At 37.1% G+C, this 60,948-nt stretch overlaps 2 protein-coding genes and 1 long non-coding RNA gene across 3 annotated transcripts; all 3 read left to right on the top strand.

Annotated features, from left to right (window-relative positions):
* The first annotated feature begins 875 nt into the window (after positions 1 to 875).
* On the top strand, positions 876 to 19,113 carry RRH (retinal pigment epithelium-derived rhodopsin homolog). The gene is made up of 7 exons (XM_057706258.1): positions 876 to 2,112; positions 6,982 to 7,172; positions 9,397 to 9,496; positions 10,036 to 10,189; positions 10,992 to 11,160; positions 14,809 to 14,987; positions 16,248 to 19,113. Exons 1-7 carry the CDS (start codon positions 2,007 to 2,009, stop codon positions 16,360 to 16,362), a joined length of 1,014 nt encoding a protein of 337 aa, XP_057562241.1. The 5' UTR covers positions 876 to 2,006; the 3' UTR covers positions 16,363 to 19,113.
* An 85-nt stretch (positions 19,114 to 19,198) lies between these two features.
* LRIT3 (leucine rich repeat, Ig-like and transmembrane domains 3) lies at positions 19,199 to 38,689 on the top strand. Its single transcript, XM_057706240.1, has 4 exons — positions 19,199 to 21,331; positions 24,066 to 24,538; positions 35,617 to 35,922; positions 37,302 to 38,689. Exons 1-4 carry the CDS (start codon positions 21,216 to 21,218, stop codon positions 38,420 to 38,422), a joined length of 2,016 nt encoding a protein of 671 aa, XP_057562223.1. The 5' UTR covers positions 19,199 to 21,215; the 3' UTR covers positions 38,423 to 38,689.
* A 1,509-nt stretch (positions 38,690 to 40,198) lies between these two features.
* LOC130835035 (uncharacterized) lies at positions 40,199 to 43,432 on the top strand. Its single transcript, XR_009048816.1, has 3 exons — positions 40,199 to 40,521; positions 41,509 to 41,726; positions 42,394 to 43,432. It is a non-coding gene; the product is annotated as an uncharacterized LOC130835035 (long non-coding RNA).
* The last annotated feature ends 17,516 nt before the right edge of the window (positions 43,433 to 60,948 follow it).

The raw sequence follows: 60,948 nt of genomic DNA, 5'->3' as shown, positions 1-60,948 counted from the left end.
TATTCACATATTAAATCTTTTGAGTTTTTAGCTGAATAACATTTTGACTGCTTGCATCATGCTAAAATATACTTGTTGCCCTAGCAATGAAAAGGTTTAGTGGAATGCAAGCAATATTTCCTGGTATTACTGAAAATTTGGGAAGAGTTATGAAAGGAGGACTGACTTTAGGCCAGTTAAAGTTTATGAAATTGAAGAATCATGAGCTGTGTAAACTTGATATGCTTATAGTTATCTTTCTTAGATTCTAAGCCTCATCCCAATATAGCTTTTCCATAGCACGCGTGAAGGAAGCATAAAAAGGTACTTTAAATGCACCTACCACACTCATAATCTGTTAAAACTTGTATCTACAGCAAATAGCTTGCCATCTTTGGAATTATTTTTCTTCCATTCTTGTAAATAGAAATAATTATTTCTGGAAAATTTGAATGGGTGTTACAACTAACTAGGCATAATCCATTACAGAATAGAAAGGGACTGTGTATGAACCAAAGCAAACTCAAAAAATTTTGAGTGAATAGTGAATGCAGAAAAAAACATTTAAAATCTAACACCCCATAGATTTTTAAAAGGAAGAGGTAATTTAGGTATTAAATGTTCATTGCTTTAGGGTCATTTGAAAATATTTTGATATTAGAATACTAATGAGATTCACTTTCCTAGTATAGGTACTCTTCAGAATATTGCTTTACATTTATTAAAATTTGAGTATTAGTAGCTATAGGATCTGGGACGGAACAACCAACCTGGTTTCAACTACTTCAGTTTCTACAAGTATATAATAGAATCGAGGCAAAAGGATTATCTTGTGCCCTTTTCTGCTGTTCCAGTCTAAGATTTATAAAATTAAATTAAGTGGGTAAATATAGCCCTCTAGTGGTTCTGTTATATGCGTACACTGTTAATTTTGGTGCATCTAGCATTTCTCTAAAAGTTACTGATTTTTAGGAAATTCACTATTGAGAAGAATCGGGTTTTTATGATATTACATGGCATAAAGAATATGAGGAAGAAAGGTGGTAGGGATATCTTTTTCTAACAATAAATGTTCATATTAGATTGTCACCCACTTATGTAACCCACTTTGGAATTAGAACAAGATAATCCAGGATATTAGAATTGCCCTGTACTTCACAAGATGAATCATTGACTCTAGGTACTCTGCTGGTGTATGTTATGGTTATTACCAGATAACTACTTGTGCATATCAAAGTGTAGGGTGAATGAACTGAGGTGGCTTGTGAAGTACATGCTTTGAAATATATAGTTATTAATAATTTAGATTTAGGTTTATTGACCTGGAATTTATGGTATGGCTTTAGGGGGAAACAATTATAGAATGATTTTATGGATACATATCTCCCCATTTTTTGAAAAGAATGAAAACAAAAGTGGAAGAAACCTCAAACAGTTGTATAAATGTATGTTTCTATAAGCAAAGAAAAGCAGAATAGACACCATTAGGGGAGTGAAATTTGGAAGGTTGGGGGGAGATTACGTCTTTGTTTATCTCTAATGATTTAAATTGTGATGGAAAAAACAAAGGGAACTGAAATGGAAAACTTGAAAGGTCCAACAGGAAACAGTGACCTTAATCTGAATAGTTTTAGAGGACCAAGGCTGGCTCTTAATTTCGAAACTGGTTTCTAGCAGAAATCGGTTAAGTCAGGTCCTGATCTGATTTTCTGAGTGTGTTTATTGTTTGAGTGGGATGTGCACACTTGATAATCTCCTTGGTTATAAAGCTGATGCCCAAATTGGTTAAAATGTGTTGCTTGGTATTTCTCTTTCTTTTGCTAATAAGCTTTTCCCTTGTTCTGGGAATTAAAATCCTTTCCTCTTTAGCCCAATTAAATTTGTTAAGGGAGGGCTGCTATGAAAGGCCCTTCTTTGAGGTAAGTGGAAATGATTGGTTCTGAAAATTCTTCCCTCAGTGGCTTTTGGAACATTTCATAGATATTGAGGGCTTGCTATGAAGGCTGTCTCAATATCTTCCCTCCAAAATGCTAAGGAATAATTTAGGCAACAGTTCAGACTCTAAAAATGAAGATGGCTCGGTCTTTTCACAGACCGAACACAATATTGTTGCAGCTTACCTGATTACGGCAGGTATGGATGTTTACTCCATTAACAGTTATTTTGCTTTTGAGTGAGTGAAGAAAAGCAGAGGTTTTAGCGTAAGGTAGTAGAAAAAACATGGCTTCAGAGATAATGTTTCAAGTTCTATACTGTTGGCCGACTTTGACAAGTCATTTATCCTTTCTCAGTTGGGGTGCTCATGTGATAAATAAGAATGATAATATTTGCTCTACTTCCTGGCTGTAAAGATCAAATAAGAGAATGTAGGTGGAAGGATAAATGGAAATATTGTTAATGGTAGTTAATATAACAAGATATTTTGAATTTTGATAGTGCAGCAAAATGGGGCTGAGAAAAGCTTTCTATAAAATGAATAATCATATGTTTGGTTATTACATTGTCAAATTAAGTTTTTATTGGGGAAGAGTACAATTTTGTGCGAAAATCCAAAAATGTATTTTAATGGCATTTGCTATTCTCAGACATACTTTCTGTAGTTTTGTCCTTGGTGGTGGAATCTAGTTAAGATTGAAAGATCCTGGAAAGAGGATTAAAGTTGTAAAGAGAGAGAGCAGAGTGTATTGTCATTGAGGACAGAGTTTTAAAATTGAGCTCATTTTCAAATGCTGTATTAGAAAACTGAGCTTTGGTTTTCATTTATTAGCATCTTTGCAACAGTGACAAAGTTCCTTTATCTTTTTGTTCTTCCATTTTCATATCTGTAAAATAGGGATGAGAATAAACTACCTGTCACGATTGCTGTGAAGAGTAAAATTAACGCACAAATATACCTAGATGATATATACAGTGTATGTTGGACAAATATTTGTTTCTTTCTCCCCACCTACACACGCTCGCTGATGTGTATATTGGATTAAGATAAAGGCTTGTTTGCTGGAAAAAAGGGATGAGGAAATTGACAGTAGAAGTTCTCTGATTATCTTTTTTATATAGAGGTTGAATTGTGGTATTGATTTTATGCTGAAAAGTCACTTCAACTTTATGCTTAGTAATGAGTTTTAGTAGTAACTTACTTTTTGGATTGACTTATGAAAATTTTCGAATATATTCAAAAGTAGAGTAAAAGCATAATAAATCCTACTGTACCCAGTTTATTCTTTATACTTGCTTAGTGTCCCCATAATTCACAATTAGAGTATTACTTCTGTGCTAAAAATCATGGTTCCTCAGTTAATTTTTCTAAATTTTAGTGATATGCAAACTTTTTCATTTGAATACTCCTGTATGATAAACACTGGATAATTTGTTTTCTTTTTGATTTTATTTTTTTGATGTTGCAACAAAAAGGAGAAAACAATGGTGCTACTTAAGGAGATAAACTCCCCCCAAAAAATAAAAAAATAAAAAATAAAGGAAAAAAAGAGAGAAATTCCTTTTCACAATTACATAGAAATACTTTGTATACAAACTTTTGGTTTAGTTACTTTTTGGTAGATGACCAAGAAAAGCTATCTTCTTTGATCTGGTTACAAAAGAAGCAAGCAAAGAAAATTCCCTGTTAAGAAAATGTTCCCTCTGGTTCTTATCCCTGTAACAGTAATAGTGATAGTAATCTTACTATGACGGCAATGATGGCTTCTACTAGAATTACTATTACTACTATGGCTACTACTACTACAACCACCACCACCACTACTACTGCTACCACTACTAATGTTATTTGAGTACTTGGTGTATACCAAGCACTGTTCTAAATATTTACATGTAGAGAATAATTCATCCTTATGCTAATTCAGTAAGTGAATTTTATTTTCCCTGTTTATAGATAAAGAGTTTAAATAACTTCCCCAACACACACATCTAATAAGTAGCTACACCAGGATTTAGACTCAGGTCGTTTGGCTCTAGAACCCTCACATATAACCACAAGGATCAGTTTTACCAACACCATGAGTATGTGTTGTTTGTGTTTTTAGTAGATGAACTGAAGGGAGCGTATCTAACCTCTTTATGCTTTTGTTCCAACGTTTATTGTTCTTTGGGCCCCTCAATCTCTCCCCTTAACAAGACTCACTTAAATGTCCAAATCAAAACCAAAACTGTGAGGAAAAGAATTTAGCCAAAGCATTTATTTCATTTGTTACTTTTTCCAAGCGCCTACTTAGATTTTTCATTTTTAATTTAATTTATTGTTATAAATTTATTTATTTTGTATTGGCTGTGTTGGGTCTTTGTTGCTATACATGGGCTTTCTCTATTTGCGGGGAGCTGGGGCTACTCTTCATTGTGATACGTGGTCTCCTCATTGTCCTGGCTTCTCTTGTTGCTGAGCACAGGCTCTAGGAGTGTGGGCTTCAGTAGTTGCAGCACATGGGCTCAATAGTTGTGGCACACGGGCTTAGTTGCTCTGTGGCATGTGGTATCTTCCTTGGGCAGGGATTGAACCCATGTCCCCAGCATTGGCAGGCGTATTCTTAACCACTGTGCCACCTAGAAAGTCCCTTTAATTTAATTTTTAATTTAATATTTCTCTTAGATTGTAGCTCTTATAAACTTTTACCAGCTTAAGTGCTCTCCCTTTCTCTAGTTAATTCTGGGGGGCAAGAGGGCATGGTGAGTTAAAGAGCTGAAATAGATTCATTACGGGAGAATTGTAGGATGAAGGGTGAGAGATACTAGGCTGAGAGGATGGCTGCGTACCAGCTAATGAACCCCCTAAGCCCTGAAGGCAATGGGGGGGGGGGTCACTGAATGACATGATCCAATTTGCATTTTAGAAATGTGCTGTAGTGGTAGCTGAGAAACCAGGTAGGAGACCCCTGTGTGATTAAGGCTTCTGAGGAGGAAGCAGTGGCAATGGAGATAGAAGTAGACACATGCAAAAGCTAGAAGTTAAAATTGATGGTTGGATGTGGAGACTGGGGGAGAAGGTGAGGGAGCATCAAAGGTGACAGCTATTTGGTTTCTATTTTGGGCCACTGCATAGATGGTAAAGCTGTTCCTCAAGGTGGGAACACATCTGGGGAAGAACATGTTTGGGGCAGGAGAGAAAATTCTCTGGGTTCAATTTGAAAGAAGTCCCATAAAAAGCTGGACACATGGGTTTGAATTTTATGAGATTTGTCTGGAAAGTATTAGCATATAGCCTTGAGTCTGTATGAGATCACTGAGTGTATGTTGAATGCGAAAAGAAAGGAGTTCTAGGACAGAAACTTGGACAATGCATGTATTTAATAAGGTAGAAATGAAGAAAGGCCAGGAAGTAGATTAAGAAGGATCTGCCAAAGAGATTGGAGGAGAGCCACAGAAGCCAAGGGAAAATAACTGAACTTAGACCTAACTACTAAATGACCTATTGTCTACTCATTAGACACCTACAGCTAGGAAATAAAGCAGAGTGCTCGAGACAGCTGCAGAGAGAATAGAGAAAAGGGCTAAATTGTTTACCTCATTCCCCCTATTATATCTAAAACTGCCCCCCAAGTACAATGACTTTATTCTGGTTGCATACTTGGTAAGCAACAATTTACTGTGCTGTGTTTTTATCTGACTTTTAAAAATCATCAAATCTGTAGCCCAGAAAGATTCTTCGATTCACTAAACTTTTTGGAGCTACAATACTAGATGCAAAAATATTGAGCCAAAGAATCATCAAATTTGATATCATTGTGCCTTAATTATGCTTGCAGGAATAATAGATATTAAGCAATATGAGTTTTGTCTGTTTATTAAATAAATATGCTATATGTCATATACGCAGCATAGAAATCATTAGAAGCCTGAAATCTACACAGGAAGACTAGGCAAATATGAATTAAATAGTATAGTATCACATAAGATAAAGTATAATATAAACAAGTACTTTGAGAATTTAGAGAGGAGAGGATACTATGGAGAGGACAAGCCTTTGGGGCAGAATTGTGCTTGAATAGAATTTTGAAGGATGGGCAGCATTTGGAAAGGTAGAGGAAACGAGTAGTGTGTTCCAAGTGGGAGAAATGAAAGTCAAAATTTATCACAAGCCTGGTGTATTTGATAAATAACTAGATGGAGGGCTTGTTTGACAAGTGTGAAAATTTGCGTAGAGAGGGTAAAAACAGATTGAGGCAGAGCCTGCAATACCATGCTGGGACATGTGGACTTTATCCCACAGATGTTGGGGTATATTGGAGGTTTTGAGAAGAGCCTTGGTTAGTTCTATGTTGTAGCAAGTTTATTCTGCTAGCAGAATGCAGGAGGAAAGAACAGGAACCTGGAAGATTAGTATAACAGGATGTTGAATGGAAGTTTTGACCAAGGTGCCAAGATATAATAGAAGTTCTTCCTTAGCTGAAAGTGTGTAATGAAGAATTCAGATTTGAGCATGTTGAGTTTCAAGTAATATTGGAACAGTCATATGGTCTTACATACAGAAGAAGCTTAATAAATGTTTAATGGCAATGAATTGTATGAAAAGGGATGCAGGACTGGAGCATATTTCACGGACAGAAAGTGACAGAAGCACTGTTAAGATAGAATGATAACTGAGGCTTGAGAAACTGTAGAGAAAGAAGTGCCTCAGGATTCAGGAAGGAGGAGGAGGAAATTAAGCTGCCAAAGGAGATTATATGATCATATGTATATCCTAAAAGTCAGCGGTGGTGGTATCCTGACATGCAAGGGAGTAACGGAGTGATCAATAGTAAGGACATTAACACCAGCTTTTGGTGCTGGTTTATGAAATTGGTAGATTCTTTGTGTTTTAATTTTTATATTTCTATCTCACAAAAGGGCTGTGAAGATATTACAGCTAGCCTGAAGAATAGCTGGAGCTCTTCAAATAAGTGAACCAGAACAAATTTGCTGTAGTTTTGAAGGAGCTAAAATATTTAATTTTGATTCTACTTTTACACATTCAAAGTGAACAAAGTGTGTGATTTTTTTGTTTTATGTTCTCAGGTATGATAAGTATTCTCAGCAACATAATAGTTCTGGGCATCTTCATTAAGTACAAGGAGCTTCGGACACCCACAAATGCCATTATCATTAACTTGGCTGTTACTGATATAGGGGTCAGTAGCATTGGCTACCCCATGTCTGCTGCTTCAGATCTGCATGGAAGTTGGAAGTTTGGAGGTGCAGGATGTCAGGTATTGGAGATCTTCAGAATCAAAGCAAAATAAAGTAGATTAAGAAAATGTAAATTTAAATGTCTTTAAAAAATCCAAAGGGTTTCAATCAAATAAGATTATGTAGGATAATAGATATGGTACTCTTAATGAGAACAGCTTCAGGAGTGACTGGGAAATATATTCTTTAATAAGAGAAATGAAATCAGTCATCATCATTATATTTTCAAAATTTCCCCAACCCGAAGGAGGAAAACTAAACTATCAAAAAAATTAGCATTCAACTAGAGAAGAAAAGTGATCATTTGCATATTCAAATAAAAACGTGCATATTGTGAATTCAAAAAGAAATACTCTGCTTTCATTTGAAACAATAAAATATGTAGTGACTATATCATAATATCGAAGTAATGTAGTTAAACTACATGTTGCTGACTTTTTTTCCTATGGAAAGTTCTCCATGAGAATTGCTGGTGAATGTATCTGCTGTAATTTTTACTGACAAGAATGTAAATGAATAATAATTTGCATTAATGACTTTTGGCCTAATTTTTAAAAACACGTTGCTATTTTAAACTATAAAACATTTTATAGAGAATAAAATGTTTATACTGGATACCCATGTACGCACTAACCAGTTTTGTCAAATCTTAATGTTTTGCAATATGTGCTTCAGCTCCTTCCTTCCTTCTTTCCTCCCTCCCTCCCTGTCTGTCTGTTTCTTTTTCTTTTCTTTTTTCTTTTCTTTTCTTTTTTCTTTTCTTTTTTCTTTTTTCTTTTCTTTTCTTTCTTTTTCTCTTTCTTTCTTTTTCCCTTTCTTTCCTTCTTTCTTCCTTCCTTCCTTCCTTCCTTCCTTCCTTCCTTCCTTCCTTCCTTTCTTTCTTTCTTTCTTTCTTTCTTTCTTTCTTTCTTTCTTTCTTTCTTTCTTTCTTTCTTTTTCTCTCATTCTCTCTTTCCTTCTTTCTTTTTTTTTATAAATTTATTTATTTATTTAATTGGCTGTGTTGGGTCTTTTTTGCTGTGTGTGGGCTTTCTTTTAGTTGTGGTGAGTAGGGGCTACTCTTCGTTGTGGTGCACAGGCTCCTCAGTGCCGTGGCTGCTCTTGCTGTGGAGCATGGGCTCTGCTGTGGCTTCTCTCGCTGTGGAGCATGGGCTCTAGGCACGTGGGCTTCAGTAGTTGCGGCACATGGGCTCAATAGTTGTGGCTCACAGGCTCTAAAGCGCAGGCTCAATAGTTGTGGTGCACGGGCTTAGTTGCTCCTCGGCATGTGGGATCTTCCTGGAGCAGGGATCGAACCCGTGGACCCCTGCATTGGCAGGCAGATTCTTAACCACTGCGCCACCTAGGAAGCCCTCTTTCCTTCTTTCTTTCTCTCTTTCTTTCTCTTTCTTTCTCTCTTTCTCTCTTTCTCCCCACCCCGCCCCTGCACCATGCAGCTTTCAGGATCTTAGTTCCCTGACCAGGGATGGAACCCAGGCCCTGGCAGTAAAAGCACCAAATCCTAACCACTGGACCGCCAGGGAATTCCCTGTTCCCATTTTTTTAAACCCCAAACAAGGCTTCAATAAGTGTTCTCATACATGTCTCTTTCTGCAATATGTGAGAGTTTCTTTAGATATATTACTAGGAGAGGAATCGTTTGCTTGTAGACAATGTTCATCTTCAGTTTTATCATATGTGGCCAAATTGCTCTCCAAAGTGGTTGTGCTGATTACTAGAACTTCTATGACTCCACATTTTCTCCAATGCTTGGGACTGTCAGACTTTTGAATTTGTAGCATTTTAATAGATATAAAATAGTATCATAATTTACATTTCTTTCAATATTTAATATGATTGTACATCTTATGTCATAAACATTCAGGTTTCCTCTTGTGTGAAAAGCCCATTTTTCTGTTTGTTTTTTCCCCCTATTGAATTGTCTATCTTCTAAATACCAGTCTTTTGTTGGTTATGTGTACAGCACTTAATTTACAGTTTGTTTTTGCACTCTATAGAGTATGTATAGAAGTTTTACTTTGTCTTAACATTTTTAAAAAAGTTTAATTAATGAAGTCCCAAAACATTTTCTGTAAATGCTTTTATTAAACCCCTTACAATTTGACAATAGATGATGTATTTTAAAATTAGTACAATAAAAAGCATGTAATGTATCTAAGATATATTTTAGCAATGGGATAAAAGTGTAAATGTCTCTTGGGAGGGTATGTAGAATGGTGGAACCTTTCCAGTTTTGATTTTCAGGTTTATGCTGGATTGAATATCTTTTTTGGAATGGCAAGTATTGGTTTGCTCACAGTCGTGGCTGTGGATCGGTACCTGACCATCTGCTGTCCTGATGCAGGTACAGCACTTTTCTCAGCTTTCTCAATGAACCCATTTTTGCCTAAGTACTGCTCAATGCACATTCACTTCAAAATGTGAATGATGAATGGCTTGCAACTTGGTCAGCCTTATTTCTCTGATACTCCTCGATTGAAAGTTTCAATGATTTTCTACTATACGTAGAATAAAATCCAAATTTCGTAACACAGCCTCCAAGGTCACGTGTTCTGGCCCCAGGCTACCTTTCCAGCGAGGCCCGGGATCCTCTCACTTTGGGGTACCGGCCAAGCCCTTTCCCACTTTGGGGGTCTTTGTGAATGCTGTTTAGCTAGTGTTTCTCCCTGCCTATCCTCTGACTGATCATTTTATCATTCAGGTTGCAGCTTAAATGTCATCTTTTTTTCAGAATGTGAATTCATGTAGATATGCTTTGTGTGAACTAAAGTGCTCTACAAAGGATCTACTTGATGACAACTTTGAATAATCAGTTAAAACAAAATGAAGATATGAATCACATCATCGGGAGATGACTTTGATATTCCATATGTTTGTTAATAGGAAGAAGAATGACCACTAACACTTACCTCAGCATGATTCTGGGGGCCTGGATCAATGGCCTCTTTTGGGCTTTGATGCCTGTCATTGGGTGGGCTAGTTATGCCCCAGATCCGACTGGGGCCACCTGTACCATAAACTGGCGGAAAAATGATGTGTAAGAGACATGTTTACACTTTATGATCAAATGCTTCTAGTGTAGACATTTTCTCATCATTTCAAATTTAAGCTCAGATCAAATGTTTCTCGTTCAGAGGTGACAAAGAGCTTCCTGGGATAGATGATGTGATTACGGCTAGAGGTGAATTAAGAAAAGTGAATTATGCTTATTTGCAAGGAAAGGGCATCCAGCTCTCCTTGTCCCCTTCTCTGTTCCTTCCTCTCTCTTCTGGCAGCAAAGGGGAAACAGAGCATCCTTCTGATATCTGCACCTTAGAGGTGGGACCTGGCGGGGAAAAGGAGTGTTAGTGGAGCTAGACAGTGTGAGGATCTGGTGAAAGTCCAGGCTTTCTTTTCTAGATGATCTGGTGATAAAGCATCTTCTGAGAATTATGCAGCAAAAGTGAAGTCACTGCAAGGAGTTGCTTGCTCCTCAGTGATGCTTTTCTGTATTTGCCAGGGAAAAGGGGGTAATTTAGTTTATTAAAGGAAATGAAAGATTATGCAGAAAAACAAATAGAAAATTTCTAACTCTCAAACTAAATCTAAATCTAAAACTTTTTTAGTATAAGGTCAAAAAATAAATATTTTAGGCTTTACAGGCAAGACTGTCTCTGCTGCCCCTATCCAGCTCTGCCTGTGAAAGCAGCCCTAGACAGTATGTACATGAATGTGGTTCCAACAAAGTTTTATTTAGAAAGACAGAGCCAGTGTTAGTTCTGATAATTATCCTGTTTCCCTTCCTCTATTTACTACATTAAATGAGTAGTGATTTAATTATTTCCTTTTCTTATTTTCAGATCTTTTGTTTCTTACACCATGATGGTTGTTGCAGTAAATTTTATTGTGCCCTTAATAGTGATGTTTTACTGCTATTACCATGTCACTCGATCCATTAAACGTCATGCTACTAGTAACTGCACTGAGTATCTCAACAGAGATTGGTCAGAGCAGGTAGATGTAACAAAGGTAAGACATTAAAATCCTTAAAAAAGTTTTGTAATCAAGCTTTCACACAGACATGGTTCCTTGGCCCCTGCAGTCACCTCTCCCCAACTCCTGATTCTTACTCTCTGGCTCTTTTTTCTGGTGTTGGCCTCCATATTTCTAAGTGATGTGCTTGTCTGCTGTTTGGGGTATTTTTCTTTGCTGTTACTTCTTGATTTCCTACTACGGACACTGAGAATTTCTCTTATATCACCAACCTTTCTCTCTCATCTTGTCAGTAAAATGTTAATATTTGTTTAGATGAAGAGACAATTTTACATTATTGCAATTATCTACATTTTGTTTATTGCAGATCACTGTGGGACTCTATGATTTATATTTCTTTTTTTATACAACTTCCCCCCTTTGGAATTAACAATTCATTCCTTTTCTCTTTCTTTCTCTTCCTCCAGCCATCCCTCTCCCCTTCTCTTCTTCTCTCCCCCTCTCCCCCCCACCCCCTCGTAGCTTTGTTTGCTGACTGTTCTGTGTACCTGTCACTAATTCACCTCTAAACTCTCCACCAGAAGCTTCTCTCAGTGTTTTCAGATGCATCAGAGACTAGACTGACGTTACCCTTTTCTTGGAGCTATCCTCCTGACACCCCCCAGATCTCTTGCTCTACTCTACATTGGCTGTTCTTTAAGATGACTGCCTAGAAAGCAAGCATCCCCAAATCTGCTTTATCCCCAGCTGGGAATGTCCTTGGCCTGTCTCCTGGGTCAGATCGCCTGTTTTCTGGATTGCATGTCTCCCCTTATTTTTGGTTTACTCCCTCACATTTGGTGTAACACATTCTCTAGTAGAATTTTGAGAAGGTTACAGGGAAGTAACATTTTTAAATTTTTGCATGCCTGAAAATGTCTTAATTCTACTATGATATTTGACAGATTGTTTGCTTGGTATGGAATTCTAAGTAGAAAAATGATTTTCAAAGAATTTCGAAGGCATTACCCTGTAGTCTCTCAGCTCAGGTGTCTTTGTTGAGAAGGCTGTCAGCATTCCTGTGATCTGCATTCTCTCCGGAAGCTTGTAATTTTCTCTGTCTCGTTTCCTAAAATGTCACGCTGATGTGTCTTGGTGTGGCTCTTTATTCACCCATGTGCTGGGTACCTGGGTGAGTGCTCTCAGTGTCGAGACTCAGGTCTTCTCTTCTGGGAGCTTCTTTGTATTATTTCTCTGGTGAGTTTCACCTCCCATTTTGTTTTCTCTGTTCTCTTTTCCTGGAACTGTTTTTATTTGGATATTTAATCTCCTGGATTTATCTTTTAATTTTCATGAATAGTCTCTCAAAAACATTGTTTCTGTTTTGGGTTTTGTTTGTATTTCTACTTTCTTTTTTTTTTTAAGATTTTTTTTTTTGATGTGGATCATTTTTAAATTTTTTATTGAATTTGTTACACTATTGCTTCTGTTTCATGTTTTGATTTTTTGGCCAGGCATGTGGGATCTTAGCTCCCCGACCATGGATCAAACCCACACCCCCTGCATTGGAAGGCATTCTTTTTTTTTTTTTTTTTTTTTTTTGTGTTCAGTTCACATCCCTATTTATTTTTTTTTTATTTTTTAATTTTTTTTATTATTTTATTTTATTTTTTTGGGGGTACACCAGGTTCAATCAACTGTTTTTATACACATATCCCCATATTCCCTCCCTTCCTTGACGCCCCCCCGCCTCGAGTCCCCCCCACCCTCCCTGCCCCAGTCCTCTAAGGCATCTTCCATCCTCGAGTTGGACTCCCTTTGTTATACAACAACTTGGAAGGCATTCTTAACCACTGGACTGCCAGGGAAGTCCCCATTTCTACTTTCTGAGAGATGTCCTCAACCACGCCCAGGACTGGGATTGGGTGAGAAGAGTGAGGCTCAAGCCTGGGGTGCAAAATTTAAGCAGGCAGCAAAAAAGCTCAGTAATCAAAAAAACAAGTAGTTAGTACAGTATTTTAAAAAATCATCACTTATGTAAAAAATCCACAGTGAACAAAATATAAAATATTAAATAAAGACAGGTCTGACCCTGCGCTTGCACAGCTCACCTTATTTACCTCACCCTTAGCCTGACTGAGCATACATTTCAAGCTTCCTATGGCATTTTTAAAATTCTGCTTTCACTTTTATAGATGAGATAGAAGTATTATTTTATATTCTGTATTTCTTTTCAATAGCCTCCTCTTCTTGTTTAATGCATGTGTATCTTCTCTCATTTCTGTGATAATACTGTGTATATATTTACATTTTCCTTCTGTTCATCACATATTTTTCCCGCCAAGTTCCTGCACTGTTTTGGTCTCTGCCTGTCAGTTTGTGCGTTTCCTCAATGTCTGGTGATCAATGACTGTCCCTGCATATTTAAGAGTGACACACTAAAAAGCTGATTGTGAGCTCTGGATATGCTCTTTCACTGGGATATGTTTTTGGGGACGGGGGTTTCTGATGATCTGTAACTCTGGGTATTTTCTTTCGGGCTGGTCCGTCTCCAAGGAGAAGATTCTTTCACCTTTCTGGGTAGGAGGCACAAGTCTGTGTACCCACGTTCTCATAGCTCAGTGCAGGGAAGGGACAGCGTGCAGCGCCCCTGTTTTCAGCACAATTCTCCAGCTCTCAGCTGAGCCCAGTGTCCCCCAGTCCTGAGTTTCCCTGCTTTACCCTCTCTTACATTGACCCTTGGGATTCTTCTTGGGAGAAGGGGACCTCTCCTGGCTGAATAGAGAGGGGATTCAGAAGTCTGACTGCTTCTTTTTGCAGATTTTAATGAGTTTTTGTGTTTTAGTTTCCATGTGTAGCCTCACATTCAGAACGGTCTCCTCCAATTCCCGAGACTTTCTGTAGTGCTGTGGAGTGGATTCATCTATACCTGATTTTCCCTCATTCCTGGCTCTTTAAATTGTTTTAAAGATTTGTTTTTTAATCATTCTCACGTCTGACAAGTAATATGCCACTTGTCCAGTGGTTATTCGGCTTTAACTTTTACAAAGCTATTGTCTAATCTGTGGTTCTCAGACCTTATGGGTTTATGTCTTTTTAAACCTTTTCTATCATTTTAGTGGTCACTCAGGAGGGAGCAGTGTAAAATTGTAATTTTTCATTTAAACAAAATGTAAGGGTAGCTCCGTTACAAAACTATCTGCACTGTACGTATTATATATAATTTATTATATACCAAGCTCAAATAGCCCGTATTAGAACTCCCTGAGCTCAATAGAGAACTTTTTTTTTCCCCCACATTGAGTTTAGAAAGTTAGAAAGTTGTTCTTTAGATTAGCAGATGACAGTGAGGAAAAGAAAGCGCACTACCAGCCGTCCATATCACAGTTACTCACAGTGGGCCAGAAGTGGGCCTGCCTCTCATTCCAAGCCAGCTTTTCTATTCCCCGTAGCTCACCAAAAGAACGAGGGCATTCTTTATATCCGTGTACCAGTCTATCCATTTTGCAAGCTCTTATCATCACAGATGCCTTCGGGCATGTTAGCAAAGTACCTTGAGGGGAAAAACTCAGTTTTCCCTCTATGTCTTCAACAACATAAACTTATTCAAGTTCCAATCCAGATAATTTTTCATGCAGTTTTAGATATCTTAGCTATTTTGATATTTTAGATATTGGGTTTGGCGAATCTTGATTTCTTTTACAGATGTCTGTGATAATGATACTCATGTTTCTTGTGGCGTGGTCCCCTTATTCCATCGTATGCTTATGGGCTTCTTTTGGTGACCCAAAGAAGATTCCTCCCTCAGTGGCCATCATAGCTCCACTGTTTGCAAAATCGTCTACATTCTATAATCCCTGTATTTATGTGATTGCTAATAAAAAGTAAGTTATGTCTAAAATGTTTCTCGACTAAAAAAATGTATATGGGAAGAATGTTAAAAAGGCAACAGATAATGTTCTAAAACTTTTGGGGACATAAGTGACAGAAACTCACTTAAGACAAACGTAAAAGTTGTTTCATGCAACTGGAGAAGCTTTTAGGACCTCAAATGTCTAGGGCTCCAGTTCTGTGACAGGTTCTTCCCACACAGAGGCGGGATGATCACAGGTAACTCAAGACCCAAGTTCCACGAGCTAAGCATCCCCAAATGTGAGTTTCACCTCAGATGGCTTTCTGGCAGAAATGGCCCTGGATGGTCCTTGGTGAGCTCAGCTTTGTTCCCATGGTTACTCCATTCAAAATATGTGGAATTGGTTTTGCAGAGAAGGGAGTGGTTCTGTTACTGGAAAATGGACAGAGCAAGTCCAATTGGGTTCTGTAAGTGGGTAGCATAATTGTATATTTACTAGAAGTAAGACATACCATTCACATGAAAGAGAAAAATTCTGTGCTAACGTAAAGGGCTTCAGGAATGTGTAGTTACTCAGGATAATCAAGAATCTTCCCCTTCCCCCTTTGTTGAGCCTCTGAGCAAGGATTTCTTTCCTGCCTTCTCAGTGAAGCTTAGACTACTTCATTTCCTGTTACTGTTTAAGGTGGGATGAACTAATCTACAGTGCTTAAATATTTGAGAAGAAAAATCTCAGTAGAGGTGAGGTAATTTGATCCTGGAATGCCAGTGTTGCTTCTATTAAACTTATGTATTTATGCACGTGTTTGGGAAAGCAACTTTAGCCACAGGTATGTGAAGAAACATAAAAACTTTTAAGACCAAACAGACCACATAAGAAGAGTAAAGAACACATTTTAAATTCAGAGTCTATTGCTAGTTCTTTTGGAAAGGTCAGGTGTTCTCAAATTTTCTTTAATTTAAACTGGGCTTTGCTCAGAAGAACAAATGCATGAAATATACATCCTTAGTTCAAGTAAATAATTCCTTGCAATTGACATTAGAAGTACCGTCTTAGACATAATTATTGGTTTTATTGTCTTCAAAATTTATAATCAATGTGCAAAATTGGTCTTTGTTTCATATACTTTATACATTTATAAAGGATCTCAACGGGAGATGTTAAAGTTGGAGGCAGAAATTTATTTGGAGATGCCAGTTGGTAGTGGTGGCATCTTAGTCATATTTGAAAGTACTTTAAAAATTCCAAGTCATCATGGGATAATGCCAGATTTTCCCTTTTTTATTGTAGGTTTCGGAGGGCGATGCTTGCCATGTTCAGATGGCAGACTCACCAAGCAATGCCCGTGGCGAGTATTTTACCGATGGATGCACCTCAAAACCCACTGACTTCTGGAAAAGTCTGAAATAAGAGGAAAGCACACACTATCAAGACGTTTTCTTTACTTTTTTTTTACCCCCAATGGTTGAATTTCATTTAAAACATGAGCCCATTCCAAACAAATGCAGACATAGAATATTGTCTTAATAGACTGTAGATTTCTCAAGTGTAGTTTATAAGTTCTTTTGTTTGTGCACTGGCTACTGTAGGGAATGTTTTGCTATTTCCTTATATGTAAACTTACTGCTCATCTCCTTTGGTGAATAGAGGCACATAGGATTAAGGCCTCTTCTCCTTCTCCCTATCATAGCATGTATCACACTGTATCAGTGACCTGGTATCTTGCCTGGTTACTCCATTAGATCAGAAGCAACTGCTGTTCTAATGTTAGAATAAATTAATAATGATAATAGTTAATAGTCTTTAATAAATAATTACTGAAATGAGTTGTTGGATGTTCCAAGCTAGAATGGAAACATTTTTAGCATTTCATAATTAAAAATTTTTAATGGAATTGTTTACATACTATTTAATAAAAATAATCAAATGAATATTAAGCACTATTGCTTTTAAATCGCACCAAAGCACATATATATTTTATGTAGCAATATGATCTGTGTACATTGTGTTCTGCATTTTTAATGACTATTTTTATGTGTATGTATTTCTATATATTTGGCACTAGAATTAAGTTTAATTAGCATGGGGGTGTTTGTATGTGGTTTTTTTTCTATCTTTTTTTGTTTTATTGATGAAAAAATTAATAGTCAGTGTAAGAAAGAAATGGAAAATTTTATTCAACGCAACCTCAAGATTATAACCCAAGAGACAGTCTTTCAGAAAGCTCTGAGGTAAGGGGGGGAGACCAGTATATAGTGCAATCAGGTACACATCTTGGTAGAATGTTACTGCTATTTGCGAAGAGCAGATATCTTAGTTAATGTTTTCAGTGCTTTTCTAAGTTTGGGAAGATGAGAGAAACTGGGTTCATAAAATTTTCTCCTGAAAATATCTAACTATGAGGGCCAGTTCTGCCAGTTTTCCCCAGAGAACAAAGTGCCTCATCCTGATCTTCACCCTGAATTCCTTTCAGGGTGTATTGTAGGTCAGTGACTGCAGCGGCTAACGACTTGATTCTTATAGAACTCCATAGTGAGCAATACCTTTATTATATAATCCCCACCTTTCTGGTCATAATTTCGGCCAAGGTTTGAGAGGCATTTCGTGGCCAGTTTGTCCCACGATGCTAGGAATGCTCATTCTCGGTCAGGCGAGGATCTTGTTGGTAGACCACTCAGTGTGTTATTACTGGCCTAGGCCCTGTTCACAGAAGCCAAACCTCTGGGCCGCCTGTGTTACTAGTCTGCTATGGTCCAGGAACTGGTTCCCTTTTGTTGCTTCTTCCCATATCTAGAGTTACATTATTACAATCATTGATCTTACTACAGAAATATGTATTTGGCCAATTGTTTTACGTTGTCTAGTCATAATTATTTTTGTCAGAGTTTCAGTCACACATTTAGTAATGCAAGAAACAATAATCTTATAAAATAGACTGAATATAAGTAACATAGCTAGTAACATTAATAAGGTCATAAGTAAGTATTTAAGCAAAGAACTTCCACTAGGTGCGGCCCAGTATATCCCCAGGTCATCTAACCCAGGCTGTTCTGTACTAATTGTGGATCAATAGTGGGCATTTAAATGGCTTCCAATTCTTAGGTTTATGGATGAACTGCTGGGAATATTTTAATACAAATACCTTTTTGGGGGGGTTAGGGGGGAGATTATTCTATTTGAGTGCTTCCTCAGGCTAGAATTACTGGATAAAACTATAGAAACTGTATTATTGTTGCTAGCTTGCTCTCTGGAAGGACGGAACTAATTTACACGACCACTACCAGTGAATGAGTTCACTTTTCCCTTCATATTCCTGCCAGTAGTGCTGTATCAATTTTTTAAAACTATGAGCTATATATTGTAACAAGTTCATTTTATTTCACATTTCCTTAACTGTTAGTGAGGCTGTGTATCTTTGCATGTTATCTTTTATCTTTTTTTTATTTTTTTATTTTGTTGCATGTAAGTTGTCTCTTTAGCACCTTTGGCTACCTATAAAGGAAAATAAGGGCATTAGTCATATATATATATTATATATATATATATACACAACTGTTTATATAATTGGAATGGTAAACTGCTCTAATAATCTCTTCATTTATTTCCTCGTCCTCTGCCTTTCTCCACTGCAATCAATGCATCAAGTTTATAACTAGAATAATATTTAAAAAATAAAGTTCCAATCCCCCAAATCTTCAGCTCAAAAAACCTTCAGTCACCTGCCAAGTAAGTATAAATCTGTCAGTTCAGTGGGACCTTCATGACTCTTCAACATGGTCCCACAGGGACTTTTCAGCTTTTTGTCTTTCCCTTTGGCCAAATAGAATGTTTGGTATTCCCAGAGAGCTCTGAGTATCTTTGTGCCACTGGTTCTTTGCTTATCCTGTCCCCTGTAGCTGAGCCGTTTACAGAGAAAGCACAGTGAGGGTATGAGCCCAAAGCCACAGAACCAGTACATGGCGGGGACAATATATGTAATATTGTTTAAGAAATTGTTTCAGGGTTCCAATCTGCAAAGCCTTGGACTCATTTCCAGCAATAAGCAAGTGACAACTTTGCTTCAGGCATTAAAGGACTTCAACATTGTAATTATATTTCAGGACTCCATTGGTCAGTTAATTTGCTTATATGAAAAGACTGGGAAGACCCAGCTTTGGTTACATATCTCCCTCTAACCTTTAGTATTAATTTCTGATGTTTTATCTTTAAAACTTTAAACAGTTCTTCTGTACTCAGTTTAGCATATCTTGCTCGTATGTAGATCATAACATTCACGAAATGAATAATTCAGAAACCATTTTGGTCATTTGCTGATCAGAGCTCTAGCCACCTCTCTGCCATTCCTTCCTCCTCCCCTGCTTGGAAATGCACGTAGGGACACTACCAATCAACTGCGTCTCCGTGCTGGGAAACCTTGGGGTTGCTTTTAAATCCCTTCTTTTCCTTCATCTAGTCAGGCATTTTCCCCTCCTAGGCATTTCCAGAGGTTGCGTTATCTAAGCTGTGACCGACAGGGCAGTCCAGGTTGCAGACTTGTGGCTGCTCACCTGGACTATAGCCGCAGCCTCCTCCTCCCTCTTTGCTTGCTCTATTTAAACCTTTCCTCCACATAGTCATCAGAGGAATCTATCTAAAAGGGTCGTGTGCTGTGCCACTTCCTGGCCTAATCTTTACTGCTGCCTGTTGCCTGCAGGCTGAGTGCAAGCTCCTTGCCAGGACATCTGAGACCTTCCTTCATGACTTCATCTTTGCCCACCTCTCCAGCTTTATCTCCTCCCCTCTTTTTAAACTTCCCGCCTCAAATCATATGTCGTGACAACCTGAAATGCTTGTATGTCTCTAAGGACCACATGCTGTTTCTTACTTCCATCCCTTTGTTCCTGCTGTTCTTCTGCTTGCAATGCCTCTTTCCTGATTTTCCCCTTAATACATTAGTATGCATCCTATAGGGGCAGCTCGGGTACCATCCGCCCTAGGAAGCCTTTCCCCACCAATACTGTTGGGTCTGGTGTTCTCTAGTGCTTCTTCACAAGTGTACTCTGTGCCTCTCTTTATCATGTGAGTTCCTTTTGCATAGCGATCATGTCTTATTCATTTTTGTACCCTGAGGACTTCATTCAGTGCTTGGTACAGTGTAAATGCTCAGTAAATATTGGATGAACAAATGAAATGTGCAGATCCTGAAAATCTGAAATATTTTATTTTGAGGAAATTCTTTTGACACTATTGTTTCTATATGTTTCCTATTAGCTTTAAATAGTATTTTCCATAATATTCTTATTTTTACAGAATTAATTTTCTTTTGAAAAAGTTTTTTGGTTTAAAGATGATGAACCACCCCAGAAGAAGGTTAAGTGCTTTATGTATTTATTACCTAAATCCTTGACTGACCCTGTGGATTCTCTATGTTATGTGTATGGAAGTAGTTTTTAAAATATTTAATTTAATTTTTATTTTCTGATAGAGCCTAATATATGCTAAAAACAGGAGGGTTAAGCTTCAGATAAGGTTTGATTGCCCATAACTTGGGAAACTAGTTATATATTCTTGAACAAAGATAATGGCCTTCACTAAAAAAATAAATGTGTTGGGATGAGCCGGCACTGCACAGAGATGACCTGGGAGAACTGCATGCCGCACTGTCACCGGAGTCTTAGTGCCGGCAAGGCAGTGGTGGATTGAAGCATTTTGCCTAAAAAACTCTAGGAACTAGACTTTGTTTAGTTTGTTTTGGGGGCTAACCGGTACATGGCAATATTGATTACTCTAAATCAATTTTATGTCATGTGCTATCTTTAAAGCTAAATTTTATGAAACTAAATATTATTTGTGCTGGTAAAAAGCAAAAAGTAAAATTTATAATGTTATAACATGCAAGTAATCTACAGTGTCTTGTAACATCTGCTAAAACTGAATTATTTTGTACATTATGTGTGTCTTCAAGGTATAGTAACAATTACTTCTATAGGAAAGGGATCTAATAGGCATTTCTTTGCAAACCTAGATATGGGCAACTAACTGAAATCTTCCTGACACGTGTTTGATGTTCATTTCTCTTAGAATGTGTTACTTTGCTGAAAGCAGATTCAAAGGCTAGGTCGATTGATCCCCTGCAAGATACACTTGAAGGTTAAGTAACTACAGATCTCAGCTAATCCTGTGTAATCTGCTGTTACTAAATGGCCGTTTGTATTCCTGGCACACCGGTTTCTGAAGGTTTAGGATTTGGTTTTTACCTTTTGTCCAAATAAAGGAGCCATGCATCTCTTTGCAAGTCTGTGCCTTGCGCTTAGCCTTTTGGAAAGAGTGAGCTGTTCGTGTCCTTCACAGTGCACCTGTGATTATCATGGCAGAAATGACGGCATGGGATCAAGGTATGCTTCTCTCCTTGCTACTAAGTGTTCTAATGATTCCGAGGAAAAGGACTCAAACCAGATGGCCTTGTTTTGAAAGCAAATTGTTGATCAGAAATCAGAGGAGAGAAGGTTTAATTTAGATAAGCTTTAACTTAACTGTGTTAATCCTGGTTGCCTGCTCCTTCCTGTTTTCATTTCGAGCAGTTTAACTCCTTCAAAGCCCCTCAGATTATTTGAGACTCTCATACACATTCTGTGTTACTAAAATATTCATTGCACTTGTATTCACAAAACGAACCTTGCAGGAGGTCAAACCACTGAAATGTGTGTGGCCAGTTCAGCCTGATTAGCACAAGAGGGCAGGGCTGATCAGAAGATGTGTGACATGCCCAGATCATTTGCTTCCAGGGTTTTCTGTTTCATTTTGAGGATTATTCATGGCAACTGGATAGACCTCAGGAAGTAAGAAGGACGATCACATGAGTGAAATTAGGTTCATAATCAGAATTTCTCATTTTAAGATATTGGAGTTTGAAAGAAATGGGTCAGCCCCTTGTGTTTCAGACACTGTGGGACCTTACTGAAGATACTTAACCTGTGTGTTGCTTTAATACCTACTTGTGGAGTGATTACAGGTATTTATTTATAATACGCATGAGTCCTTTAAGAAGTTAAATGTAAAACAGAACTCTTGTTGGCTAAACATAGTAAACCTTGATTTTTTTTTTTTTTGAGAAGATATTTAATGACAAAATCAGATTTTCTTGTGTGACTCAGTTAAAGTGAACAGTGAGCCTCAAACTAATTTGTTCAAAGAATCGCTCAATTTAGGTTTCACAACTTTATACAAATAAATAATAATTAACATGTATTTTTTGTGTACTTTGTCTTGTTATTGTATAAAATTTACTTTACCAACTCTTGGTATCTCCTTGAGATAGTCACTAGGTGGTTGAAGACAGCAAGGTGAATGTAACAATTTAAAGACGGACTTGGCAAAAGATCGGCGGCAGTTAATGACTCAGATCAGAATACCTTCGAGAAAACCGTCACAGAAGAGTTTCCTTCTTCATGGTGGCCCCATTACTGATGGATTTTATAAAAATCATAGCATGTTATGCCTGATAAGAACTCCAGAAATAATCTAGTTTGACCACTGTCATTTTTTACGTGAATAAACTAAATCATATAAAGACCAAGTGGCTTGTCCAAGGTCATAGCATTGAGTGGCTGCGGTGACTGGCTGACAAAGAGGCTTCCAGTCCAGGCTTTCCTCCATCACCACACACTGGAATGCTGACTTAATGAGGAGAAGCTGGATCATTCTGGTAGAAAGTAGCCCTGAAATGTGTGATCCAGAATAGAGATGAAGAGTAAGAGGTGTACCTAGAGAATTCCAATGATGCCATAGGCTCTTCTCCTAAAGTTAAAGAGAGAGGACGTGACCAGTACATTGCTTATGCTGCTTCCCTCTCTTTACATTGTAGCCTGGCTTTAAAAATTCCCTGATTTAATGTGATGTGTTTAACTGAATGGCGTTTTCTTGTTATTACTTAGTACATGTGTAATGTATTATAATTTAGATAATGTTTCGCAAAACTTTTTGTTGTTCATTTTTAGCAATCCAGTGCGGCTGAATATATAATGGGAGATGAATAGGTCTTTTTTTTCAGGTTTAAATGAATCTAAATTTTCTGATTTTTCATACTTTACACCCACACATGGGACAGGCTTGTTTTTCTAAGCCTGTTTTACACGTGCCACTAAGCAAGATCACGAGGTGACTTGCTCAAGGTCACTTAATGTGTGGTAAAAAAAAATTAATAAACTTGCAGTTACTGGTTTATTCCTGAGGCTGAAAGCAATGCAAGGGTCACATTGTTAAAATAGGGCTTAATTTTAATCATCTAGGATGAACCCTTGCCGTTTCCTTCCTTCCTCCTTCCCTCCCTCCTTCCTTCCCTCCTTCCTTCCTTCCTTTTTTTCTTCCTTTCTCTTGTGCTCCTCTTTAAAAGGATCAATTTGTAACTTCAATAGGGGATCCTTTTAAAATAGGCCATTTCCTAAAGAGGTTACGAGTGTGTGCTTTGGAGCTGGACAGATGTGGTTTTGGCAGGTGGTTGTGTAACCACAAGCTCTGTGACCCTGGGAAGTTACCTAATGTAGATGGGCCTCAGTTATTTTATCTGTAAAACTGAGATTGATGATAATAATAGCAAACACTCATTGAGTGCTTATTATGTGCCAGGAAGGTGTAAAATTTTCCATCCTTTGCAATTAATCATCATAACAGTGCCACGTGGGAAAATGAGTTGAAAGATTGGTGAAGTGGCTTCCCATGGCCGCAAAGGATGTGATACAGCTTAGATTCAAACCAAGATCAGCCTGACTCTAGGGCTGGTGCCTTTACCTACTACCCAGCATCCAACTCATTGGACTGTTGTGATGATTAAATACGGGGATGGATGTGATGTGTATTGCGTAGACCTGACACATACAGAGTTCAGGTCGAATCACATAAAATTGCTGATGTTTGATTGTTTGCAAACTACAAAAATGACCATTTCATATGGTTCAACCTAGAAGAAGGTGATGATAATGGCAAATTATGCATGAACAGGTTAGCCAGGCTGAGTAGATATTTTGTATAAGCCAGTAGAGAATGAAAAATTCAATGCATGTTCAATTAAGTATTGTTGTTTAAAAATGAGTTTCAGAAAACAGATTTCCTTCCATTTCTCTGTGACGCTAGGTCTGTGCTATGTAGTGACCTGGATATGAACGAGGTACCTACCAATTTCCCCGTGGACACTGTGAAGCTTCGCATAGAGAAGACTGTTGTCCATAGGATCCCCGCTGAGGCCTTCTATTACCTGGTGGAGCTCCAGTACCTCTGGCTGACCTACAATTCTGTGGCCAGCCTTGACACCAGCAGCTTTTACAACCTGAAGCAGCTGCACGAGTTGCGCTTGGATGGAAATTCTCTGGCTGCTTTCCCTTGGACATCTCTGAGGGACATGCCCCGTCTGAGGACCCTGGATTTGCACAATAACAGAATAACCAGTGTGCCAAACGAGGCAGTCAGGTACCTGAAGAACCTTGCCTACTTGGATTTATCAAGCAACAGATTAACCACACTGCCTCCAGATTTCCTGGAGAGCTGGTCCCACTTAGTTACAGCATCATCCAGAAGCCTGGACCTTTCACCGAGAAGAATTATTCTCGGTAAGCTCACAGCCTCTGGGCTTCTCGCATCCAGATAATTTGCCCTGTGTACCTTCAGTTGTCCAGTATTTTCATGTCTATTGAATTTGGCGTTTTACTCTATACTTGCACTTTTGATGGAATAGCACGTTATCGTTTGACTTAGGTCAGTTTACCCGTCTGCCCTGTGTAAGTGTAATGACTCTGTGTCTGTACATGCACATGCCTGTATGTGTGTGCGCATGTATGCATCCATGTGTGTGGGGTGAGGGCAGCCGTGTGTTTCTGTGTGTGTTGGGGGAAGAGAAGGGAATTGGCCTCATAAAGTGAAAGACCAATGCCGCTCTTAGAGAACCTGGAGAAGAGTGAGAAAATCTACCAACCCACACTGATTCCCATGAGCACATAGGTGCTCCCTGCTCTGCCACAACCAACCTTCTGCTCTGGTCTCTTTTCAGCCCTTCACCAGGCTCTTCAGGGGTGGGAGAAGGGCATTGCATCTTTATGAGGTAGCAGTGGTTTAATTGGTTCAGTTCGTTGGGCAGTATGCTTCCAAATATTCTTAATTTAAAAAGAACTAGTCTAGACACCAGTTATTTTACTGACCCTAAATGGATATCCTAATGGATTTGGTCTCTTAGTTTAGCTGCGATTAGTTTTGCATATTTAGATCCGGACTTTTTTTTAGATTCTATGGGTATTTGTCTTGAATTTTAACATGGAAGCTCCTTCTAGCAAGGCCCTCTCTTCTTTTTGTGTGTCTTCCCACAGTGCTTTGCATGGTGCTGTGCACATGGTGAGTGCCCAGTAAATGTGGCTGCCCAATTGAAATCAGTGAACTGAGACCCTTCTCAGCGGTATCTGTGGGCAGTGAGGCCTTTTCCACTTTCGTATGAGACACAAGCCTGAGGCTTTGACCAAGCAGTTTGATTTGCTAAAGTTTTGTTCACCCAATAAGGCTGTGTTGTTATTTCACAAGTTGTATCCATCATGGCAGCAGAAGCGGTTGCAGTTCTCAGAAGGATGAAAGAAATTCTGAGTGTTTGGCTGGTGAAATGACTTATAAGTCTCTGGAATGAAAAGCAACTAGATGCTAAGAAATTGTGCCAGAAATTCTTACTGACCAATATCACTTGCCGAATATTAGCTGAAATAAAATATAAATAAAAGATAAATTTGAGATTTTTTTGATAATAAAGTACTATGTATTTTATAACAACCATAAATGGAGTATAACCTTTAAAAATTTTGAATTGCTATATTGTACACCTATAACTTATATAGTATTGTACCTCAACTATACTTCAGGAAAAATTTTTTTAGCTGAAAAAAAGAGAAAGTACTGTGACAGCACTTAAATGGCTTTAGCATTACTTTTGTTGAAATGTATATGTGGTTTATTGCTTATGAAACTAAAAATATGGGTAATAACCAGATAGAGAAAAGGTCACACAAATTTTTCTTACACAACTATTTCTTGTTTTGCCCACTATCTACTCCTTCAAACATTTTTTATTAGAAAATAAAAGATGTATTGTAGGATGGGTTAGAGAAAAAAATTAGTTTAACAATAATTGTGGAGTCCTTAAAATAAATACTCTAATAGGAACCATGCAGACCCATACTGTACTATGTCTTTACTTTATTCTAGTCACTAATTTGATCCTTATGAGTAAGACTAATGGCTAGAAATTTTCTTAACATAAACATTGCAATTTGAGTTCTCTACTATTTTTATAAGTGTCTTTGGCTGCAATTCTTGGTTCTCATAAAATTACCCAAAAGAGATATATAGTAGAAAATAAAATCAAATTACTAAATTGCTAGTAATAGCTCTCATGATTAATTCCTAATATTAATATGAAGAAATAATTTACAGAACATTAATATTTTTCACTTGTGAGTTAAATCTGAATGAGAACTTAGGGATCAAATGGGAAATGGATATGAAATTTCATTGTCTATGGAAATAAACAGCTTTATGTTTTAGGGTTTAGATTCTTTTTAAAAAAATTATGTAAGTTTCAGATGTACAGCATTATAATTAGACATCTGTATGTGCTATGAAGTGATTACCACCACAAATCTAGTTACCATCCATCACTGTACAATTGACCCCCTTCATCCATTTCACCAACCCACCCACCACTTCCCCTTACCCGCTGGTAACCACTACTGTGATCTCTATCTATGAGTTTTGTTTTTGTTTTATTTTATTTGTTTGTTTTTTAAATTCCACATGTGAAATCATACAGTATTTATCTGTCTCCTTCTGACTTATTTCATTTAGCATAATATCATCAAGGTCCATCCATGTTGTTGAAAATGGCAGGATTTCATTCTTTGTTATGGCTAAAGAGTGTTCCATTGTATGTATGAGGGTGAGTCAAAAATTATCCGCATTCTGGCTGTAGAATTGTGCGGATAATTTTTGACTCACCCTTGTATATACACCACATTTTTTTTATTGGAATATAATTGCTTTACACTCTTGTACCAGTTTTTGAGGTACACCAAGGTCAATCATCTGTATTTATACACATACCCCCGTATTCCCTCCCTCCCTCGACTCCCCCCCCACCCTCCCTGTCCCAGTCCTCTAAGGCATCATCCATCATCGAGTTGATCTCCCTTTGTTATACAGCAACTTCCCACTGGCTATCTATTTTACAGTTGGTAGTATATATATGTCTAAGCTACTCTCTCACTTTGTCTCAGCTTCCCCTTCACCCCCCGCCCCCCCCCAAACCTCGAGTTCTCCAGTCCATTCTCTGCATCTGCATCCTTATTCTTGTCTTGTCACTGAGTTCATCAGTACCATTTTTAGATTCCATGTATATGAGTTAGCATACAATATTTGTCTTTCTCTTTCTGGCTTACTTCACTCTGTATGACAGACTCTAGGTCTACCCACCTCATTACATATAGCTCCATCTCTTTCCTTTTTATAGCTGAGTAATATTCCATTGTATATATATGCCACATCTTCTTTATCCATTCATTTGTTGATGGGCATTTAGGTTGCTTCCATGTCCTGGCTATTGTAAGTAGTGCTGCAATAAGCATTATGGTACATGTTTCTTTTGGGATTATGCTTTCCTCTGGGTATATGCCCAGTAGTGGGATTACTGGATCATATGGTAGTTCTATTTTTAGATTTTTAAGGACCCTCCAAACTGTTTTCCATAGCGGCTGTGCCAACTTACATTCCCACCAACAGTGGAGGAGAGTTCCCTTTTCTCCATACCCTCTCCAACATTTGTTGTTTCTAGATTTTGTGATGATGGCCATTGTGACCGGTATGAGGTGGTACCTCATTGTGGCTTTGACTTGCATTTCTCTAATGATTAGTGATGTTGAGCATCTTTTCATGTGTTTGTTGGCCACCTGTATGTCTTCTTTGGAGAAATGTCTATTTAGGTCTTCCGCCCATTTGTGGATTGGGTTATTTGCTTTTTTGGTATTAAGCTGCATGAGCTGCTTGTATATTTTGGAGGTTAATCCTTTGTCCGTTGTTTCGTGGAACAGAAGTGGAATAGTTGGGTCGTAGGGTAGTTCGGTTCTTTTTTTTTTTTCCACCCAGTTGTGCCATGCAGCATGCAGGATCTTAGTTCGCCGACCAGGGGCTGAACCTGTGCCCCTGTATTGGGAGTGTGGAGACTTAACCACGGACTACCAGGGAAGTCCCCTGTTCTTAACTGTCTGAGGAATCTCCATACTGTTTGCCATGTGGCTACGCCAATTTACAGTTCCACTAACAGTTTATGAGGTTCCCTTTTCTCCAGATCCTCTCCGACGTTTGTTACTTCTTGTCTTTTTGATACTAGCCATTCTCATAGATGTGAGGTGGTATCTCAGTGTGGTTTTGGTTTGCATTTTCCTAATAATTAGTGATGTTGAACATCTTTTCATGTGCCTGTTAGCCATCTCTGTGTCTTCTTTGGAAAAATGTCTATTCAGATCCTCTGCCTATTTTTTAATCAGGTTGTTTATTTGTTTTTATTGTTGAGTTGTATGATGTCTTTATGTATTTTGGATATTAACCCCTTATTGGATATATGATTGACAAATACCTTCTCCCATTCAGTACGTCGTATTTTTGTTTTGATGATGGTTTCTTTTGCTGTGCAGAAACTTTATAGTCTAGTTCCATTTGTTTATTTTTCTTTTTGCTTCCCTTGCCTTTGGAGTCAGACCCACAAAATCATCACTTAGACCAGGGTTCCCCAACCCCCAGGCTGCGAACCTGTACCAGTCCATGGCCTGTTAGGAACCGGGCTGCACAGTAGGAGGTGAGCAGTGGGCGAGTGCGTGAAGCTTCATTTGCTGCTCCCCATCATTCCCCATCACTCACATTATTGCCTGAACCACCCCCCACCCACCCCAGCCATGGTCAGTGGAAAAATTGTCTTCCATGAAACTGGTCCCTGGTGCCAAAAAGGTTGGGGACTGCTGAATTAGACCAATGTCAGTGAGGTTGCCACCTATGCTTTCTTCTAGGAATTTTATGGTTTCAAGTACGTTGAAGTCTTTAATCCATTTTGAGCTAATTTTTGTGTATAGTGTTAGCTAGTTTCATTCTTTTGCATGCAGCTGCCCAGTTTACCCAACTCCATTTATTGAAGACACTGTCCTTTCTCTTTTGTATGTTCTTTACTCCCTTGTTGTAAATTAATTGCCCACATGTGTGTGGTTTATTTTTGGGCTCTCATTTCTGTTCCATTGATCTGTGTGGCTGTTTTTGTGCCAGTACCATACTCTTTTGATTACTGTAGCTTTGTAGTATAGTTTGAAATCAGGGACCATAATACCTCCAGCTTTGTTCTTTCTCAAGATTATTTTGGGTATTTGGGATCTTCTGCTGTTCTATACAAATTTTAGAATTATTTGTTGAAGTTCTGTAAACTATGCCATTGGAGTTTTGATTGGATTGCATTGAATCTATAGATTGCTTTGGGTAGTATAGACATTTTAACAGTATTAATTCTTCTAATTCATGAACACAGGGTATCTTTCCATTTATTTGTGTAATCCTCACTTTCTTTCATTAGTGTCTTATTATAGTTTTCAGTGTACAGGTCTTTCACCTTCTCAGTTAAATTTATTTTTAGGTATTTTATTCTTTTTGATACAATTGTAAATAGGATTGTTTTCTTAATTTTTCTTTCTGATAGTTTGTTATTAGTGTATTAGATTTCTGTGTATTGATTTAGTATCATGTGACTATATTGAATTCATTTATTAGTTCTTTTTTTTGGGTGGTTCTTTAGAGTTTTCTATATATAGTATCATGTCCTCTGCAAATAGTGACAGTTTTACTTCTTCCTTTTTAGATTTGAATGTTATTTATTTATTTATTTATTTATTTATTTTTTGCCTAATTGCTGTGGCTAGGACTTCCAATACGGTATTGAATGAAAGTGGTGAGACTGAGCATCTTGTCTTGTTCATGATCTTAGAGGGAAAGCTTTCAGCTTTTCATCCTTGAGTATGATGTTAACTGTGGGTTTGTCATATATGGCATTCATATATTGAGTACCTTCCCTCTATACCCATTTTGTTGAGAGTTTTTATCATAAATGGATGTTGAATTTTGTTGAAAGCTTTTTCTGCATCTGTTGAGATGATCATGTAACTTTTATCCTTCATTTTGTTAATGTGATGTATTTATTACATTGATTAATTTGTGGATATTGAACCATCCTTGCATCCCTGGAATAAATCCCACTTGATTATGGTGTATGATCCTTTTAATATACTGTTGGATTTGGTTTGCTAATATTTTGTTGAGGAAGGGTTCAGATTCTTTAAAAACTAATGTGAAAATACTTTTAGTGTAACATTAAATTTATGTAATTGTATATAAAGCATGATCATAACTATTTTAAAATTTGCAAAGAAAAAGACTGAAGAGTTACACTAATTGGTTAACTGTTCTCTTTGATAGCTTTTTGCTTTTCTAATTTTCAAAATGTTCTGCAATGATCGTGCATTACTTTTATAATCATGATAATAATCATGATAATAAATAACAAAAGATATTTTGAAACATGTCCAGCCATGTGTGGTAGCTGACCTTAGCGAAGTCATGACTGATATGTGACAAAAAGGGGAAAGAAGTGCTACACTCTCAAAAGAAGACTAGTTCATGTGTGTGAATCACACACAGAAAACTCAGTTTTCACATCTGGAAAATCGAGATGACAGGATTTACTCCATCTTGCTAACAGGAATGTAATGAAATGTTAAGTGTATGTGACAGTTTTTTAGAACCTAAGGTGGACAGTCTCTGAGGCTATGATTTTAGATCAACAACAACCTATAGCAGCTGTGACTGAGATGTGAGTCTCTTATAAAGAAAGACTTTCCTAGTTTGGCTTTTTTGTTATTTTAACTATATTTGAGTCTTCCAATTTCATCATTAAAATGTGGTAATGAGAACCAGCTCTAGATTTTCTAGAACTCTAGTGTTTAACTGTTGCAATTATGTCTTACCAGGTGCCTTGTAGAATTTGCCTTTGTACTACTACAGTGGGATACATTCTGTTTCCATTTCATTTTTATTGCCCTATGTTTACTTTTGTTAACAGACTCTATTTGTAATAATAATAGTAATAGCTAATATGGTGGAATGCTTACTCATGGCCAAGAAGTTTATGGGTATAACTTCCTTCTAGTCTCACATTAACTCCATGGTAAATACCTTTTCATCCCCATTTTATAAAGAAATGAGGCACAAGTTGAAACACTTGCCCAAATTCAATTATCACATAGTGATGGAGCTGGGATTTGAATACAAGCCATTTGGTTCTAGAACCCATGCTCTTCCCCACTCCTTTATAGCACAAGGTATGTAATAATACCAGAATTATTTTCCTCATATACAAGGGTGAGTCAAAAATTGTCTGCACTCTGGTTATATTAAAGCTTCTGTTGGCTGCACTGTCTTATCAGTGCTTTCAGTTCAAGGCTACCATCTTCCCAGTCACTGCTGTGAATGTGTTACATCAGTTCATCTATAACTGCAGTGCAAGCAAAAATGGATGCCCCACTTGTGATTTGCACGAAAGAAGAGCAATGTGCAGTGATTTGTTTTTTGTGGTCTGAAGGTGTGCAGGTCCACACACTTCTGCCCACACTGTTGACACTGCAAAAAACTTTGTTTTGAGGTGTTAAAGCATCCTTCCTATAGTCCTGATCATGCTCCACTGGACTTTCTCCTGTTTGGTCCCCTGAAAGCAGCCCTAGGAGGATGAAGACTCACTTCTGATGAACAAGTGAAGACAGCAGTATATTTGTGGCTTGCAGCTCAGCCTAAAATGTTTTTTAATGAGGGAATACAAAAGTTTGTTGACAGATGGACAAAGTGAATTGAAAAACAAGGAGATTATGTTGAAAAATGATGTATTTGTCTTTTCTAAAAGTTAATTAAAATAAATTCTACAGCCAGAGTGTGGATAATTTTTGACTCACCCTCGTATATTATTCTGCTGATCTCTTTAAATCACATATTTATTTAATTAAAAAGAATTTAGGGAGAGGCTTTTCAATTACTTCCTCTCTCTTCTGTGTGAATAAAAATATCAACCTAATACAATTGTCCTTTAATGTATCTGTAAAAATGTAAACTAGTGTCCTGCAAGTGAACAGTTAAATTAACTATGAAACTAGATTGTTGATTTGCAATACAGGTAAATTTCCATGGCCTCTTTTTCAATAATAAGGAAATATTTACACAGGCAAACTCTGCAAGGCCTATACTGTTTATCTTGGAGGAAAAAACCTGCAGTAGGAGAGAGTATAAAATTCTTTTTTGGGTCCTTTTTATTGCTACCCAAATTAGCTCCATTGTAAAATGCTCTTCTATTCAGAATGGAGTTTGTCAGAAGGGCAGTAGTGGCTCTGAGTATTCCCACAGAATTCTGTAAAATGGCATTGATTTAGTTTGACAAATGCTTTTCAGTCCCTATTGGTGTGCCGCTCTTTCCTAGGCATGGAGAAAACAAACCCACACAGTTAAGGATTACTCCTTGCCAAACACTCTTCTGAGGACTGCCTGACAGTATCTCAGCCTTTAGGACAACCCAATGAGGTGGGTCTATAATTGTCATCACCTTCTTTTTCCAGCTGGTAAAGAGGCAGAGTCAAGCATCAACTTCACAATTTATCTCTAGAGACATCACTCTTTTACTATTTAAACTTTAAAAAAAAATTTTATGTAATTTTATTTTTTGGCCATGCCACACAGCTTACGGGATCTCAATTACCTGACCAGGGATTGAATCCAGGCCATGGCAGTGAAAGCCTGGAATTCTAACCACTAGTCCACCAGGGAACTCCTTTAACTTTTTTTAAATTGAGGAATTGAAGTATCATTTGCGTACAGTGGATTTTAAGTATACAATTTGGCAAATGATGATAAACATATACCTGAACAAAATGCACACCCTTATCAAGATACAGAATATTTTCATCACCCCAGAAAGTTCCTCTGTGCCCCTTCTCAGTCAATCTCTCCACCCCGGGAACTACTATTTTTACTTCTATTACTATAGGTTAATTTTTGCCTGTCCTAGAATTTCATGTAAATGGAATCATTTAAGAAGCACTCTTGTGCTTGGCTTCTTTCACTCAGCATTACGTTTTTGAGATTCACCCATGTTGTTGCATGTGCTGGTAGTTAATTATTGCTGAGTTATATTCAGTTGTATGATTGTACCAATTGTTCATCTTTTCTCCTGTTGTTGGGCACATGAACTGTTTCCAGTTTTTAGCTATTATGAATTAAGCTGTTATTAACATTTTTGTGCAAAGCTTTTTGTAGCATATGTTCTCATTTCTCTTGGATAAATTCCTAGGATTGAAGTTGTTAGGTCATAGGATGGCTATATATGTAAATCTCTGAGAAACTGCCAGTTTTCCAAAGAGGTTGTACTGTTTTACACTCCCTCTAGCACAACGTGCTTGCTCCATATCCTCACCAATACTTGATGTTGTCATTCTTTCTCATTTCAGTTATTCTTGTGGGTAGATACATCAGGAAGTGGTATCACATTGTCATTTTAATTTGCATTTCCCTGATGTGTAATGGTATTGACAGTTTACATTTGCTTATTGCCCATTGGTATATTTCTTTTTTAAAGTTGTTTGTCTTTTTATTATTGAATATAAGTCTTTAATCAGCTACATGCATTATGAATATTTTCTCAAGTCTGTGACATGTCTATTCATTTTATTCTTGGTGCCTTTGGTAAGAAAGTTTAAAATTTTGGTGATATCCGATTTATCAGTTTTTCCTTTTATAGTAATTTCTGTATCCCATCTAAGAAATATTTGCCTACCTATAGGTCATAGAGATATTCTTTCTTTATAGTTTTAACTTTTATATTCAGTTTTTAGCTTTATATTCTTAACTTTTATGCTTATGACTGTGACCCAGCTCAAAATATTTTTTGATATAGTGTGAGGTAGGGGTTGAGGTTTATTTGTTCCTGAGTGGATGTCCAGTAGTTCTAGCACCATTTGTTGAAAAGACTTTACTTTCTCTTTTGAATTGTTAAGTATAAGTGCCTCCACAAAGCTGACTAAGGCATGGTTTTTGCCTTCAAGAGCTTATAGTCTGCAGAATAACTTTTGTACTAGAATTTATTGCTGACTTTTCATAGAGAATAGCACATCCAACTACTGTGATGCATGAAAAACATTATTACCCTTTTAGAAAAGCGACAAGACAAAGTTCATTTGCCCCTATCCAAGAATAGTTATATAAAATAAGTTAATTAATGCAAATTGCTGATTCTGGTTGCTGCTTTGCCTTGAAGGAATGCAGTACAAGTAATAGTTTAACTTCAGAGAGTTCTTGTACCTTTGTCCCCAGAAGAAAAAAACACTTGAATGTGTTCAGCCCTCAGATTACTATTATTATTCAGGCTTTAAAAGTTGCACCCTTGACCTCAGATATTTCATAGCTTGAATAAATATTTTATTTTTGAGGGATTTAAAAATATTTACTCCTGGTTTACATAACTTTTAGATATCATCAATTGGATTAATTTTTAAAAGAATTTTGTTTCACCATTAACACATTTTTATAATAGTTTCAAAGCATAAAGGAAACTGTTAATTTTATAGCCGTTGGTCTTTCCCTTTATAGATGTTTATGCTCCAGACATTGCTGCTTTAACACTTGTTATTTGTAGATGACAGCACTTACAGCTGCCACCCATGCTCTAGATGTTTTTAGGTGAAAAGAAATGGGTTATGGTGGAAGAAGTATTAGACTAGGAGGCTCAAATGCCTGGGACTTAGGACTCTAAGCTACTTACAGAATCAAGGCAGTACTTTCTTTGTGCCTTAATGTCTTCTGGTATGAAATTGGAAGAATCATACAAGCTTCCTGAGGTCAGCATAAGACATATACACAGCTGTAGAGAAAAGAGAGCTTTAAAATCAGGATACCAAGGTTCAAATCCTGACTGCATCCAGTTGTGTGACCTTGGGCAGATCCCTTCACCTCCCTGAGCACCCTAATAATACTTATATAATATATAATATAATAATATAATACTAATACTAATATAATGTAATATAATATAATAAGTATTATCAGCACCCTAATAATACTTATAACAATATAAATACTTTGATGACGCCTTAGAAATCTCTCACTATATTTATGACATTCTATGGTATTTGGATTCAAATCTTGATTCTGACACTGATTAGCTAAATGACCTTGGTCAAGTTATTTGGTTTCTCTGTGTCTCAGCTTCTTCATCTTTAAAATGGGGGAAATAATACTCTTTTCACAAAATTGTTGGGATTAAATCAGTTAATACAGGTAAGTGCTTACAACAGAGCCTGGTACAGAGTAAATGTTCCATAACTGTTAGCTACGATCATGAATGATCTGAACTGACAGGATATATTGATTTAGGTGGCTGGAGTACAGGGCAGAACTGACAGAGAGGTGACTCTGATCCCTCAAAGCTCTTATTGTTCTTAGGGCCACAGTGCAGAAATGCTGTCCCACGAGGCTGTGATGCAAACGGAAGTCATCAAGAAAAACTTTATCAACCTTTCCCTCTCTTCTGGTCTAGGTCTGCAGGACAACCCATGGTTCTGTGACTGTCACATTTCCAAAATAATGGCATTGTCAAAAGTCGCTGACCCTGCAGTAGTACTTCTTGATCCACTGATGGTTTGTAGTGAACCGGAACGCCTCACAGGGATTTTGTTTCAGCGGGCCGAGTTGAAGCAGTGTCTGAAGCCATCAGTGATGACCTCGGCCACCCAGATCACGTCTGCTGTGGGCAGTAATGTTCTGCTGCGGTGTGATGCCACTGGCTACCCCACCCCACAGCTCACGTGGACCAGACCAGACAGCTCACCAGTTAATTATACAGGTATCTTCTTAATTCAGGCCTTTGAAACAAAGAGTTTACAAATGACTGAACTTAATCTGGTGTTTTTGTATAATTTGACATTGGCTGGTTATTTCTAATAAAATACACTAAGATTGTTGAATGGAAGAAATTTGAAAGGTATACTTTATTGATTAATATTGTCCTCAGTTTGTCTGATTAACTACATGGATGAAGTTAGACAATCTGATTTTTTTCTTGGGTGGAAAACAACAGGATACAATGGATGGATGGTTGCAGATAAAGCCTTTGTATCCTTCCTCCATCATCTTGGATACTGCTCACTTTAAATGTGTAACCATCACAATTTCCTTCAGGGGAACTTCATATAAGTTTCTTATTTTTGAATGATTATTCAAATAATAAATTACATAGAAACTTTATTATGAGGCAAAAGGTGTAGTTTTTAAAAATATTGATTACATGGCTTTTTATATCTTACTATGACTAAATCAATATTTTGGCTTTAGTTTCAATAGTGATATTCTGATGGTTAAAGGGATATATTTTTTAAACTCTTCCAAATTAAATTTAAATTCAGGTTGAAATAATGAAACCTGATGGAATTTTTGAAAAGTCAAGGCCTAAGCCCACAGTTTAAGGTAGTGAGTTAAATTTTGGGCTACTGAGATACCACTCAGTGTGTATTATTATTCTTCATAAAGCTTCAGAAACCAAGACAGAAAGGAAATGTATTCAGATTTTAGTGTTTAGGAAAGTAAAATTCCAATTTTGCAAAAATTGTATATTATTTCATAAATAAAAGCCTCATTGTTTACTACTTTATCTAAATTAAATATACCATGAAAGATAAGAATAGAAAATATGACTCCTCCAGGCTAGAAAATGATCCACTGTACCTTCTGACTGTGTGGATAGTTAGCATTTTATTACAATGAAAAAAATCTTGAGAAATATTTAAGTAAGTTCCTTTGATAAACATTTTACGGAATTACAGTGGGTTAAAATTGGAAGAGATATTTGAAATCCCTTTGTCTTATCCCCTTATTTTAAAAATGTGGAAACAGTGCCTAAAGACACTAATTGACTTGTCCAAAATCACATACCACTTAGTAGACAAAAGTTTACTAGGACCAAAGTTTCTTAATTCTCAGCCCCGTGTCTTTTTAAAATACTATTTGCCATACAAACTTCATGACACCCAGCACGTCCTAGACTTGCAATATGACCATTTACAGAAGCATCACCCGCCCTCAGAGACCTGCAGTGTGCCATTTCCCTCTTGACTTCTGTGAGAGGGATGCGTGTAGAATCAGAAATCGTTGCCTTTTCTGTTGGCATGTGGTGTGAGTCTTCTTCTTTCTTTTATCTCACAGAATATGCATTTTTCTTTCTTCCAGTAATTCAGGAATCTCCAGGGGAGGGAGCCAGGTGGTCCATAATAAGCTTGACGGGCATTTCTTACGCGGATGCTGGGGATTACAAATGTAAGGCCAAAAATTTGGCTGGGATGTCAGAAGCTGTGGTTACTGTGACAGTGGTTGGTGTTGCCGCGACCACCGTGTCATCAGACACTTCTGAAAGAGGAACTGGGGATCACGCTGAGCAAGCGGGCCAGCTGGGATCTAGAAGGTCTGCATCTCTACCTGCTTCATCGTTGTCTCCCTGGCCTTATTCCTCCTCTTCTTCCTTCCCGGCTTCTTCCACTTTTCTTCCTATTTCTACTTCGTCTCCTCCCTCCACTGCTTCCTTCTCCTTATCTCCTTTCTTCTCCACCGTTTCTTCAGCCACACCTCCAAGCACTAGAATATCCACAAGCACCACCATGGCCAGCCGGCAGTCACTCCACCCAGACGGGAAAAAAAATGTCAAGGTGCAGATGGGTGGCCGTAAGCTTCCCCCCGCTAGTGCAAGTAAAAGAGAGGAGCTGGCATTGTTGGATCGAGCCCTGCCGATGGAAACGAATGCCACGATAGAAAATCTCCAGGTAGTCAGCGAAACCAAAGAAAGCGTGATTTTGACGTGGAACACCGTGAACACCACGCAGAACTCGGAAGTGAGCGTGTTGTATTCCAAGTATGGTGAGAAGGACCTGCTGCTGCTTAATGCAGACTCCAGCAAGAACCAGGTCACCATAAACGGCTTGTTGCCTGGTGGGCAGTATATAGCATGTGTCTGTCCAAAAGGAATGCCTCCCCTGAAAGACCAATGTATCACCTTTTCTACTGACAGAGTGGAAGAGGAAGGTGATTCTCAAGGGTCTTTCCTTATGGTGGTGAGTGGCGCTGCCTGTGTCGTTGTCTTACCGTTGATTTTTTTCCTGTTGTACAAAGTTTGCAAACTTCAGTGTAAGTCAGACTCCCTCTGGGAAGATGATTTGGCAAAAGAGACGTATATCCAATTTGAGACGCTGTCCCCCAGGTCGCAAAGCGTAGGGGAACTCTGGACGCGAAGGCCCAGAGATGATTCAGAAAAATTGCTGCTTTGCTCTAGGTCAAGTGTGGAATCGCATGACTTTTAAAAGTGAGGGTTCTAGAGCACGGTATTATTGCTAAGGTTCTACAGCTCAGGCACATGTGAACTCCACAAAATTTCTTTCACAAAATTAAGGGTCTAAGGGTATAGTTGACCTTCTGTTTGGATGACTTTTGGACACTTTCATATCCTTCGTGAAAATCACAAATGGAGTATTTTTAAGTGTGTTTTAAAAAATCATGAGACTTCTGAACTGAAAAGACAAATAATTTTGATTTTTGTTGTGGAGAAAATGTCCATAGAAATAATTTTTAGGGTAGTGCTAAGGAAGTTAATAGTATATTTTAGGAGAATGTTTTAGTTCTTAAAAATAAATTCCTGTGAAAATAGTCACAAAAAGTAAACACTGAATTTTAAAAAGATAGTTTTTTGGGCAGTGAAGAGAGATTAGTATAACCAGCTAAGCCTTGATGTTCACTCTTGTTCAAAGTGCTTTATGGCATTTGCTGTGTCCATTTGCTGCTGTTGCCTAGTAGGAGAGGGTGGAATAGTACAGAATTTTGGGTTCACTAAGGTTAAATGTAACCCAGTGGACACCATGTGCTGCCGTTGCCTGGTAGGTGAGAGTGGAATAGTACAGAATTTTGCGTTCACTAAGGTTAAATGTAACCCAGTGGACAGGGAGGGTTCTAGCTCTTGGTACCATTATGCGTTACAGTACAGTATAGTGGTATTCGTATTGCGAGGAAGGAAAAATATTTCCTTAGAAATATAGGTATGAGCAAAAATAAGTTTAAAAAGAGGATCATGGTAAACAGTACGGCCATTTTGGAAAGACAGTAACCGTTGTATTCTAATACATCTGCCAGCAGACTGTATGGGGTCTTTCTTAAACATGTGCTCATTTTAAAACAATCTCTTTAGTATTTTTTTATTTACTCTTCTTTTGCCCTTCCCTCTTTTCTTCTCTTCTTCGCTCCCCTTACTTCCTTCACTTCTTTTTTTTTCCTTCTGCTTTGTCAGAAGATATTCTGGTAGCCAAAGGACCACGGCTGAAGCTTTTGTCTTTTGCCATGTTTTATTTTGATTACGTGGATAAAGGGAAGAACTTTGAAAGCCTTTTAGATCCCAAAAGGATGTTTTAGGATTTTGAAAGAGCAAATTCAGTGGATTTATTTAGTCAAACTCCAGGTTAAAAACATCAGGGAAGTTGAATTGGAGTGGGTCACATGATTAGATAGAAAAGAGGCTTCAAAAATAAAATTTAATTTTTTTAAAGATGTTTTTTCACCATATTTACTAAAGATTATATTCCCTTTACGTTAAAGATTTTGGAATATGTAACAGATTTATAAAGGTATGTCAGGAGTCCTGAAATATGCTAAGAAGCAAGTTCTGTATTTTATATAAGAAACAAATTGGCTTTAATGTAACACATTGTGGAAATTATAATACAAGCAGCTGGAGAATGAAAAACTGCTCATTCTAAATGGCTTTTAATTAACAAGAAAAAGAGAATTCTAGTTTAGCCATAATCTGCATATTAGAAGAAGACCAGCGTGGATGGATGGCCTGTTCAAAATTCCCGAACTTCCCCTTCTTGTCTTCTTTCCTTTCCTTTCCTGCCTCTTTGTCCTTGGTGCTTTCATCGCTATGTGCATTGTCTAATGATCTAACAGTTTTTAACTCATTATTTTCATTGTTAGGATTTTTTAAAAATACCTATTAAAGACAGTTTTGTGTTTAACTTCAACGTATGTTAGATAATTTGTTTTAAATTTAATGATTGCAAAAACGTGCATTTCTTTACTCTAAAGACATCCTGGAATTTCACTGCCATATTTGAAAGGCTCATATAAACAGACAGCCAAAATACTACCACATTAGAAATAACGTAACTGTGGGAGAATGTTATAAACTACTGAGCCAAAAGACACCCAAATTGTACAAAGGCAGGTTATTTGTCACAAAAGGAGACTTGGACCATCCTGATGAGATAAATTACCGACTGCTCTCATAACTAAAATCAAGTGAAGCCTGGACTTAATTTTGCCTGGCGAGGAAAAACTAATTGGTGGTGTGGAGGGGATAGGAACGGCAGGAGAAAGCCCCTTTGTCATCCTCAACTTGGACTTGGCACATGAGGTGAGTTGCAAATAATTTGTTACTCATAATAAAAGAAATTAAATTGTAAATCATCTACTTTCTAAAAATACATATGTTTGAACATAGTCAAAGTTATCCTGATGATATCATTGCTCTGATGTTCTTACAATTATGCTTCCTTGAGTGGGAGAGAAAGGTTGATGTTATAGCAAGCAGCGTGGAATTCCGCGTAAGCACATAAGCTACAGCCTGTTTGTCAATGTCACCATTGTGAAGAGCAATCATAAATGATATATAGCAATATATGTCGTAATTAAATATGATTACAATAGTTTACTTTCAGACAAAATATATTTGAGGTTGTAAAACTCATAATACATGGTGAGGGTGTGACACATGTGAGGCTATCATCAGCGGTGTGCTATGACATGAAAAATGTTGAGAACTCCAAGCAAATAGTTTATAATGGCAAGAAAAGCAAACCCTGAATAGAGTCAGACAGGTGCGTTGGGAAACTTTTGCAAAAATTTCAAAGAAAAAGGTTTTGACCCAGGGACTTGAGTCTCAAAAATGGATTATGGCTAACAAGGAAAGATTTAAACACACACACACACACACACACACACACACACACTTCCGCTAAGTAATTATGAAATAATTCTAATAAAGTGGGAGAAAGCTTAGGAAAGTTGAATGGCTGCTTAGTAATCTCAAATTTCATATAATGTGTATAAAAGATATAAAGAAGGAAGAGTAGTCAAGAATGAGTGTAGAAATTAGCAAATCTATTATAAAAGTGTCATAAATTAAGGCCCCAAATAATTGAGGACAAAAAAAAATGGTAAAGTTGACTAGAAGGAACTATAAGGCTTTTTTTTTTCAGTCAAAAATAACAAGGAAATAATACATCTACTGCTTAAAAATGATAACAGAAGGTATATCAGAGAAGTAGCAGAATAATTGAACTCCTATTTTTCCTTCCCTCTTTCCCTTCCCTTTCCTTCCCTCTTTCCTTCCCTTTTCTAGATGGGTTTTTAAACTGAATATGGAGAATAAATTATGAGAAGTGGGAATTTCAGCCCAAGATAGATAAAGGATTAGTAAACTAACTCCAAGATATTTAAAATGAGGCCAGATAAATTATGTACCAGGGTGGTAACAGAATTTTCACCATAATCTCAGAGGTACTATTTGGTAGTCTTTGGAAAGTCATGACAAATAGGAGAGATACTGCAAGACCACAGGTGGGTAACCTTCATTTTTATTTTTAAAGAGGGGACTAGAGTGGATTTTGGAAATTACAGACAACTTGATTCATGTTTGCAGATTTGACAACAGGTCATTAAAAGGCTTGTTTCTGAGCGGCAGAAATGAATGTTATGGTCACTAGGAGCCAACAAATGTCAACCTAGGAAAAGTTTTGATAAACTAATATGATTTCCTTTTTATAAGGTTACTAGGCTGATAGATCAAAGGACTACTTGAAAATCAAATAGCAGCTAGGTTCTGGTGTTTGCTTTGACTTGTTGGAGTACTACGGGTTGCCTCCCCTCAAGAATGTCTAGAAATGGCTTTATATATTATGAACAATTCTCTAGTAGAATGCCCTTACCCTATTCAATTCAGCATTTTTATAAATGACTGGATGAATGTAGACTTCTTGATTCTGCAGAGGACATGAACATAAACAGGGTATCTTATTTTGGTGCTTCTCACACTTTTCCTTGGAATATTCCTAATGGAAGGGGAAAGTAAAACTGTGTCTGGAGAGACCAGGGCAATTGTCCTAAGTGGCTGGCAGAAGAGATATTTCTGTGAATTATTCTGTCCTAATTAAAAACCATGTGAATTTGCATTCTATGGCATAATTTTTAAAAATATAAACTAATTCTCCCTCTCTCATTTCTTTAGGAAAAATTGGCATTTCTGTGCCTTTGAACATCTTGGCACAGAGTACCCCAGAGGTACACACCTTATCTTCACCCAAGTCAATTATAAAAATCTCAAATAGAATAGGGTAAAGGACCGAGACCTATGGCTTTCTATTAGAGACTATTTCATACTGTATGAAGCCATCAGTGAACACATTTATATAATAGGTGAAGAAAGCAAATCTTGAAAATTATCTTAATAAGATGGCATATTAAAGCTAACAGGGATAAATGTAAAATTTTGTGTTTGGATTAGCATAAATATGGGTGCTCAAGTAAAAAAAAAATCTGTGACTTTAGTTGGTTACAAGCATTCTATGAACCAATAGAGTTATGTATAGTAATTGCTAAAAATGCTAGTGTTAAGATACTTTAATATAAGTAATAGTTAGATTAAGGAAGAAAAGAGTTCCACTATACTCTGAATTAATAGACCATTTCTACAGGATCAGGTTTAATTTTGGGTGCCAAATTTAAACAGTTATGAACATTGATAACAGCTATGGACATCCATAGGAAGGCAACTAAGATCACCAAGCATCTGGAAACTTAATCGTGCCTGAAAGGATTAAGGACCTGGAGCACCGACTGTGGGGAGACCAGACTAGCTTAGTGCAGCACAAGGCACTAACTTTTGCCCTGGAGGACTGTGCTTAGGAGCATCTGCTTAGGTTGTTAAAATGGAGGCTACTGGGTTCTACAGGTAGAAATTCGAATTCAGCAGCCTGGGGCCTTGGAAACCGCAATCTGACACTCACCCCAAGGGAATGATGCAGGTGGTATAATGACTTTGAGAAACACTGTTCTCTGCAGTGGATGTAGAAGCAATATTGTGATTACAAAGAAGCAGAATGGCTCCACATTAAAAGCAAGCAACTTCTTTTTTGCCAATAACCAGAGTTAAAAAACTGTAGAGTAAGCTATATTTCATAATATTAGGACATTCATGGATATTCCAGAAGTCAGGAATGATGCAAAGACACACCGAAGGATGTTGCAGACTAAAAGTTCAGTCATTTGGACTGTAGCAGAAAGAAATGAAAATTAATAAAATTGTATCCTTTGGTTTCAGTGGAAAGGGAATGCTAATATTTGTATTAAGTAGCCTCTTTTTGTTTATTTATAATAAAATTGATTTTGTATGTAAACATCTGAGTCTTGATTTGTTGAAATAGTGGAAAAATTAGGCTATAAACTATTGGGTAAGTTTGTGTTGTCCTCTCTTTATACAATTAATTTCAACTAAGTGGTTGAATGAGAGAGTCATTGTAATTTTTCTTCTCCTTGCTATAGGGTATAACACTGATGACTCATTCCTTAACTATTCAAGGAAAAAAACCCCAGTGTTTTTTATGTATTATTTTGATGTAATTTATATACACAGTTAAGTTCTTACAGAAAAGCAGCAATTTTCCTATCATTGCCATTATTTTAATACACCATTTATTAAGTCTACTAGTTGTTTTTATCTTAAGGAATTTCCCAAGTGTTTAACATTGTGACAGGAGTAAGGAGTTAAATTCTTGAAGTATTCTAATTACATGCATTTCTATTGATGCTGAATTCCTTATCACATTCTCTGTGATTCCTAGGAGCAAAGAAAGAAGGGTAGGAGTACAGAAGAATTTTGAGAGAAAACATCTCAGAAAGCAAGATAGCAAGTCTGGAGGATAATGGTAGCCACCTGAATCCTATTATCTTCATGCATTCGTCCCTCCCAAAAGAACCTATAAGTTTAACAAAAAATTCAAAAAAACCGCACATGACCACATTTTTAGCGTTTAGTAGGAGATAGAGAATACCATGAACCTCACATTGCTTGTAAAAGAAATAAACATCAAATTCCAACAGATGTCTTGCCATTGCTGCAAGCTTGGGAGTATGGAGAGTAAGAGAAGGAAGGCTTAAGAAAGAAAGAGGAAACCTGACAATAGATGTGAAGCCAAGACAAAAATCACACCCAAAAATGAAAGATAAACAAGTGCAAATATACTGACCTCAGGTCTGGGACTTGGTAGTTCATGGCATGAGCTACAGGGAAGGGGCTTGAAAGTGAGCGGGATCAGAATTGGAAGCTTTGGAAAAGCATTGCTTCTAGGGGAGAAGGAGTCAGAAAAGTGTGGTACCCTTCAAAGATACGGCAGTAAAAGAAAGGAAAGAAGCAAGAAGGGGGAAATTAAGGCAAATACACTGACGCTGATCATTTAGTACAAATTGTAGAACAAAGACTAAAACAAGAGTGGGTGTATGGGTGGAAGGATAGTAGGTGAGCATTGTACGTACTGACAGAGTGGAAAGAATGCAACTAAAAAATGAGAGGAGAAGGAAGAGAGAAACAGAGCAGAGACGATAATTGCTTGCTATATAAGTAATATGTGGGAGTCAAAGGATACCACTTAAGAATAATAGACCAGATAGTAAAATGCTAAGTAGGAAAAAAAAAAGGATTGAAGGGCATTTTAAAAGACCCTTTAAAACAAAAACAAAATGTGTGCCTTCCTTAAAAACTAAGGGAAATTAAAAAAAAAAAAAAGCAAGCAAGCCACCAAATACAGAGAGATTAAAACTATTACTCTTAACAACAAAGAAAAACATCCTCAGGGCCTCCAGGCACAAAGATCAAATTAGTTCTAAGGTTAAGGAAATTAGGCTGCCATCAGACTTCTAAAAAGCCACATACAAAACAAGGTACAGCAGAGCTGCATTTTGAGAAAATTCAGGGAAAGAAAATGCAAGCCAAAAATTTTCTATACGGTTATGCTGCCTTTTAAGGCTATTAGAGATAAAAAGCTATTTTCTCTTTTTCCTAAGAGGTTTAAACTTAGTGGCTTGAAATGTCGTGGCTTACAGCATTATATATTGCACATGATTTTGTGTGTGAGGAATTTGGAAAGAGCTCTACTGGGTGGTTCACTTCTGATCCTATGGTGTCAGCTGGGATGGCTTGGTTGGAGGATACGCTTGCAAGATGGCTTCTCTACCCACATGTCCAGTGCCTTGGTGGGAACTGGGACATGGAAGGCTGGGTTTAGCTGCATTGCCTCCCCTTTTCTGTAGTTTCGGTGCTCTGCACATGGTCTCTCTAGCTGAATTGTCAGTTTCCTATGTGGTCTGACACAGGGTCTCCTACAGGGATTCAAGAGACCAAAGCAGAAACTGACAGTCCTCATAAGATACATCCAGAGCAACATATTCTGTTGATCTAAGTAGTCACAGTCCAGCCCAGAATCAAGGGGGAAGGTAAACAGACCCCACCTCTCAGTGGAAGTATGTAAAAAATGTATGGCCATCTTCAATCCACCAAATAGAACCTCCCTCTAAGAAAATTTTAAAATATCTTTCATTAATTAATGCTTCTGTGGAAGCTAAAATCTAAGCATAAATTTCAGAATTTCTGAAAAATAGTGATAATTTTAAAATATATAAATAAAAATTAGATACTTTTAAAGTAGCCATCAGCAGAAAATTCATAGTGGCAAGTACACAAGAATGAAAGTGAATAAAAAGAGAAATAAGTGAAGTAAATTTCTAAATGAAAAAAAAACCTAGAAAAACAAGAAAGTAAACAAAAAGAAACCTCAAGGAAGTAGATAATGAGGGTAGAATTAGACATTAATGAGGCAGAAAATAGAAAATTCAGGAGACTAAATCAAAATCCTGTTTTTTAAATCAACAAAAGAGATGAACCACTAACAAATTTAATTTTAAAAAGGGAAAAAGCATAAATATACAGCATGAAATAATGAGAGAAATAACTATTGCTACACGGAAAATTTTAAAAAGCCATAAAAGACTACTTTGCATAACTATATGTGAAGAAATTAGAAAACCTAGATGAAATGTATTATTTCATAGGACAATACAGTTAACAAAATGGGCCCAACTGTTGATAGAAACAAGCAGAGCAGTTATAACAGAATTAAAAGAAGTTATTAAGAAACTATCCCACCAAAGTCATTAGGCCCAGATAATAGAGAGGAATCCCGCAAAAGAGACCAGATAGTCTTAGTGCTGCTTAAATTGCTTCATAGAAAATGAAGGAAAACTTCCAGATTATTTTTACAAAGTGAGTATAACACTAATATCTAAATATGATATGGTTTTAAAAAAAGAAAATTCCAGATAAATACCATTTGTGAATATTGATGCAAAAAATTCAAAATAAAATTTCAGTTAACAGACTTCAACACCACATTAAGAAAACATCATGACCAAGAAGGGTTTATAAAGAAATGCAAGGGTGATTCAATGTTAGAAAATCTATTAATATAAACACATATATTAATGCATTAATAGCTCTGGAAAAGCCTTTGAAGAAATTCAACTCTCATTCCTCATAAAAACTTTGAAGAAAATAAAAATTGGTGAATTCTTCATATATAATATTCATACATCACAGATCATTGATTAGGAAATGTCAAATACCATTGATATGATTAGAGCAGATGTACACACATATTGACGTATACACACACATGTGTATATACATATGTATGTATGTATTCACACATTCATATGTAAAGCCAACATTTTACCTAAAACAGAGGCACACCCATCAAGATCAGAACAAAGCAAGAATGTCTACTATCTGCACTATTATTTAACACATTACTGGAGGTATTAACCAACTCAATTAGGCAAGAGAAAACAAAGGTATAAAAATTGGAAAAGAAAAAGAATGAAAACTAACTCTGCAGATGACACGATAGTAATGCTAGAAAACCTGAAGGATTAGTGATAAAAACAACTCAAACAATAAAAGGAATCAGCAAGGTGGCAAGGTTAATAAAATGAACACTCCAAAATTAATAACTTTCATATAAGCAAATAATAACTAGTAGAAGATATTTTGAAAAAGAAATAGCAAGAAATTGAAAATACTTAGAAATAAATGAAACGTGAATATTTAAAATCTATATGAGGAAAAAACTCACTCCTGAAAGATGTAAAACTAAATTTGAACAAAGAGAAAGACAATCCTTAATCTTGATTAGGATGTTCCAACATCATCAAAATATAATTTCTCTCAAAGTTAATTTATAAATTTAATATTATCCCAGTAAAGATTAGCAGATACAAACCACTATATATAAAATAGATAACAAGGTCTTACTGTATAGCACAGGGAATTATATTCAATAGCCTATAATAAACCATAATGGAAAAGAATATGAAAAAGAATATGTATGTATAATATATAATATATACCTATATGTATGCTTTGTTATACACCTGAAACTAATACAATGTTGTAAATCAACTATACTTCATTTAAAAAAATTATCCCAATAAAAATACCAATAAACTCTTTTTCTTTTTCCTGGAGCTAGACACATACTTAGAAAGAAAGGGAAATAACAAAACATACATATATATATCTGCTTATTCTTACGAAAGGAAACATAGGAAGGTTAAACCAGAAAGCAGTGAAATAGATTGCCTATAGGGGTGTGGAGGTGCAAGGCAAGAGGGAAGAGGAGATTAAGGTGGAGAAAATAGGGGAAAGAGGACACTTCTCTGAGTATGCCATTTTGTGTAGTTTTTTTTTTTCCCTTGTGGAAGCATATTAATGTTCTACATATTCAAAAATTAAGATGAAAACATCAAGTATGGGGAAATAAAACTAAATGTAAACAAAAACAAACAAATCCCAACTATTTCTAATTTATAACCTATTCACATTGAAGGGGAGAAGGAAGAAGTAATCCAAATAATTTGTTTTCGTTTTTAATTAAACTTTTTATTTTGAGATAATTGTAGATTTACATGCAGTTGTCATTGGGAAAGGGTGGGGATACCTCATTACAGCCTAGCAAGGGTGAAAGTCTAGGGTCCCCATTTGGCCTTTGCTGGAATGTGGTGGGGGTGGGACCCAGGTTTTTCTGTGATATTTGGTTAGAGTAGAGAAGTTGTTGTCCAAATGATTTCCATCTTGCTAGGCTACGATTTCTAGTTCTTTGGCTAGAGAGGGCAACCTTCTGTTGTTTCATGTGTATCTATGCCTATTGAAATTACTGGATTGCCAGCTCCTTCAGTTCCAAGTGTGGGATACAGGAGGCAAAAAGAAAACCCAGGGAACTCACCATCATATCGTAGCTCAGGTCTTGAGGTCCCTGGCTGCTCTGCCTTCTTCTCTCCACCTTTCAGCCTTCTTGTGCTTGTTTTGTATAGAAGGTCCAGGGTTTTTAGTTGTACTGAACAGAAGCAACGAAGAAAAGTATGTTTATCTGATCTTACTAGAAGTGGAAGTTTCCCCCAAATATCTTTTGAATACAACCCTTTACTATGTACTCAGTTTAGGGGAAGAAATCAACTCACAAATGAATCTTGAACTCTTTAATTTTTTTTTTAGTTTTTTTTTAATTTTTGTTTTTTGGAGTATTATAGGTGTAGCAATTCTAAAATTATTTCTTATGTGTTGTAGGAAGAAGTAAATAAGTGAATGGATTGAATGGATTGATATTCGTGGAAACCAGGATTTTTACTGTGCAGGAAGATACAAATATGGGGTAGGGAAAGGCAAGAAAAAACCTTGTGGGGTGGATTGGAATTTAGAATTAAATGTAGGAACTATTTCCTATCTATATCTGTGATCTATTTATCTATCTATCTATCCATCATCTATCTATCATCTATCCATCATCCATCTATCTATCTATCTATCTATCTATCTATCTATCTATCTATCTATCATCTATCTATCATCTATCTATCTATCTATCTAATCTATCATCTATCCATCATCTATCTATCCATCATCTATCTATCATCTATCTATCTATCTATCTATCTATCTATCTATCTATCTATCATCTATCATCTATCTATCTATCCATCATCTATCATCTATTATCTATCTATCCATCATTTATCTATCATCTATCTATGTATCATCTATCTATCCATCCATCATCTATCTCTATCTATCTATCTATCTATCTATCCATCATCTATCTATCTATCATCTATTATCTATCTATTTATCTATCCATCATCTATCATCTATCTATCTATCTATCTATCTATCTATCTATCTATCTATCTATCTATCTATTATCTATCTATCATCTATCCATCTATCATCTATTTATCTATCTATCTATCTATCTATCATCTGTCTATCATCTGTCTATCATCATTTATCTATCCCTATCTATCATCTATCTATGTACGTGTGTTTTTGCTCTCTTAGCTCTACCTTTTGAATAGCTGGAAGAAATTACACTCCAATAGTATTGAGCACACCTAGCACCCAAATCTTGCCTTCTAAATACCATGCCACACTAAGAGGAACCCAACTTTCCTTGGAGAAATAGCTGATTTTAAGACTGTGGTAGGGAAGGTAACATTTTCTTGTGCTAGAATATAAAAGTGCTCAAAAAAATGATAGGGCAATAAATCCAGCTTGAAGGTTCTCCTTCTGGCTCAGTCTGGGAAATTTTAAACATAAAAATACAGTAATAGTTCATAACCCACTGAATAAAATAGAAATCTATGAGGCATTACTAATAATATGTAGTAGACAGTAGGTAAGTAGGTAGATATATAGATAGGTAGACAGACAGGTAGATAGATGTGAAATGAAAGCCTTTCCTTATAGCAGAAAGCTGGCTGATAAATCAGGAATCATCATTTTGTAATCATTAAAGATTGGTTTGAGTGAGAATTATCAATAAATGATAAATCCAAGGGAAACATTTGAGGAGGATCAGGATATTTGCATGGTCTCTAAATGTCTCCCCACAGGTTGCTCACTGCTGCAATGGGAAAAAACGGTTACTGTACAGTGGATGAGCAGAACAATCCTTTGACTGGTTAGCAGAATGAACATCACTGATGGGAGACAACAGACATAACCTGCCTCTATATGTCATCTCCTGAGAAGGACACAGTATCGCTTACATAGTACACTGGCTGGGGATGCAATAGACTGAATCTAATCATGAGATAACAGCAGATAAACCCAAACTGAGAAACATTCTCAAAAATAACTGGCCTGTATTCTTTAAACATATGTCATTAAAGATAGAGTAAGAATTGTTCCAGGTTAAAGGAGAACAAAGACTAAATGATGACTAAATGCAATATGTTATCCTGGACTGGATCCTGGACTCTGAAGAGGAAAAAAAAGTATAAAGGACATTATTGAGATAATTGATGAAATTAGGATAAGGATGATTGATTAGGTGAAAGTATTATATTAATATTAAATTCTTTGGAGCTTCCCTGGTGGTGCAGTTGTTAAGAATCCGCCTGCCAGTGCAGGGGACACGGGTTCAGTCCCTGCCCCAGGAAGATCCCACATGTCGAGGAGCAACTAAGCCTGTGCGCCACAACTGCTGAGCCTGTTCTCTAGAGCCTGTGAGCCACAACTACTGAGCCCACGTGCCATAACTACTGAAGCCTGCATTCCTAGAGCCCATGCTCCACAACAAGAGAAGCTACTGCAGTGAGAAGCCTGTGCACCATAACGAAGAGTAGCCCCGGCTCTCCACAACTAGAGAAAGCCCACGTGCAGCAAGGAAGACCCAATGCAGCCAGAAGTAAATAAAATAATAAAATAAATCTTAAAGAAAATTAAATTCTTTGAATTTAATAGCTGTACTAAGGTTACATAAGAGAATAAAGTCAATATTTGTGTTCTTAGGAGGTGTATATACACTATCAAAGAGTGAAGAGGTGTGATGTATTATGATGTGTGTAACCCAAACTTCGCTATATGTTTGCAGAGAACAAGAGATTGGTAATGCAAATGTGGCAAAATGTCAACAACTGGTGAATGTGGTTAAAGGACATTTTGCAGTTCATTTGCAACATTTTGTGCATTTGAAATTGTTTCAAAGTTAAAGAAAGCAAAAAAAAAAATAGAAAGAAGAAAGAAAAAAAAGAAATACAGGATAGTAGATCAAAGATTAGAATGAAGGTAGGAATAGAAACCCAGCTAAAGCCCCACCTCTGAATTATAGATAGAAATCTGTTATGAAACTATTTTTTCAGCTTGGCAGATCTTATGATTATCATCATTTTTCACATATTCAACCTGCATTAGAAAAAACACCAAAGAACTTCAATGAACAGAGGTGATTAGATGAGGTTCCTCAGCTTTTTAAGGAAAGACTAACATTTAAGGAGAAGTAGTGAAAATTCAAAATTGATTCTGATGGGACTTTCCTGGTGGTCCAGGGGGTGAGACTCGAGCAGGCCCAGCTTCGATCCCTGGTTGGGGAACTAGATCCCACACGCATGCCGCAACTAAGAAGCCCTGCGTGCCGTAACTAAGACCTGGCGCAGTGAAAATAAATAAATAAATAAATAAATAAATAACTGATATCAATGCAATTAAGATGCATCTCTAGACAGAATTGAACGGTGCATATGTATTATTGGACTATGACTACCTTAGGCAGGCATTTTTGGTATTTGTTTAAACATGATCTTTGCCATATGTCCAAACACACCATATCTATAGCCAGAGTCCAAACGCAGCAGCTGATTCTCTTTCTTCTGGACAAATGGAGTAGTTTCCTTATCCCAGGGAAATACTTACAAACTCAACATTCATCGAATTTTCTTTCCTTAGTACTCCTTCACCTCCCTCCCCACGCACCCCTGCCAATCCTGATATCCTTTTACCCTTAGCAGAATCTTATTTCACTTTAGCAATTTGCACATTTGTAAAATTGGACACCTAGGGTTTTAGTTTTCAAAGCATTGCTCAAGGGGTGGATCCCAGCTTCTTTAAATATGCGTGTGCATCTGTGTGTCCGTGCATGGCGGTCTGTTCCCAGATAAACTGGCCCTCTGGTACTCTCTTGGAATTCAAATAAAGTTCAGGATGTATGGCCACAAGTTTCTTCACTTGGGTCATGTTTTAGAGGCCAAAATCTCAGAAGGAAACAACAATGTCAGTCCATTTTCCAGGTGTTTAATAAGTGTTATGCTGATCAAGGAAATTCTCTTGGGGAATAGTTTTATGATTCTAATATCCACTAATATATTTAATAAGTGTGAGCTAGATTATTATCTTTTAACTCAATGGCAGTAAACAAAATCCTTACAAAGGATAATGGAAGATGCATATGTAATACTGAGGAGAGGAGGGGCGTGATGTATTACGAGGTATGCAACCTATTCTTCAGTGTATATTTCTAGAGAGCAAGAGATTAATGACATACGTGCAGCAAAATGTTAACCACTGATGAATCTGGATAAAGTATATTTTGGAGTTATTTCCCTACCAAGAGATTCAAGGTCTCCTTACAGTCCCATAAGTGGCCAAATATTTCTTTATTATATCAATTTGAATTGTTTTTTCCTTGCTGAGGTTGAACATCTGCTTATATATTTTGGTTGTTTAAGTTTTTTTGTGAATAGCTTATTTTTGGACTCTACATTTTTCTAATGTGGATTGATGGTGTTTGCCTTTTTAATTTGTAACAATATTTAAATATTAAGGGTATTAACTGTACATCTGCTATATATATCACAGATATTCTTCCCTTGCTTTTTATATGTCTTTTAGCTTGATTTATGGTGTTTTGCATAGAGAGGTTTGTTGTGTAGGTAAATCAGTCACATTCACACATATATTTCTGGCCTTATTACTGTGCTTAAAAAGGCCACCATCCTCAAATTGCACATATATTCTCCAAATGTTCTCCTGCACTTATTATAGCTGTATTTTACTTTGAAGTTTTTAATTTATATGCAATTTTCATGTATGTATGATGTGGAGAGCAGATATAATACAAACTATCAGTGAATTAAAATTAACTTAGTTTTGAAAATTTAAAAATATTTCTTGAAGCTTCACAATAAGAGAATCAGACTACATATGTTTGAAATATAATACATTTATAATAAAAATTAGGAAAAAGAATATAATTAGAAAACAAAAAATACATTTTGTCTCTGGTTATCTTTAATCTACACTGTGGGACAAGTGTACGACAGATGTTTTACCATTTAGGTGAAAGACATTCTATACGTTCTAAGCACTGTTGGGGGTGTGGGTGCGGTATTTTTTCCCTAGAGTTCCCAACCTTGAATGTACGTTGGAATTACCTGCTTTTAAATGAGCTGATACCAGACCCCAGAGATACTGATTTCACTGGTCTGGGCCTAACTATATGGGATTTTAAAAGCTCCCCAGGTCATTACACAATGCATAGCTGAGGTCAGAGCTTCTTAATGATGCCTAACTGATATTATTTGCTAAAAGCTTAGCCATGATTCAAGTAACGTTGTGTCTTGAAATTTTAGTTCTAAAGCTTTCCCATCTCTGGGCTATAATCAGTTCAGATTATATAATCAGTTTAGATTATGGCCCAGAGAAACCACTAGGACTTGGCATTGGGTTGGATATAATCTTCATTTCCTTCTAGGTGCCTCATGTAGACAGTGGATTTAAGAAAGTTGAAAAGGTGGTGTACTAAAAAGTTTTCAGAATAATTTCCCACAAGAGAGGGAATTCACTTTAGAAGTTATCAATTTACCTTAGAAGTATCACTATAGAAGCTTACCTTAGAACTATAACTTTCTACTATGATTTCTTTGCAGATTTAAAATCAGAGACATTTGTGAGAGCTTTGTAAAGTGAAACTGGCACAGATATGGTCATCCTTCATTTTCCTTTTTGTAAAGGAATGTGCTAATTGTGGATTTTAGAGTGATTTTTATTTTCTGTATTTATACAGAATTTTTTTTTTACAATGAATACGTATTACTTTTATCATCAGAAAGAATATGTTATTTTTTAAGTTAAAATTTACACTTACATCATATGATTACAACTTTGTAAAAAAATACTCAAAGAATGCATTTGTTATAAGTTGTTGTCGCCAGATGGTTGGAACTTCGGGCAATTAATTTTTATTTTTTCCCTCTAGCTGTTTTTTTGTATTTTCCAAGTTTTCTAGCATAATCATGTGTTACTTCTATAAAGGAAAAATAATATATATTTAAACTAATTAAAAATTCATAATGGGCTCATATAAATCAGCCAAATATTCTTAATAACTTTCATTTTGTAAAACCAATATAGCCATTTAAGTAGTATTCTGTTAAAAAGGATTTTACTTTAAACATTTTATTGGATTTAAATTCTTCACAACTTGATGGTTTCTCAAGGTGGGGGGGGGATCTATTTCTCCATCTTAATATTTCTGTGCAAAGAGGTATCATGGTGAGCTCTTTTGTTACTGTTTTCTTCGTTGTATTTTTTTCTCTCTCCCCTTCTTCAAGCCTTTTATTCAAAGGAAAAGGAGCTGCTAATGTGACTGGTGAAAGTCAGGCATCAATTGGACCTGGTCCCAGGCAGCAGCCTCACAAACCTGAGCACTCCCCCTGCCCCCACCCCTTGCACAGCCCACCTCGTGGGTTGGTCGGGACCAGATGTCTTCCCCGGTATCTGGCCTCATGTAATGCTCACACCCAGGCTGGAACAGAAGACAGGTCTCCTTGCCTGCTCTGTGGGTGCTTGGGTGGCAGCTGAGGCAGCATGTGGCCTCCTGCAAGCTCAGTCTCTTTGTGGATCCAGTTCTTTGTCTGGGTGGCTCCCAAGACTAGAAGGGAGGAAGCATAAAGCCTCTTTTTGGCTTGAGTCCAACTGGTGCTTGCTAACTACCTTCACCAGCGCATCCTGTGTGCTGAGATTCACTGAGCCCCCAACAGTAAGGCTGTCACTGCGATCCCCATGTGGGTGTCAGTGGTCTGTGTTTACGAGCTAGTAGAGCCAAATCTAGATGGGGAGTAGGACATAGAACAGAGGAGGGGTAACTATTGGTACTCCCAGCCTCTCATACATTCTTCCAGAAGCATTTCATGCAGTGGTAGCCAGCAAACGTTTATGAGGTGCCCACTATATGTAAAAGTCTTCAGAGTGGACGAAGGCCTCAGAGAATTCACAGACTAAAGTGTGCATAAGTGCCTTTGGGGGTGAGCGTATGTATGTGTCTCTTGTTCAAACCTACGCCCACCTAATTACAATGCAACGCGTCAATGCTAGGAGAGATGTTTATTAGCAGAGAGGACAGAGAGAAGGGGCATTTGACTCCTCCACTCCTTAGCCGAGGTCAGACTTCCATTGTCAGTAGGCGATTTAAGACCTGTGCTTGGCAGCGTGTTATAGGAGAAGTACCCGAAAACACCTCAAGAGATTTGGGTCTTAGCCTGTTCTGCTGCTGTCTCGCTGGGACACCTTTTTCCCTATGGGTCTCGTTTTCCTTGTTTTGGTAACGGATGATGTTGGAGTTGGCTCTCCACGAACCCTTATAAAATGCTGTGATTTCTTCCTTTTCGTAGATGAATGATGCACTGTAACTGGTAGTCCTTTATACTGCCAGTCACAGCTCATGCTATCTTTGAAACAAAAGACACCTTAGAAGTTGTCTGGTATAACCCTCTTAATTTACAGAGAAGGAAACTAGCACCCAGAAGGATAAGTGTTTTATCCAAGGTCAGAGCCACTGTTGGTACCCAGGTTTCCTCACTTTCGTGCAGGTGAATTATCTGAAGCCGGATATTAAACTAGAACAGAAGTTGGTTAAGAATTGCTGGACTAAATGTCCAATAGAATTTAACTCAACATAATCAGCATAAAACAAATGCGTGCAATCCAAGGGGATTTCAGGTGAGAGACATTCCCTTAAGCACTCAACTGGATGTTCTTGGCTCAAAGTAGTAAATGCAATTGGGGAAATAGCCGTGAATATCATTCTTTCTGTGCCCCAGAAATGTCACCCTTCTCCAGAATGCGATTAACTGGGTGTTCAGTAACATTAAAAAAGCATGAAATAGATTGCTAGGTGCTGAACATTTTCCTTTATTCATTTCAGAATAAATAGCATGTTTATAGCAAACTAAGTAAAAGGCCTGTTATTGACTTTTGGTGAGCTCAGTGTTCTCGAACTCTTGTTTACTGTTTTTATCAGTAACTTCCAGGTGAACGTTAAGTCCAGAGTCAATAAGTGTGAATTGCTCCAAGCCGTGTGGCATGCTGAAAAAAATAGCAACAGAGCCATCAAATGAAGTTCCGGTTTTAAATGGATGAATTCTAGCAAAGATCAATTTGTTCAAATATTAAGTGAATCCAGGCACCAAATTCACTTCTATGCCCTCTGACTTTGCTCTCCATCAGCCTCCTCCTTGTCGCCATCCAAGAACAGCATGGACAGCTGTGATAGAAAACAGGGTGTGTTTCTGGCTATGGGACTCAGATGCCACACGCCAGATTCTCTCTCTCATCGTGGCATTTGAGGTTGAGATCCACACGTTGGCTTTTCTCCCTGGGCAGCTGGGAGGTTGTGTGGGGTCACAGGGCTTCTCACATGGGTGCATTGCCCCTCCTTCCCAGTGGCCTCATTTCCTTCTAGGGTAGAAGTGATACATCTCTGTTCCCCTTAAGGATGCCTCAGAATTTTCCAAATGATCAGGCAGGTTTTTACCTTAGATTGATGGTGTATTTTGGGAATGACTTCCATGAGGGAAAGGCAAAATTATCAGGCATGTGGAGGGTTTTGCTATTATTGGGTTTTTGGAAACTATTTGCCTATGTGTAGATGTTTGAAGGTCTCTAAAAAAAAAAAAAAGGACAGACACACACAGAGCAAGATGTTTTCCTATTCTTTTTACTTTTAACCTGGTAGTCATTCATTTCTTTACTTGACAAAGATTTATCGAGTGCCTGCTCCGTGCCAGGCACTATCTCTGTATGGACAAGACGTATAGCTGGTCATATGACTTAGGAATCTGGTAGGAGACTTGGAGTAGCTCCCTCTGAGATAACGTTCAATAAAAATAAGCCAGTCACCAAGCAGTAATAATTTCAGAGTCATTAAAGGAAATGGGAAATTTATAATATTCAAATACGATTCCTAGTTCAAGCTTTCTTAGTTATGTGATAATGGGTTAATTAATGTCATGGACGTTTTCCTCCGAGTAAAGGAGTCCGTTGGCTTAGGAAGTCGAACTTGATTCCTGTATTGCTGCAAGAACAACTCAAATGACACCACTCTCTTCAGATAAATGCCAAGCCTATTATAAGTATTTTTCAAATCCGGAAGATCCTATAAACTTTCATAGACGAATTATCATTGATCTATTAAGAATGATTCCTAACTTTTGATTTCATTCTGTGCTTTGGGTACTCTTCTCAGTAAATGTGGGAAATAAAAAAATATGCTCTTCCTCATAAATGAAAAACATCTTCCATTTATAACCCAACGCCCTGCCTTCATCTTTTAAACCCTAGGCCAATATAATCCATATTTGACCACCCTGCTGGGGCTATGCTTCCTATTCTAAGTATTTACTTTTTTCTCAAAAAGGGCAATTCATGAGACCAGCTGTTCTCATTGAAGACTCAGATGTGGGTAAAGATCACTATATATCTAACACTTGTTATACATGAAACACTCCCCACCGGAAACTTGTTTTAAAAATTCATAACCACATTATATTATTACTTTAACACTTAATTGAAGAAAAGAGAAACATTTAACACTATTAAACAGACAAGCTTGATAGGAAGTAATTAAATGTCTCGTCTTGAAGAAACACAGTGAGGGGCCAACTCCGAATATGTTTGAAAGGAATGTTGCAGGGAATGCTTTAGTAAATCTGTACATATACACCAAAAAATAGACTGAAGGAAAACTAGGTCAGTAAGGTAGAAATATAATCATATAAAACAGTCCGGATTAAGCGCATGTTTCTACCCACATATGCCTGTTTCAATAATCATGCCAAGTAAACATCTACTTTATTAATAATTGTCAGAGAAAAACTGTAGTGTTGAGGCTTTGTGTTTCTCATCCAAAGCTGGAAATATATAATATGATGGATTGAAATTAATTTGCTAATCATGGGCAATATGGAGATCTGAAATTTCAAACCAAGCATCCTTTGAAGAATTATCACATCTTAATTCAATCTCAATTTTTAAACAGAGGGTATGTTTTGGACCACCAAACGTTCTTGACGTGAACTACTAAGACTAGGTATACAATCCTTACCTATGAGGTGTTGGATTCCGGATGGAACTGGAGCAGTTTAACTGTGGCTCTGCTGGAGGCAGGGAACCGTTCTAAGGGAATGACATTCTAAATGTGATTTTCCTTCTAATAAACAAGGCAGTCATTAGAAGCTCACGATCAGAGGCAGCAGACCCGAGGGCAGGGTTTTCAGGCTGTCAAAGAACTGAACATAACGCTCTTCATCTGAAGGTCAGTAGATATTTTACTAAGTTGCCTTTAAAATAACAACTTTAAACACCACCATCTTAAATGTAAGGTTGTGGGGGGTTCCCCTCCATAACGTCACTGCCTAGTCAAATAAACTATTTTCAATTTTTCTGTTTCTTATCTGTTATACAAAATAAGAAATACTGTAATTGTAGGAGAGACGAGAGTTTGTATTTTTTTCTATTAATATTGTGGTAAACACTTCCCTTTTATGACCATATCATATTCTCATAATAATTTCGTAACTATTTCTGTTGTAAGCGAAAACTGTTTCTAATTTTTGCTACCATGAATAACATTACAATACCTATTTGTATGATTATAACTTCTTTTTTTAGTGGAGAGATTATTCCTTTAGGGAGAAATTGCCAGGAATGAGATTACATGGTCAACGCCTATGAATATTTTTATGGCTCTGAAATATGTTGCCACATTGCTTGCTAAAAGGGTTGCGCCAAATGCAAGCCAGCTTCTAAAGGTCAGACTTATTTTGATACAAGATCAACATATGTGTAATATTAAACTAAGGATTTACCAACTGGGGGAAAACTAAACATATCACTTAATATATAGAATAAGAATATAATCCAGGAATTGTGCCAAAGTCTGTCATATTGTGAATGGGCCAGGTAATCAGAAACCTCAGTTCTGTTCATTTCGGTCATAATTATAAAGTAGATCCCTTCTGGAAGTTACATTTTGGACAAGCTGTGGCCTAAGACCCAGGTATGATAATCTCAATTCTTTTCGCCCCAGCACACATGGGAGGACTGAGGCTGTAAAGTTTACTTGTATATACACAGGGTAATCTCCTTCATTTGTGGGAATTAAGAATGAAGATTATAGCTGGTTCCCAAATGCCATGGAAACAATGTAATTTTCCTTTCAGTAAAAAGGCAGTCAGATTCTGATGTATAGGTTTAAAATGTTGCACACAAGAGGTTTCAGCTGCACAAAGCCAGAGTTGCATAATTTTGTTATTCTTGGTTTAGCAGACACATTTCATGGAAGAACTAAAAGGAACACATGAATGCACCCAGGGAAATTGGAACCACAGGTGACCTATGAGAGAATGGATCCTTTTCTTGACTTAGATTTAATTCAGGTGAGCTATCACAGGGTCTGAGATTCAGTGTTTTAATTGCCCCAGGATGTCTTGGTCTCAGCAAAAGTGGCTAAATTCCTTCCTCTCTTTTCTCCAATATACTTAAAGTCTTTGTGTAGAATTTGGAATAACACCACCCTATTGGTTATTCCACAAACAAGATACTCACTTGCATTCATTCTTGGGGTTGTTTCCTCATACTCACATTTGACTTCCCTGTCTTGAGCACTGATTCAAACTTCCTTGAAGATCCGGACATCTATTTATTTAATTTCATGGCTGCCTCTTTTTCTTATTATCTCCAGGCACACCTTTATGGATCACTGAAAAAGGCTGCTTCATTTTCCAAACAACACAAATTATGGCATTCATTAGCAGCCAGAGAGACTTTATCAGGTAGAACTTTAAACATAGGGAGACACCAAAGAAGTTGACAAAAGAGAACTGAAGGATGGCTGTGGTAACCCATATTTTCCCACTGGTGCCCTGGTCTCAGGAGCTGGCACGGGGGATGGGCACACATTTTCGGATTAATAGTGAAATAAAAGAGGCCCTAGAGAGTATCGATTCAGACAGATATGGAGTTTGTGTCCATCTCCATCACTTAATAGCTCTGACTTGCTGGGCAAGATCCTTAACTTCTCTCACCTTAGATTTACCTTCCATAAAGTGGAGTTGATGCCTACTTTTCATAAGGACTAAATGGAAGCTTTTATTCCTCATCTTGTCCCTGATGTTGGCTTCTGACCGATGGCAGGTAAAGATAGGTGATGTTTGAGGAAAAAAACGTGATTTGGTATCACATTTTTAATTTTACCTCTGGTGCTGTGAGCAAAACATTAGGCTTTGGACTCGATGAAAGAACTGCTCACATATGAAATGTTTAGCAAGGTTGCAGGATACAAAGTCCATATATGAAACTCAATTTTATCTCTATAAAAGAGCAACAAACAGCTAGAAAATAAAATTAGAGGATTATTCATTTGTAAGAGCATTCAAAAAACAAAGTACAAATAAATTTAACAAAAGATGTGTAAAGCTATGCACTGAAGAGTCAAAAACACTGATGAGAGAAATTAAAGAAGACCTAAATAAATGCAGAAATATGTAATATTCATAGATTGGGAGACTTAATATTGTTAAAATGTCAGTTCCTCCCTAAGTGAACTAAATATTCAGTGAATATATA

This window comes from Hippopotamus amphibius, chromosome 13, assembly GCF_030028045.1.
Source record: "Hippopotamus amphibius kiboko isolate mHipAmp2 chromosome 13, mHipAmp2.hap2, whole genome shotgun sequence".
Classification (NCBI taxonomy): domain Eukaryota; kingdom Metazoa; phylum Chordata; class Mammalia; order Artiodactyla; family Hippopotamidae; genus Hippopotamus; species Hippopotamus amphibius.
This window is presented reverse-complemented; position numbering and strand designations above follow the sequence as displayed.

Coding starts and splice junctions, on each gene's coding strand:
- RRH (XM_057706258.1), top strand. CDS start 2,007: ATGCTAAGGAATAATTTAGGCAACAGTTCAGACTCTAAAAATGAAGAT. Junction 7,173..9,396: donor TTGGAGGTGCAGGATGTCAG/GTATTGGAGATC, acceptor TTTGATTTTCAG/GTTTATGCTGGATTGAATAT. Junction 11,161..14,808: donor AGCAGGTAGATGTAACAAAG/GTAAGACATTAA, acceptor TTTCTTTTACAG/ATGTCTGTGATAATGATACT.
- LRIT3 (XM_057706240.1), top strand. CDS start 21,216: ATGCATCTCTTTGCAAGTCTGTGCCTTGCGCTTAGCCTTTTGGAAAGA. Junction 24,539..35,616: donor ACCGAGAAGAATTATTCTCG/GTAAGCTCACAG, acceptor CTTCTGGTCTAG/GTCTGCAGGACAACCCATGG. Junction 35,923..37,301: donor CTCACCAGTTAATTATACAG/GTATCTTCTTAA, acceptor TCTTTCTTCCAG/TAATTCAGGAATCTCCAGGG.